This window comes from Leuciscus leuciscus, assembly GCF_965113295.1.
Source record: "Leuciscus leuciscus genome assembly, contig: HAP1_SCAFFOLD_151, whole genome shotgun sequence".
In the NCBI taxonomy this organism is placed as follows: domain Eukaryota; kingdom Metazoa; phylum Chordata; class Actinopteri; order Cypriniformes; family Leuciscidae; genus Leuciscus; species Leuciscus leuciscus.
The window spans coordinates 75,052-147,140 of record NW_028118516.1 but is presented as its reverse complement, the minus strand read 5'-3'; positions in this window follow the sequence as shown (position 1 = coordinate 147,140).

The window sequence follows — 72,089 nt, the reverse complement described above, 5'->3', positions numbered from 1 at the left end:
CCATCTGGCAAAGTTTCAAGTCTCTAGCACTTACGGTTTGGGCTGCACGATGCGTTTTACGGCGGAATAATAATAATAATAATAAAAATTAAAGCTGCAAGCAGCATTTATCGGGGTTCAAGCTGTTAAGGCCTTTAAGGTTTTTAAGCACAAAAGCATCAAAAGTTATTAAGATTTATTTAGCAAGCTTGTAACCACTGACATCATAGATGGAAAAGACCATGTTCTAGCATGATTTACAATAGTTTTTCATGATTTACCATGGTTTACCATTATTTACCATGTTCTAGCATAGTTTACCATGATTTTACCTTGATTTACCATGTTTTAGCATGATTTACCATGATATACCACATTCTAGCATGATTTACCATAGTTTATCATGATTTACCATGGTTTACCATGATTTACCCTGTTCTAGCATAGTTTACCATGAATTTATCTTAGTTTACCTTGATTTACCATGTTCTAGCATGATTTACCATGATATGCCACATTCCAGCATGATTTACCAAAGTTTATCATGATTTACCATGGTTTACCATGATTTACCATGTTCTAGCATGATTTACCATTATATGCCACGTTGTAGAATGACTTACCAGGATTCTAGCATGATTTACCTTGATAAACCACATTCTAGTATTATTTACTATGATTTACAATGTTTCTAGCGTGATTTACCATGATTTACCACATTACTAGCAAGTATGTGAAGTGTCAGTGCAAATGAAGTGATGAACACTGACAAAATCTGATTGTGTTATAATAGTTATTGTTATATAAGTGATTTTTTAATGTCTAATTATGAATTTAAAAGCACATGTCAAAAGACTTCATTAATAAGCAGAATGGCCAGCAGAGGGCACTAGAATACCATTATTGGCTCAGTTTCAGTTTAATCTTCATGATTTTCAACAGTTTTCTGCACTAAAGCAAACCAGTCTTTCCATGTTAACTCCATAATGCATGCTTACACTCACACACACCCACACACACACACACACACACACACACACACACTAATACTTTTACAGATGGATTTTGACTAAATGTAATTGTAAATGTTAAAATAATGATTTTATAAAGTCTAAATATGAATTATAGAAACAATATGACAAAATAACTATTTTAAACAGCAGGGGGCAGTAAAATACCACTTATTGGCTTAATATGCCATTGTATTCATATTATTTTCACCTTTTTAAACTGTTATAGAGTCAAATTTTGTCCGATCTGTCTGAAATTTTTCATGCTTGTTCAGAGTGATATTTCACATGTTCTGACTTGTTTTTAAGAAGATCTGAGCATCTTAAAAGATATAAGCTTTCGGGGACACTTGGTCAAGGCCACATTTTGAAGTGACCCTATTATAGCCATCCAAATGAAGTAGTTCAACTTTTTCTGATAATTACTGATCTAGAGAGTCCAGAGAATTGTACTGCACTAGTTTTGAACATTATTATATGAAAATTATATGATCATAGATGGAAAAGACAATTTACAGCCAATACAGGCAATTTACCATAGGAAATATATGTTTTTAAAGTTTTTTAACAGTTATAGCGCAACCTATGGTCCGATCTCCACAAAATTTGGCATGGTTATTAATGATGTTATGTCACATATGCTCACCAATTTTTGTGAAGTTCTGAGTTTTTATATATGATTTATAGGCTTTTTAGTGCATTTTGCCACGTCCATTTTCTTTATGACCAAATATACCCATGCGCAAAATGCAAAAGTTCAACTTTTTTTTGATAATTATTGATCTAGAGAGTCCATAGAATTGTCCTAGACTGGTCTGGTTCCAATCGGGCGAAAAACCTAGGACTAGTTCGCAAAAGTAGGTTTTTAACATGTTCGTGAATATTTAATGAACGGTCTGATTGACAGCAATGGTTCTTGAGGCAAAGTTGTTCAGCATGAGGAGATCTATCAAATGATATGCAGATGAGATGCAGATGAAAAAGACCATTTACAGCCAATGCAGGCAATTTACCATAGGTAATATATGGTTTTAAAGCTTTTTAACAGTTATAGCGCCACCTTTGGTCCGATCTCCATAAAATTTGGCATGCTTGTTAATGATGTTATGTCACATATGCTCACCAATTTTTGTGAAGTTCTGAGTTTTCATTTAGGATTTATAGGCATTTTAGTGTATTTTGCCACGCCCCTTTTATAAATTACCCTATTACAGCCACCCAAATGCAAAAGTTAAACTTTTTTTCGATAATTATTGATCTAGAGAGTCCAGAGAATTGTCCTAGACTGGTCTGGTTCCGATCGGGTTAAAAACCAGGGACTAGTTCGCAAAAGTAGGTTTTTAACATATTCATGAATAATTAATGAATGGTTTGATTGACATTAGTGGTTCTTGAGGCAAAGTTGTTGAGCATGAGCAGATCTATCAAATGATATGCATTTTATGACGATAAGTGTAACACCACGTGATTACAGAGCCAAAAAACTCGTTAGCGCCAACTAGTGGCCGATTTCTTTCAAAATTCTTACAGACCTCTAGGGCCATGAGTCGAACATGCCCATCGAGTTTCGTTCCGATCGACGTCCGTTAACCTTGTCTTATAGGTGCTCAAACTTCATTGGCCGATGGCGGCCATGTTTTTTGAGATACACCAATGTCCTCATAGACATACATGGCACCTTGGACCAAGACACTGCATACCAATTTTCAAGTCAATCGGACTAACGGTCAGGTGGTTATGGGCCGTTTTATATTTTTTTCATGTTATAGCGCCACCATGTGGCCATTCGCCGCGGTTTTTTTACTGTGACCTCAGATTGACCTCTTACACATGTGTACCGAGTTTGGTGAAGATACCTCATTTACTTCTGGAGTTATAGCCGTTTTAGTAAAATAGGCTCCTCCCACAACATACATTTGGGCGCCCCTTAGCGACCGTGAATGGAAATTTCAACTTTTTTTCGATAATTATTGATATTCAGACTCCAGAGAACATTTCTGCACTAGTTTGGTTCCGATCGGGCAAAAAACCAGGGACTAGTTCGCAAAAGTAGGTTTTTGACAAAATTCAAAATGGCGGAAAATCTATCATGGCGGAAATGAAATCGGAGATATACGTTTTTTTCGTCAGGCATCCAGCTTTCCAATGATATAAGACACTTGAGTCTACGACATACGGTCTAGGAGTTATGAGCAGTTTCGCGCTTTTGGTTGCTATAGCGCCACCTATGGGCCATTCGAGGTCATAATTTGATAACCTCTCCTCGATTTTTGTACTACCATATGGCAAAGTTTCAAAGTTCCAGCTCTTACGGTTTGGGCTGCACGATGCGTTTTACGGCGGAATAATAATAATAATTAAAGCTGCAAGCAGCATTTATCGGGGTTCAAGCATTTAAGGCCTTTAAGCACATAAGCATTTAAGACATTAAGTTTTATTTAGCAAGCTTTTAACCACTGAAATAATTGATGGAAAAATCCATTTACAGCCAATACAGGCAATTTACCATAGGAAATATGTGGTTTTCCAACCTTTTTGCCAGTTATAGCGCCACCTATTGTCCGATCTTCACGAAACTGGGCATGCTTCTTCACCATGCTATGACACATATGCCCACCAATTTTCGTGAAGTTCTGAATTTTCATTTATGATTTATAGGCATTTTAGTGTATTTTGCCACGCCCCTTTTATAGATTGCCCTATTACAGCCACCCAAATGCCAAAGTTCAACTTTTTTTCGATAATTATTGATCTAGAGAGTCCAGAGAATTGTCCTAGACTGGTCTGGTTCCGATCAGGCGAAAAACCAGGGACTAGTTCGCAAAAGTAGGTTTTTAACATATTCATGAATATTTAATGAACGGTTTGATTGACAGCAATGGTTCTTGAGGCAAAGTTGTTCAGCATGAGCAGATCTATCAGATGATATGCATTTTGTGATGATAAGTGTAACACCACGTGATTACAGAGCCATAAAACTCGTTAGCGCCAACTAGTGGCCGATTTCTTTCAAAATTCTTACAGACCTCTAGGGCCATGAGTCGAACATGCCCATCGAGTTTCGTTCCGATCGGACTTCGTTAACGGTGCTCAAATTTCATTGGCCAATGGCGGCCATTTTTTTCGAGATACGGCAATTTCCTTTTAGACATACATGGCCCCTTGGGCCAAGTCACTGCATACCAAATTTCAAGTCATTCGGAAAAACGGTCAGGTGTCTATACGTTTTTTTTGTTTTATAGCGCCACCATGTGGCCAAACGACGCAATTATTTTACTGTGACCTCAGATTGACCTTTGACACATGTGTACCTAGTTTGGTGAAGTTTACTAAATTACTTCTTGAGTTATAGCCATTTTAGTAAAATAGGCTCCTCCCACAACGTTAATTTTGCACCCCCTAGCGACCATGAATCGAAATTTCAACTTTTTTTCGATAATTATTAATCGTCAGACTCCAGAAAACAATTCTGCACTGGTTTGGTTCCGATCGGGCAAAAAAACAGGGACTAGTTCGCAAAAGTAGGTTTTCGACAAAATTCAAAATGGCGGAAAATCTATCATGGCGGAAATAAAATCGGAGATATACGTTTTTTTCGTCAGGCGTCCAGCTTTCCAATGATATAAGACACTTGAGTCTATGACTTACCGTCTAGGAGTTATGATCAGTTTCGCGCTTTTGGTTGCTATAGCGCCACCTATGGGCCAATCGGCGTCATAATTTGATAACCTCTCCTCGATTTTTGTACTACCATCTGGCAAAGTTTCAAGGCTCTAGCCCTTACGGTTTGGGCTGCACGATGCGTTTTACGGCAGAAGAATAATAATAATAATTAAAGCTGCAAGCAGCATTTATCGGGGTTCAAGCAGTTAAGGCCTTTAAGGCCTTTAAGCACACAAGCATCAAAAGACATTAAGTTTTATTTAGCAAGCATTTAACAACTGACATAATAGACGGAAAAGACCATTTACAGCCAATACAGGCAGTTTACCATGGGAAATATATGGTTTTAAAGCTTTTTAACAGTTATAGCGCCACCTTTGGTCCGATCTCCATAAAATTTGGCATGCTTGTTAATGATGTTATGTCACATATTCTCACCAATTTTTGTGAAGTTCTGAGTTTTCATTTGGGATTTATTGGCATTTTAGTGTATTTTGCCACGCCCCTTTTATTAATTACCCTATTACAGCCACCCAAATGCAAAAGTTCAACTTTTTTTCGATAATTATTGATCTAGAGAGTCCAGAGAATTGTCCTAGACTGGTCTGGTTCCGATCGGGCGTAAAACCAGGGACTAGTTTGCAAAAGTAGGTTTTTAACATATTCATGAATATTTAATGAACGGTTTGATTGACAGCAATAGTTCTTGAGGCAAAGTTGTTCAGCATGAGCAGATCTATAAGATGATATGCATTTTGTGATGATCAGTGTAACACCACGTGATTACAGAGCCATAAAACTCGTTAGCGCCAACTAGTGGCCGATTTCTTTCAAAATTCTTACAGACCTCTAGGGGCTTGAGCCGAACATGCCCACCGAGTTTCGCTCCGATCGGACTTCGTTAACGGTGCTCAAACCTCATTGGCCAATGGCGGCCATGTTTTTCGAGATACGCCAATATCCTTTTAGACATAGGTGGCCCCTTGGGCCAAGACACTGCATACCAAATTTCAAGTCATTCGGAAAAACGGTCAGGTGTCTATATGTTTTTTTTTGTTTATAGCGCCACCATGTGGCCAATCGACGCAATTTTTTTTACTGTGACCTCAGATTGACCTCTTAAACATGTGTGCCAAGTTTGGTGAAGATATCTCATTTACTTCTCGAGTTATAGCCATTTTAGTAAAATAGGCTCCTCCCACAACCTTAATTTATCACCCCCTAGCGACCAGGAATCGGAATTTCGACTTTTTTTCGATAATTATTGATCTTCAGACTCCAGAGAACAATTCTGCTCTGGTTTGGTTCCGATCGGACGAAAAACCAGGGACTAGTTTGCAAAAGTAGGTTTTTGACAAAATTCAAAATGGCGGAAAATCTATCATGGCGGAAATGAAATCGGAGATATACGTTTTTTTCTTCAGGAGCTCTTGATTTCAATGATATAAGACACTTGAAGCTACGCCTTACGGTCTGGGAGTTCTGAGCAGTTTCGCGCTATTGATTGCTATAGCGCCACCTATGGGCCGATTGGGCTGAGTCCGTGTATCTGAGTAGCGAGCAATAGTACTACCATCTGGCAAAGTTTCAAGTCTCTAGGTCTTACGGTTTGGGCTGCACGATGCGTTTTATGGCGGAAAAATAATAATAATAAAAATCAGGACAATTACAATAGGGTTTCAGCACTTCGTGCTTGAACCCCTAATTAAAGCTGCAAGCAGCATTTATCGGGGTTCAAGCAGTTAAGGCCTTTAAGGCCTTTAACCCCCTGAGGTCTACGGTATCGCCGGCGATACCAGCTCGCTTTTTTTTTATTAGTGTAAAAGAAACTCATAAATACTCTGTTGACTTTGATTTTCCATAGGAGTTTCATACATCAATCGATTCTGTTAAATGTGTATTATTTTTGTGTATACTCACAATAAAAACAAAGTGTTGTGCTTTTTGCCAAATAAAGAAAAATAAACACGAAGCGAGTTCTGCCTTCTCTCTGCCAGTGAAGTCCATTCTGAAACGCGTCCGAAAATTAACAATAACTCAGCGAATACTCAGTCAAACAGACATACAGACAGACAGGCATGAAGCTTGAATTCTCTTCTTTTAAATGAAGTAATTTATATAAAAAAACAATTATTCTCATCTTGTGAAATCTGTATTAAAAGAGAGCGATTCCAGTCGAGCTCATCTCATCTCATTACGTTATAATCGGCCCCGCCCACGGAGAGCGCGCGCTATTCAAACGCAAATGGCTGAGGCAATCCTGTGAACGCCCCCATCAGCTCGAGAAAACACACACGTTTATTTAGATCATTGTTTACACCGTCTTGCAGCGCTGTGAGGAATAATACTAATCGAAAATGTCCCTCAGAAGTGCGGGTATATCGAGGAGCGAGCTGAGGAATACAAGTAAGTTTTTTCCTTCTCACGTGAATTTCTTCACGTGGGTTTCTGTTTATGAATGAATAAACGGCATGAATGCGCGCTGTTTACCACAGCTGGCAAAGACAGTTTAAATTTAAATCGCGTGTGTGAATGAATGATGATGTTTTAGCAAACTGTATTGCTATACTGAGATAAGTAAACATCGACTGAATGTTGAAATAAAATGTAGGCTATTTGTATAAGCAACGTATTAAACTGCAAATTAACAATATGCCCTAATATTTCATGAAAACAACGTTACAGTCAGACGAAATATGAAAGACAACATTTTGTTTAGTAGATTTGGGTACAGTTTTTACTGTAGAATATACTGCCACATCAAATAAGCTTTTGTTTAGCCATTTCTATATATAAAATACGATTTTTGTCAAAAATAAAGTCATCAACTAAGATGTTAGCTGTTCCAATGTTGGTTATATTCAAACTAATGAATACATAGATAAAATGTAGGGCCTATAATCATTTTTTTTTACAAAGAAAGAGTACACTTGAAATATTGTTGAAATTGTAATTATTGTTGTAATTGTAACCATTTTAATAAAATAGCAAAACATATTTACAAGATAGATGTAAGCAAAATCTTAAATGGTCAATATAAGTCTTCTTCTAAATATATCTTTTGTCCTTTCATTGTGGCTCAGTCAGTGTCACACCTGAGTGAATGGCTCATCATTATGCAGAGTGGGTGTATTCTAAGGTGTAAACCACTCCTCGTTCACGCCCCCTCGCATATTGGCTTTCCAAGCAAAACCTGTTTTACATCAATTTAAATCAATGTATGGTTTTATGTGAACGATAAAGCAAGACTATTTTCACATAATTTTGAAGAAAAAACTATAGGCGACGACATCCATAAGTCAAAAGTCTTATTGCCACATATTTAGTATGTGTTTTGTGGTCTTATTTCAAAAATTTTAATTTTTAGTTTTTTCGATAACCACGCATAAACATTATTCTCTCAAAAATGAAAACATGTACATACATGTGGCTCACATATTATTGTAGTCCTGTTTGTGCTATATAGAGTGAATTTACACCTTTGCCATTAATATGTTTATAAGCAACTGAAAAAAGCACAAATGTCAGGGCATGTCAGAACACCCCCAGGGCCCAAAAAAACGCTCAGACTCCAGAGGGTTAAGCACACAAGCATCAAAAGACATCAAGTTTTATTTAGCAAGCATTTAACAACTGACATAATAGACGGAAAAGACCATTTACAGCCAATACAGGCAGTTTACCATGGGAAATCTATGGTTTTAAAGCTTTTTAACAGTTATAGCGCCACCTTTGGTCCGATCTCCATAAAATTTGGCATGCTTGTTAATGATGTTATGTCACATATGCTCACCAATTTTTGTGAAGTTCTGAGTTTTCATTTATGATTTATAGGCATTTTAGTGTATTTTGCCACACCCCTTTTATTAATTACCCTATTACAGCCACCCAAATGCAAAAGTTAAACTTTTTTTCGATAATTATTGATCTACAGAGTCCAGAGAATTGTCCTAGACTGGTCTGGTTCCGATCGGGCAAAAAACCAGGGACTAGTTTGCAAAAGTAGGTTTTTAACATATTCATGAATATTTAATGAACTGTTTGATTGACAGCGATGGTTCTTGAGGCAAAGTTGTTCAGCATGAGCAGATCTATCAGATGATATGCATTTTGTGATGATAAGTGTAACACCACGTGATTACATAGCCATAAAACTCATTAGCGCCAACTAGTGGCCGATTTCTTTCAAAATTCTTACAGACCTCTAGGGGCTTGAGCCGAACATGCCCACCGAGTTTCGCTCCGATCGGACTTCGTTAACGGTGCTCAAACCTCATTGGCCAATGGCGGCCATGTTTTTCGAGATACGCCAATATCCTTTTAGACATACGTGGCCCCTTGGGCCTTGACACTGCATACCAAATTTCAAGTCATTCGGAAAAACGGTCAGGTGTCTATATGTTTTTTTTTATTTATAGTGGCACCATGTGGCCAATCGACGCAATTTTTTTACTGTGACCTCAGATTGACCTCTTTAACACGTGTGCCAAGTTTGGTGAAGATATCTCATTTACTTCTCGAGTTATAGCCATTTTAGTAAAATAGGCTCCTCCCACAACCATAATTTATCACCCCCTAGCGACCAGGAATCGGAATTTCGACTTTTTTTCGATAATTATTGATCTTCAGACTCCAGAGAACAATTCTGCACTGGTTTGGTTCCGATCGGACAAAAAACCAGGGACTAGTTTGCAAAAGTAGGTTTTTGACAAAATTCAAAATGGCGGGAAAATTTGCATACCGGAAATGAAATCGGAGATATACGTTTTGACCTCCAGGAGTCCAGCTTTCGAATGATATAAGACACTTGAGTCTACGACTTACGGTCTAGGAGTTATGAGCAGTTTCGCACTTTTGGTCGCTATAGCGCCACCTATGGGCCAATCGGGGTCATAATTTGATAACCTAACCTCGCCCACATATATGTGTCAAATTTGTTGTAAATATGTAATTTTGATAAGGAGTTTAGACAATTATATTCAGTGGCATAACGAGCCAACACACGGCATACGGCTCCTAAGATTGTGGCCAAAACTGGTACTGCAATCACTTTCAAATTACTGTAGAGCGGTGTATCCCCTCCCCCTCCCCCTGACTCGAGGTTGCCAGATAGGCTGCAGGATCCAGCAGGAACGTAGGCTGCTACGTAGCTGTGGTAACTAGAGCAGAACTGGCAACCCTGAGGCCGAAACACTACTGACTTCGTGATTGGTAGATAGGTGGAGGGTGGCGCTTCAGGCCAAAACACAACATGACAACATCAACATCAGTTGAGGGCTGCAACTTCAATTTTAAAATGACAATATTCTGCCCGGACTACTGTTGTCAGTGATATAAGTATTTGAAATGAACATGATTTCTTAATGTCTAGTGATATATCAGGGCCATTTTATGATTAATTGAAATACATTTCTTACATACAGCTCCTTTAAGTAGGATTATCAAGACAGGCCCCTTGATGACGCAATTGATGACATTGATGACGCAATGTCAGCGAGTAGGCTACCATAAATAGGGCAGGATATGATCATACACAGCATATAAGAGATGAGATGACTAACAAAATCAGGAGGAGCCTACGCTCACCAAAAAACAAAAAAACAAAAAAAACACTGGTGATAGCGCACCATAACACATTGTTAGGCCTAGGTCCAAATACATAAAAAAGATGCTCTCTTACATTATAGCGGGATTTTCCGGGCTTTCCTATGTGCAACTGCAAAGTTGTCGATTAGATCAGGATTGTGCGCACGGGCATTCTCAATTGACCATTTGCAGGGAGTTTGATTGACAGGCGATCTGACTAATCATAATCCGCCATTTTGTCCCACAAAGCAGTCAGGAGAGTTAGTAGATTAACATTGGAGGATTTAAATTTGAAAAACAAAGTGTACTGACGTCTTAGCACTTTAAAACAACATTCCTTTTATGTTCATTCATGTTTATTTTAATGCTATAAATTAACTAGAAGGAAGAGATGATTGGTTCACGAGCAGCTTTAACTGAGCCTCGAGTCTACAGCGATCTGTCAGACACATTAAAGAGTCACAAAACAGTATTTATTGTTTAAATGTCTCTAAAAAGTGACTACATTTGAAAGGTGAGACTTTTGCCGCTTTTCCATTACCAGTACCAGCTCAACTCGAGTCGACTCGACTCGACTCGACTCGACTCGGCTCGGCTCGCTTTTCGCTCCGTTTTCCATTGCAGATAGTACCTCCACAATAGTACCTGGTCGTCATAGCGACGCCGCAGGAAACTGCTGTGACTTCATCTTCTACGCGAGATACATCCGCTGCCACACACACAGGACAAAGGAGGAAATCGAGTGTATGCTGTTTTTGGATGTTTTTGTTTTTGCTGTTTTTTATTCAGGATACTCCGTCTGGCGCGTGCAATGATGACACAGTTAATAGTGACGATTCTCTCTGACCAGTCAGCAGTCTGCCGTGTTTTCACGTCACATTTTAGTATTGCCTCAGCTCGCCCCAGCTCGCTTAGAACCTCGCCGGAGGTGGTACGAAAAAAAGTACCTGGAAGCAGGTACAGGTACAACTTTTACACAGTGGAAAAAGTACACTGTGTTACACTGTGTAGTGGAAAAGCGCCATTTGTTTCATATCAAAAGTACTTGTCTGTCAGCGCGCAGTCTCCTCTCTGATCCGCAATGTATTTTTCACTGCGTGAGAACTTGGTGTGGTGTGAGAGTGGCGTCGCTTGTCAGACATAGCAACAGTAACTAAAGTGGGCGGGTCTTTGCGAATGGTCATTGACAGTATGGACGGGGATTCGCCAGTCCCAATTCAAAACAAATTTCATCACAATCCATCATTGTTCATTTCAAACATGTGAGAGCATCAAAATGATCCATGGGTGAAATTAATTGGATTTAATTTCTTTTTTTTGTCAGTTCCTATCATCATTTTAACATTTTGGCGTTATTGTTTAGCTATTTACCTATGTTTTCAAATTTCCTTTGTTTTTTTGTTGTTGTCTAGATCAGACTAACGGCTTTGAAGATAACCACAATTTTTTAAAGCTCTAAATGACACTTACAAAAACCATAAGGCGAAACCTGGCATGTTTGGTATTGTTGGACTCGGCAAGGATTCTTAGGAGGTCACTCCTGTGAAAAAAACATGGGCTTCCTTGAAACTTTTAAGGCTCCTTCAAGGCTTTGTGCCAATGACGTATACTGAGTTTTTTGAGATACACCAATGTTCTCATAGACTATCATGGCACCCTGGAGACACTGCGTGCCACTTTTCAGTAGACTAACGTTTGGGTGCGCTTATAGCTATTTTCATGATTTTTTTCACTGTTATAGCGCCACCAAGTGGCCAATTGTCACGATTTTTTTCATGTCAACTCAGATTGAGCTTATGAACATGTGTCCCAAGTTTAGTGAAAATATCTCATTCCGTTCACAAGTTATAACCATTTTATAGCGCCACCAAGTGGCCAATTCTCATGATTTTTTTTCACATGACCTCAGAATGAGCTCATGAACATGTGTCCCAAGTTTTGTGAAAATATCTCTTTCCGTTCACAAGTTATAACCGTTTTATTGTGCCACCTACTGGCCAATTGTTGCGATTTTTTTCAAGTGATCTCAGATTGAGCTCAGGAAGATGTGTCCCAAGTTTAGCAAAAAAAATCTCTTTCCGTTCACAATTTATAACCGTTTTAGTAAAAGTGGCCCTGGTGCTATCAAAGATTTTGGTTCCCCTTATCGACCGTTAATTGAAATTTTGAATTTTTTGGATGATTATTGATTGTCAGACTCCAGAGAATATTCTTGCAGTGGTTTGGTTCCAATTGGTCGAAAAACCAAGGAGAAGTTCGCAAAAATAGGTTTTTCAAAAAAATGCAATTTACTCGAAATTGGCGCCTGAAGGGCGAGCAAATCGGAGATAGCCATTTTGTCCGCCTTGAGCCAAGGATTCCAACGATATAAGACACTTGATCCTGGGACAAACGGTCTAAGAGTTGTGAGCGATTTAGTACTTTTGGTTGCTGTAGCGCCACCTATGGGCCAATTGGGGTCATACTCTGATAGGTTGTCCCCAAATTGAGGCCTACCATCTGGCCAGGTTTCACGTCTCTAGGCCTTACGGTTTGTCCTGCACGATGCGTTTTACGAATCCTTACAATTACAATAGGGTTTCAGCATTTCATGCTTGAACCCCTAATAAGAATGAAGGCTTTTTGCCAGTTATAGCGCCACCTATGGTCCGATCTCCATGAAACTCTGCATGCTTCCTCACCATGTTCTGACACATATGCTCATCAATTTTTGTGAAGTTCTGAGTTTTCATTTGGGATTTATAGGCTTTTTAGTGTATTTTGCCACGCCCCTTTTCTAAATGACCCTGTTACAGCCACCCAAATGCAAAAGTTCAACTTTTTTTCGATAATTATTGATCTAGAGAGTCCAGAGAATTGTCCTAGACTGGTTTGGTTCCGATCGGGCCAAAAACCAGGGACTAGTTCGCAAAAGTAGGTTTTGGACAAAATCCGACATAGCAGAAAATTTACCCTGCCTACATCCAAATCGGAGATAGCCATTTTGTCCGGCTTGAGCCAAGGATTCCAACGATATAAGACACTTGATCCTGGGACAAACGGTCTAAGAGTTATGAGCGATTTAGTACTTTTGGTTGCTGTAGCGCCACCTATGGGCCAATTGGGGTCATACTCTGATAGGTTGTCCCCAAATTGAGGCCTACCATCTGGCCAGGTTTCACGTCTCTAGGCCTTACGGTTTGTCCTGCACGATGCGTTTTACGAATCCTTACAATTACAATAGGGTTTCAGCATTTCATGCTTGAACCCCTAATAAGAATGAAGGCTTTTTGCCAGTTATAGCGCCACCTATGGTCCGATCTCCATGAAACTCTGCATGCTTCCTCACCATGTTCTGACACATATGCTCATCAATTTTTGTGAAGTTCTGAGTTTTCATTTGGGATTTATAGGCTTTTTAGTGTATTTTGCCACGCCCCTTTTCTAAATGACCCTGTTACAGCCACCCAAATGCAAAAGTTCAACTTTTTTTCGATAATTATTGATCTAGAGAGTCCAGAGAATTGTCCTAGACTGGTTTGGTTCCGATCGGGCCAAAAACCAGGGACTAGTTCGCAAAAGTAGGTTTTGGACAAAATCCGACATAGCAGAAAATTTACCCTGCCTACATCCAAATCGGAGATAGCCATTTTGTCCGGCTTGAGCCAAGGATTCCAACGATATAAGACACTTGATCCTGGGACAAACGGTCTAAGAGTTATGAGCGATTTAGTACTTTTGGTTGCTGTAGCGCCACCTATGGGCCAATTGGGGTCATACTCTGATAGGTTGTCCCCAAATTGAGGCCTACCATCTGGCCAGGTTTCACGTCTCTAGGCCTTACGGTTTGTCCTGCACGATGCGTTTTACGAATCCTTACAATTACAATAGGGTTTCAGCATTTCATGCTTGAACCCCTAATAAGAATGAAGGCTTTTTGCCAGTTATAGCGCCACCTATGGTCCGATCTCCATGAAACTCTGCATGCTTCCTCACCATGTTCTGACACATATGCTCATCAATTTTTGTGAAGTTCTGAGTTTTCATTTGGGATTTATAGGCTTTTTAGTGTATTTTGCCACGCCCCTTTTCTAAATGACCCTGTTACAGCCACCCAAATGCAAAAGTTCAACTTTTTTTCGATAATTATTGATCTAGAGAGTCCAGAGAATTGTCCTAGACTGGTTTGGTTCCGATCGGGCCAAAAACCAGGGACTAGTTCGCAAAAGTAGGTTTTGGACAAAATCCGACATAGCAGAAAATTTACCCTGCCTACATCCAAATCGGAGATAGCCATTTTGTCCGGCTTGAGCCAAGGATTCCAACGATATAAGACACTTGATCCTGGGACAAACGGTCTAAGAGTTATGAGCGATTTAGTACTTTTGGTTGCTGTAGCGCCACCTATGGGCCAATTGGGGTCATACTCTGATAGGTTGTCCCCAAATTGAGGCCTACCATCTGGCCAGGTTTCACGTCTCTAGGCCTTACGGTTTGTCCTGCACGATGCGTTTTACGAATCCTTACAATTACAATAGGGTTTCAGCATTTCATGCTTGAACCCCTAATAAGAATGAAGGCTTTTTGCCAGTTATAGCGCCACCTATGGTCCGATCTCCATGAAACTCTGCATGCTTCCTCACCATGTTCTGACACATATGCTCATCAATTTTTGTGAAGTTCTGAGTTTTCATTTGGGATTTATAGGCTTTTTAGTGTATTTTGCCACGCCCCTTTTCTAAATGACCCTGTTACAGCCACCCAAATGCAAAAGTTCAACTTTTTTTCGATAATTATTGATCTAGAGAGTCCAGAGAATTGTCCTAGACTGGTTTGGTTCCGATCGGGCCAAAAACCAGGGACTAGTTTGCAAAAGTAGGTTTTGGACAAAATCCGACATAGCAGAAAATTTACCCTGCCTACATCCAAATCGGAGATAGCCATTTTGTCCGGCTTGAGCCAAGGATTCCAACGATATAAGACACTTGATCCTGGGACAAACGGTCTAAGAGTTATGAGCGATTTAGTACTTTTGGTTGCTGTAGCGCCACCTATGGGCCAATTGGGGTCATACTCTGATAGGTTGTCCCCAAATTGAGGCCTACCATCTGGCCAGGTTTCACGTCTCTAGGCCTTACGGTTTGTCCTGCACGATGCGTTTTACGAATCCTTACAATTACAATAGGGTTTCAGCATTTCATGCTTGAACCCCTAATAAGAATGAAGGCTTTTTGCCAGTTATAGCGCCACCTATGGTCCGATCTCCATGAAACTCTGCATGCTTCCTCACCATGTTCTGACACATATGCTCATCAATTTTTGTGAAGTTCTGAGTTTTCATTTGGGATTTATAGGCTTTTTAGTGTATTTTGCCACGCCCCTTTTCTAAATGACCCTGTTACAGCCACCCAAATGCAAAAGTTCAACTTTTTTTCGATAATTATTGATCTAGAGAGTCCAGAGAATTGTCCTAGACTGGTTTGGTTCCGATCGGGCCAAAAACCAGGGACTAGTTCGCAAAAGTAGGTTTTGGACAAAATCCGACATAGCAGAAAATTTACCCTGCCTACATCCAAATCGGAGATAGCCATTTTGTCCGGCTTGAGCCAAGGATTCCAACGATATAAGACACTTGATCCTGGGACAAACGGTCTAAGAGTTATGAGCGATTTAGTACTTTTGGTTGCTGTAGCGCCACCTATGGGCCAATTGGGGTCATACTCTGATAGGTTGTCCCCAAATTGAGGCCTACCATCTGGCCAGGTTTCACGTCTCTAGGCCTTACGGTTTGTCCTGCACGATGCGTTTTACGAATCCTTACAATTACAATAGGGTTTCAGCATTTCATGCTTGAACCCCTAATAAGAATGAAGGCTTTTTGCCAGTTATAGCGCCACCTATGGTCCGATCTCCATGAAACTCTGCATGCTTCCTCACCATGTTCTGACACATATGCTCATCAATTTTTGTGAAGTTCTGAGTTTTCATTTGGGATTTATAGGCTTTTTAGTGTATTTTGCCACGCCCCTTTTCTAAATGACCCTGTTACAGCCACCCAAATGCAAAAGTTCAACTTTTTTTCGATAATTATTGATCTAGAGAGTCCAGAGAATTGTCCTAGACTGGTTTGGTTCCGATCGGGCCAAAAACCAGGGACTAGTTCGCAAAAGTAGGTTTTGGACAAAATCCGACATAGCAGAAAATTTACCCTGCCTACATCCAAATCGGAGATAGCCATTTTGTCCGGCTTGAGCCAAGGATTCCAACGATATAAGACACTTGATCCTGGGACAAACGGTCTAAGAGTTATGAGCGATTTAGTACTTTTGGTTGCTGTAGCGCCACCTATGGGCCAATTGGGGTCATACTCTGATAGGTTGTCCCCAAATTGAGGCCTACCATCTGGCCAGGTTTCACGTCTCTAGGCCTTACGGTTTGTCCTGCACGATGCGTTTTACGAATCCTTACAATTACAATAGGGTTTCAGCATTTCATGCTTGAACCCCTAATAAGAATGAAGGCTTTTTGCCAGTTATAGCGCCACCTATGGTCCGATCTCCATGAAACTCTGCATGCTTCCTCACCATGTTCTGACACATATGCTCATCAATTTTTGTGAAGTTCTGAGTTTTCATTTGGGATTTATAGGCTTTTTAGTGTATTTTGCCACGCCCCTTTTCTAAATGACCCTGTTACAGCCACCCAAATGCAAAAGTTCAACTTTTTTTCGATAATTATTGATCTAGAGAGTCCAGAGAATTGTCCTAGACTGGTTTGGTTCCGATCGGGCCAAAAACCAGGGACTAGTTCGCAAAAGTAGGTTTTGGACAAAATCCGACATAGCAGAAAATTTACCCTGCCTACATCCAAATCGGAGATAGCCATTTTGTCCGGCTTGAGCCAAGGATTCCAACGATATAAGACACTTGATCCTGGGACAAACGGTCTAAGAGTTATGAGCGATTTAGTACTTTTGGTTGCTGTAGCGCCACCTATGGGCCAATTGGGGTCATACTCTGATAGGTTGTCCCCAAATTGAGGCCTACCATCTGGCCAGGTTTCACGTCTCTAGGCCTTACGGTTTGTCCTGCACGATGCGTTTTACGAATCCTTACAATTACAATAGGGTTTCAGCATTTCATGCTTGAACCCCTAATAAGAATGAAGGCTTTTTGCCAGTTATAGCGCCACCTATGGTCCGATCTCCATGAAACTCTGCATGCTTCCTCACCATGTTCTGACACATATGCTCATCAATTTTTGTGAAGTTCTGAGTTTTCATTTGGGATTTATAGGCTTTTTAGTGTATTTTGCCACGCCCCTTTTCTAAATGACCCTGTTACAGCCACCCAAATGCAAAAGTTCAACTTTTTTTCGATAATTATTGATCTAGAGAGTCCAGAGAATTGTCCTAGACTGGTTTGGTTCCGATCGGGCCAAAAACCAGGGACTAGTTTGCAAAAGTAGGTTTTGGACAAAATCCGACATAGCAGAAAATTTACCCTGCCTACATCCAAATCGGAGATAGCCATTTTGTCCGGCTTGAGCCAAGGATTCCAACGATATAAGACACTTGATCCTGGGACAAACGGTCTAAGAGTTATGAGCGATTTAGTACTTTTGGTTGCTGTAGCGCCACCTATGGGCCAATTGGGGTCATACTCTGATAGGTTGTCCCCAAATTGAGGCCTACCATCTGGCCAGGTTTCACGTCTCTAGGCCTTACGGTTTGTCCTGCACGATGCGTTTTACGAATCCTTACAATTACAATAGGGTTTCAGCATTTCATGCTTGAACCCCTAATAAGAATGAAGGCTTTTTGCCAGTTATAGCGCCACCTATGGTCCGATCTCCATGAAACTCTGCATGCTTCCTCACCATGTTCTGACACATATGCTCATCAATTTTTGTGAAGTTCTGAGTTTTCATTTGGGATTTATAGGCTTTTTAGTGTATTTTGCCACGCCCCTTTTCTAAATGACCCTGTTACAGCCACCCAAATGCAAAAGTTCAACTTTTTTTCGATAATTATTGATCTAGAGAGTCCAGAGAATTGTCCTAGACTGGTTTGGTTCCGATCGGGCCAAAAACCAGGGACTAGTTCGCAAAAGTAGGTTTTGGACAAAATCCGACATAGCAGAAAATTTACCCTGCCTACATCCAAATCGGAGATAGCCATTTTGTCCGGCTTGAGCCAAGGATTCCAACGATATAAGACACTTGATCCTGGGACAAACGGTCTAAGAGTTATGAGCGATTTAGTACTTTTGGTTGCTGTAGCGCCACCTATGGGCCAATTGGGGTCATACTCTGATAGGTTGTCCCCAAATTGAGGCCTACCATCTGGCCAGGTTTCACGTCTCTAGGCCTTACGGTTTGTCCTGCACGATGCGTTTTACGAATCCTTACAATTACAATAGGGTTTCAGCATTTCATGCTTGAACCCCTAATAAGAATGAAGGCTTTTTGCCAGTTATAGCGCCACCTATGGTCCGATCTCCATGAAACTCTGCATGCTTCCTCACCATGTTCTGACACATATGCTCATCAATTTTTGTGAAGTTCTGAGTTTTCATTTGGGATTTATAGGCTTTTTAGTGTATTTTGCCACGCCCCTTTTCTAAATGACCCTGTTACAGCCACCCAAATGCAAAAGTTCAACTTTTTTTCGATAATTATTGATCTAGAGAGTCCAGAGAATTGTCCTAGACTGGTTTGGTTCCGATCGGGCCAAAAACCAGGGACTAGTTCGCAAAAGTAGGTTTTGGACAAAATCCGACATAGCAGAAAATTTACCCTGCCTACATCCAAATCGGAGATAGCCATTTTGTCCGGCTTGAGCCAAGGATTCCAACGATATAAGACACTTGATCCTGGGACAAACGGTCTAAGAGTTATGAGCGATTTAGTACTTTTGGTTGCTGTAGCGCCACCTATGGGCCAATTGGGGTCATACTCTGATAGGTTGTCCCCAAATTGAGGCCTACCATCTGGCCAGGTTTCACGTCTCTAGGCCTTACGGTTTGTCCTGCACGATGCGTTTTACGAATCCTTACAATTACAATAGGGTTTCAGCATTTCATGCTTGAACCCCTAATAAGAATGAAGGCTTTTTGCCAGTTATAGCGCCACCTATGGTCCGATCTCCATGAAACTCTGCATGCTTCCTCACCATGTTCTGACACATATGCTCATCAATTTTTGTGAAGTTCTGAGTTTTCATTTGGGATTTATAGGCTTTTTAGTGTATTTTGCCACGCCCCTTTTCTAAATGACCCTGTTACAGCCACCCAAATGCAAAAGTTCAACTTTTTTTCGATAATTATTGATCTAGAGAGTCCAGAGAATTGTCCTAGACTGGTTTGGTTCCGATCGGGCCAAAAACCAGGGACTAGTTTGCAAAAGTAGGTTTTGGACAAAATCCGACATAGCAGAAAATTTACCCTGCCTACATCCAAATCGGAGATAGCCATTTTGTCCGGCTTGAGCCAAGGATTCCAACGATATAAGACACTTGATCCTGGGACAAACGGTCTAAGAGTTATGAGCGATTTAGTACTTTTGGTTGCTGTAGCGCCACCTATGGGCCAATTGGGGTCATACTCTGATAGGTTGTCCCCAAATTGAGGCCTACCATCTGGCCAGGTTTCACGTCTCTAGGCCTTACGGTTTGTCCTGCACGATGCGTTTTACGAATCCTTACAATTACAATAGGGTTTCAGCATTTCATGCTTGAACCCCTAATAAGAATGAAGGCTTTTTGCCAGTTATAGCGCCACCTATGGTCCGATCTCCATGAAACTCTGCATGCTTCCTCACCATGTTCTGACACATATGCTCATCAATTTTTGTGAAGTTCTGAGTTTTCATTTGGGATTTATAGGCTTTTTAGTGTATTTTGCCACGCCCCTTTTCTAAATGACCCTGTTACAGCCACCCAAATGCAAAAGTTCAACTTTTTTTCGATAATTATTGATCTAGAGAGTCCAGAGAATTGTCCTAGACTGGTTTGGTTCCGATCGGGCCAAAAACCAGGGACTAGTTTGCAAAAGTAGGTTTTGGACAAAATCCGACATAGCAGAAAATTTACCCTGCCTACATCCAAATCGGAGATAGCCATTTTGTCCGGCTTGAGCCAAGGATTCCAACGATATAAGACACTTGATCCTGGGACAAACGGTCTAAGAGTTATGAGCGATTTAGTACTTTTGGTTGCTGTAGCGCCACCTATGGGCCAATTGGGGTCATACTCTGATAGGTTGTCCCCAAATTGAGGCCTACCATCTGGCCAGGTTTCACGTCTCTAGGCCTTACGGTTTGTCCTGCACGATGCGTTTTACGAATCCTTACAATTACAATAGGGTTTCAGCATTTCATGCTTGAACCCCTAATAAGAATGAAGGCTTTTTGCCAGTTATAGCGCCACCTATGGTCCGATCTCCATGAAACTCTGCATGCTTCCTCACCATGTTCTGACACATATGCTCATCAATTTTTGTGAAGTTCTGAGTTTTCATTTGGGATTTATAGGCTTTTTAGTGTATTTTGCCACGCCCCTTTTCTAAATGACCCTGTTACAGCCACCCAAATGCAAAAGTTCAACTTTTTTTCGATAATTATTGATCTAGAGAGTCCAGAGAATTGTCCTAGACTGGTTTGGTTCCGATCGGGCCAAAAACCAGGGACTAGTTTGCAAAAGTAGGTTTTGGACAAAATCCGACATAGCAGAAAATTTACCCTGCCTACATCCAAATCGGAGATAGCCATTTTGTCCGGCTTGAGCCAAGGATTCCAACGATATAAGACACTTGATCCTGGGACAAACGGTCTAAGAGTTATGAGCGATTTAGTACTTTTGGTTGCTGTAGCGCCACCTATGGGCCAATTGGGGTCATACTCTGATAGGTTGTCCCCAAATTGAGGCCTACCATCTGGCCAGGTTTCACGTCTCTAGGCCTTACGGTTTGTCCTGCACGATGCGTTTTACGAATCCTTACAATTACAATAGGGTTTCAGCATTTCATGCTTGAACCCCTAATAAGAATGAAGGCTTTTTGCCAGTTATAGCGCCACCTATGGTCCGATCTCCATGAAACTCTGCATGCTTCCTCACCATGTTCTGACACATATGCTCATCAATTTTTGTGAAGTTCTGAGTTTTCATTTGGGATTTATAGGCTTTTTAGTGTATTTTGCCACGCCCCTTTTCTAAATGACCCTGTTACAGCCACCCAAATGCAAAAGTTCAACTTTTTTTCGATAATTATTGATCTAGAGAGTCCAGAGAATTGTCCTAGACTGGTTTGGTTCCGATCGGGCCAAAAACCAGGGACTAGTTCGCAAAAGTAGGTTTTGGACAAAATCCGACATAGCAGAAAATTTACCCTGCCTACATCCAAATCGGAGATAGCCATTTTGTCCGGCTTGAGCCAAGGATTCCAACGATATAAGACACTTGATCCTGGGACAAACGGTCTAAGAGTTATGAGCGATTTAGTACTTTTGGTTGCTGTAGCGCCACCTATGGGCCAATTGGGGTCATACTCTGATAGGTTGTCCCCAAATTGAGGCCTACCATCTGGCCAGGTTTCACGTCTCTAGGCCTTACGGTTTGTCCTGCACGATGCGTTTTACGAATCCTTACAATTACAATAGGGTTTCAGCATTTCATGCTTGAACCCCTAATAAGAATGAAGGCTTTTTGCCAGTTATAGCGCCACCTATGGTCCGATCTCCATGAAACTCTGCATGCTTCCTCACCATGTTCTGACACATATGCTCATCAATTTTTGTGAAGTTCTGAGTTTTCATTTGGGATTTATAGGCTTTTTAGTGTATTTTGCCACGCCCCTTTTCTAAATGACCCTGTTACAGCCACCCAAATGCAAAAGTTCAACTTTTTTTCGATAATTATTGATCTAGAGAGTCCAGAGAATTGTCCTAGACTGGTTTGGTTCCGATCGGGCCAAAAACCAGGGACTAGTTCGCAAAAGTAGGTTTTGGACAAAATCCGACATAGCAGAAAATTTACCCTGCCTACATCCAAATCGGAGATAGCCATTTTGTCCGGCTTGAGCCAAGGATTCCAACGATATAAGACACTTGATCCTGGGACAAACGGTCTAAGAGTTATGAGCGATTTAGTACTTTTGGTTGCTGTAGCGCCACCTATGGGCCAATTGGGGTCATACTCTGATAGGTTGTCCCCAAATTGAGGCCTACCATCTGGCCAGGTTTCACGTCTCTAGGCCTTACGGTTTGTCCTGCACGATGCGTTTTACGAATCCTTACAATTACAATAGGGTTTCAGCATTTCATGCTTGAACCCCTAATAAGAATGAAGGCTTTTTGCCAGTTATAGCGCCACCTATGGTCCGATCTCCATGAAACTCTGCATGCTTCCTCACCATGTTCTGACACATATGCTCATCAATTTTTGTGAAGTTCTGAGTTTTCATTTGGGATTTATAGGCTTTTTAGTGTATTTTGCCACGCCCCTTTTCTAAATGACCCTGTTACAGCCACCCAAATGCAAAAGTTCAACTTTTTTTCGATAATTATTGATCTAGAGAGTCCAGAGAATTGTCCTAGACTGGTTTGGTTCCGATCGGGCCAAAAACCAGGGACTAGTTCGCAAAAGTAGGTTTTGGACAAAATCCGACATAGCAGAAAATTTACCCTGCCTACATCCAAATCGGAGATAGCCATTTTGTCCGGCTTGAGCCAAGGATTCCAACGATATAAGACACTTGATCCTGGGACAAACGGTCTAAGAGTTATGAGCGATTTAGTACTTTTGGTTGCTGTAGCGCCACCTATGGGCCAATTGGGGTCATACTCTGATAGGTTGTCCCCAAATTGAGGCCTACCATCTGGCCAGGTTTCACGTCTCTAGGCCTTACGGTTTGTCCTGCACGATGCGTTTTACGAATCCTTACAATTACAATAGGGTTTCAGCATTTCATGCTTGAACCCCTAATAAGAATGAAGGCTTTTTGCCAGTTATAGCGCCACCTATGGTCCGATCTCCATGAAACTCTGCATGCTTCCTCACCATGTTCTGACACATATGCTCATCAATTTTTGTGAAGTTCTGAGTTTTCATTTGGGATTTATAGGCTTTTTAGTGTATTTTGCCACGCCCCTTTTCTAAATGACCCTGTTACAGCCACCCAAATGCAAAAGTTCAACTTTTTTTCGATAATTATTGATCTAGAGAGTCCAGAGAATTGTCCTAGACTGGTTTGGTTCCGATCGGGCCAAAAACCAGGGACTAGTTCGCAAAAGTAGGTTTTGGACAAAATCCGACATAGCAGAAAATTTACCCTGCCTACATCCAAATCGGAGATAGCCATTTTGTCCGGCTTGAGCCAAGGATTCCAACGATATAAGACACTTGATCCTGGGACAAACGGTCTAAGAGTTATGAGCGATTTAGTACTTTTGGTTGCTGTAGCGCCACCTATGGGCCAATTGGGGTCATACTCTGATAGGTTGTCCCCAAATTGAGGCCTACCATCTGGCCAGGTTTCACGTCTCTAGGCCTTACGGTTTGTCCTGCACGATGCGTTTTACGAATCCTTACAATTACAATAGGGTTTCAGCATTTCATGCTTGAACCCCTAATAAGAATGAAGGCTTTTTGCCAGTTATAGCGCCACCTATGGTCCGATCTCCATGAAACTCTGCATGCTTCCTCACCATGTTCTGACACATATGCTCATCAATTTTTGTGAAGTTCTGAGTTTTCATTTGGGATTTATAGGCTTTTTAGTGTATTTTGCCACGCCCCTTTTCTAAATGACCCTGTTACAGCCACCCAAATGCAAAAGTTCAACTTTTTTTCAATAATTATTGATCTAGAGAGTCCAGAGAATTGTCCTAGACTGGTTTGGTTCCGATCGGGCCAAAAACCAGGGACTAGTTCGCAAAAGTAGGTTTTGGACAAAATCCGACATAGCAGAAAATTTCCCCTGCCTACATCCAAATCGGAGATAGCCATCTTGTCCGCCTTGAGCCAAGGATTCCAACGATATAAGACACTTGATCCTGGGACAAACGGTCTAAGAGTTATGAGCGATTTAGTACTTTTGGTTGCTGTAGCGCCACCTATGGGCCAATTGGGGTCATACTCTGATAGGTTGTCCCCAAATTGAGGCCTACCATCTGGCCAGGTTTCACGTCTCTAGGCCTTACGGTTTGTCCTGCACGATGCGTTTTACGAATCCTTACAATTACAATAGGGTTTCAGCATTTCATGCTTGAACCCCTAATAAGAATGAAGGCTTTTTGCAGTTATAGCGCCACCTATGGTCCGATCTCCATGAAACTCTGCATGCTTCCTCACCATGTTCTGACACATATGCTCATCAATTTTTGTGAAGTTCTGAGTTTTCATTTGGGATTTATAGGCTTTTTAGTGTATTTTGCCACGTCCCTTTTCTAAATGACCCTGTTACAGCCACCCAAATGCAAAAGTTCAACTTTTTTTCGATAATTATTGATCTAGAGAGTCCAGAGAATTGTCCTAGACTGGTTTGGTTCCGATCGGGCCAAAAACCAGGGACTAGTTCGCAAAAGTAGGTTTTGTCAAAATCCGACATAGCAGAAAATTTCCCCTGCCTACATCCAAATCGGAGATAGCCATCTTGTCCGCCTTGAGGCAAGGATTCCAACGATATAAGACACTTGATCCTGGGACAAACGGTCTAAGAGTTATGAGCGATTTAGTACTTTTGGTTGCTGTAGCGCCACCTATGGGCCAATTGGGGTCATACTCTGATAGGTTGTCCCCAAATTGAGGCCTACCATCTGGCCAGGTTTCACGTCTCTAGGCCTTACGGTTTGTCCTGCACGATGCGTTTTACGAATCCTTACAATTACAATAGGGTTTCAGCATTTCATGCTTGAACCCCTAATAAGAATGAAGGCTTTTTGCCAGTTATAGCGCCACCTATGGTCCGATCTCCATGAAACTCTGCATGCTTCCTCACCATGTTCTGACACATATGCTCATCAATTTTTGTGAAGTTCTGAGTTTTCATTTGGGATTTATAGGCTTTTTAGTGTATTTTGCCACGCCCCTTTTCTAAATGACCCTGTTACAGCCACCCAAATGCAAAAGTTCAACTTTTTTTCGATAATTATTGATCTAGAGAGTCCAGAGAATTGTCCTAGACTGGTTTGGTTCCGATCGGGCCAAAAACCAGGGACTAGTTTGCAAAAGTAGGTTTTGGACAAAATCCGACATAGCAGAAAATTTACCCTGCCTACATCCAAATCGGAGATAGCCATTTTGTCCGGCTTGAGCCAAGGATTCCAACGATATAAGACACTTGATCCTGGGACAAACGGTCTAAGAGTTATGAGCGATTTAGTACTTTTGGTTGCTGTAGCGCCACCTATGGGCCAATTGGGGTCATACTCTGATAGGTTGTCCCCAAATTGAGGCCTACCATCTGGCCAGGTTTCACGTCTCTAGGCCTTACGGTTTGTCCTGCACGATGCGTTTTACGAATCCTTACAATTACAATAGGGTTTCAGCATTTCATGCTTGAACCCCTAATAAGAATGAAGGCTTTTTGCCAGTTATAGCGCCACCTATGGTCCGATCTCCATGAAACTCTGCATGCTTCCTCACCATGTTCTGACACATATGCTCATCAATTTTTGTGAAGTTCTGAGTTTTCATTTGGGATTTATAGGCTTTTTAGTGTATTTTGCCACGCCCCTTTTCTAAATGACCCTGTTACAGCCACCCAAATGCAAAAGTTCAACTTTTTTTCGATAATTATTGATCTAGAGAGTCCAGAGAATTGTCCTAGACTGGTTTGGTTCCGATCGGGCCAAAAACCAGGGACTAGTTCGCAAAAGTAGGTTTTGGACAAAATCCGACATAGCAGAAAATTTACCCTGCCTACATCCAAATCGGAGATAGCCATTTTGTCCGGCTTGAGCCAAGGATTCCAACGATATAAGACACTTGATCCTGGGACAAACGGTCTAAGAGTTATGAGCGATTTAGTACTTTTGGTTGCTGTAGCGCCACCTATGGGCCAATTGGGGTCATACTCTGATAGGTTGTCCCCAAATTGAGGCCTACCATCTGGCCAGGTTTCACGTCTCTAGGCCTTACGGTTTGTCCTGCACGATGCGTTTTACGAATCCTTACAATTACAATAGGGTTTCAGCATTTCATGCTTGAACCCCTAATAAGAATGAAGGCTTTTTGCCAGTTATAGCGCCACCTATGGTCCGATCTCCATGAAACTCTGCATGCTTCCTCACCATGTTCTGACACATATGCTCATCAATTTTTGTGAAGTTCTGAGTTTTCATTTGGGATTTATAGGCTTTTTAGTGTATTTTGCCACGCCCCTTTTCTAAATGACCCTGTTACAGCCACCCAAATGCAAAAGTTCAACTTTTTTTCGATAATTATTGATCTAGAGAGTCCAGAGAATTGTCCTAGACTGGTTTGGTTCCGATCGGGCCAAAAACCAGGGACTAGTTTGCAAAAGTAGGTTTTGGACAAAATCCGACATAGCAGAAAATTTACCCTGCCTACATCCAAATCGGAGATAGCCATTTTGTCCGGCTTGAGCCAAGGATTCCAACGATATAAGACACTTGATCCTGGGACAAACGGTCTAAGAGTTATGAGCGATTTAGTACTTTTGGTTGCTGTAGCGCCACCTATGGGCCAATTGGGGTCATACTCTGATAGGTTGTCCCCAAATTGAGGCCTACCATCTGGCCAGGTTTCACGTCTCTAGGCCTTACGGTTTGTCCTGCACGATGCGTTTTACGAATCCTTACAATTACAATAGGGTTTCAGCATTTCATGCTTGAACCCCTAATAAGAATGAAGGCTTTTTGCCAGTTATAGCGCCACCTATGGTCCGATCTCCATGAAACTCTGCATGCTTCCTCACCATGTTCTGACACATATGCTCATCAATTTTTGTGAAGTTCTGAGTTTTCATTTGGGATTTATAGGCTTTTTAGTGTATTTTGCCACGCCCCTTTTCTAAATGACCCTGTTACAGCCACCCAAATGCAAAAGTTCAACTTTTTTTCGATAATTATTGATCTAGAGAGTCCAGAGAATTGTCCTAGACTGGTTTGGTTCCGATCGGGCCAAAAACCAGGGACTAGTTTGCAAAAGTAGGTTTTGGACAAAATCCGACATAGCAGAAAATTTACCCTGCCTACATCCAAATCGGAGATAGCCATTTTGTCCGGCTTGAGCCAAGGATTCCAACGATATAAGACACTTGATCCTGGGACAAACGGTCTAAGAGTTATGAGCGATTTAGTACTTTTGGTTGCTGTAGCGCCACCTATGGGCCAATTGGGGTCATACTCTGATAGGTTGTCCCCAAATTGAGGCCTACCATCTGGCCAGGTTTCACGTCTCTAGGCCTTACGGTTTGTCCTGCACGATGCGTTTTACGAATCCTTACAATTACAATAGGGTTTCAGCATTTCATGCTTGAACCCCTAATAAGAATGAAGGCTTTTTGCCAGTTATAGCGCCACCTATGGTCCGATCTCCATGAAACTCTGCATGCTTCCTCACCATGTTCTGACACATATGCTCATCAATTTTTGTGAAGTTCTGAGTTTTCATTTGGGATTTATAGGCTTTTTAGTGTATTTTGCCACGCCCCTTTTCTAAATGACCCTGTTACAGCCACCCAAATGCAAAAGTTCAACTTTTTTTCGATAATTATTGATCTAGAGAGTCCAGAGAATTGTCCTAGACTGGTTTGGTTCCGATCGGGCCAAAAACCAGGGACTAGTTTGCAAAAGTAGGTTTTGGACAAAATCCGACATAGCAGAAAATTTACCCTGCCTACATCCAAATCGGAGATAGCCATTTTGTCCGGCTTGAGCCAAGGATTCCAACGATATAAGACACTTGATCCTGGGACAAACGGTCTAAGAGTTATGAGCGATTTAGTACTTTTGGTTGCTGTAGCGCCACCTATGGGCCAATTGGGGTCATACTCTGATAGGTTGTCCCCAAATTGAGGCCTACCATCTGGCCAGGTTTCACGTCTCTAGGCCTTACGGTTTGTCCTGCACGATGCGTTTTACGAATCCTTACAATTACAATAGGGTTTCAGCATTTCATGCTTGAACCCCTAATAAGAATGAAGGCTTTTTGCCAGTTATAGCGCCACCTATGGTCCGATCTCCATGAAACTCTGCATGCTTCCTCACCATGTTCTGACACATATGCTCATCAATTTTTGTGAAGTTCTGAGTTTTCATTTGGGATTTATAGGCTTTTTAGTGTATTTTGCCACGCCCCTTTTCTAAATGACCCTGTTACAGCCACCCAAATGCAAAAGTTCAACTTTTTTTCGATAATTATTGATCTAGAGAGTCCAGAGAATTGTCCTAGACTGGTTTGGTTCCGATCGGGCCAAAAACCAGGGACTAGTTCGCAAAAGTAGGTTTTGGACAAAATCCGACATAGCAGAAAATTTACCCTGCCTACATCCAAATCGGAGATAGCCATTTTGTCCGGCTTGAGCCAAGGATTCCAACGATATAAGACACTTGATCCTGGGACAAACGGTCTAAGAGTTATGAGCGATTTAGTACTTTTGGTTGCTGTAGCGCCACCTATGGGCCAATTGGGGTCATACTCTGATAGGTTGTCCCCAAATTGAGGCCTACCATCTGGCCAGGTTTCACGTCTCTAGGCCTTACGGTTTGTCCTGCACGATGCGTTTTACGAATCCTTACAATTACAATAGGGTTTCAGCATTTCATGCTTGAACCCCTAATAAGAATGAAGGCTTTTTGCCAGTTATAGCGCCACCTATGGTCCGATCTCCATGAAACTCTGCATGCTTCCTCACCATGTTCTGACACATATGCTCATCAATTTTTGTGAAGTTCTGAGTTTTCATTTGGGATTTATAGGCTTTTTAGTGTATTTTGCCACGCCCCTTTTCTAAATGACCCTGTTACAGCCACCCAAATGCAAAAGTTCAACTTTTTTTCGATAATTATTGATCTAGAGAGTCCAGAGAATTGTCCTAGACTGGTTTGGTTCCGATCGGGCCAAAAACCAGGGACTAGTTCGCAAAAGTAGGTTTTGGACAAAATCCGACATAGCAGAAAATTTACCCTGCCTACATCCAAATCGGAGATAGCCATTTTGTCCGGCTTGAGCCAAGGATTCCAACGATATAAGACACTTGATCCTGGGACAAACGGTCTAAGAGTTATGAGCGATTTAGTACTTTTGGTTGCTGTAGCGCCACCTATGGGCCAATTGGGGTCATACTCTGATAGGTTGTCCCCAAATTGAGGCCTACCATCTGGCCAGGTTTCACGTCTCTAGGCCTTACGGTTTGTCCTGCACGATGCGTTTTACGAATCCTTACAATTACAATAGGGTTTCAGCATTTCATGCTTGAACCCCTAATAAGAATGAAGGCTTTTTGCCAGTTATAGCGCCACCTATGGTCCGATCTCCATGAAACTCTGCATGCTTCCTCACCATGTTCTGACACATATGCTCATCAATTTTTGTGAAGTTCTGAGTTTTCATTTGGGATTTATAGGCTTTTTAGTGTATTTTGCCACGCCCCTTTTCTAAATGACCCTGTTACAGCCACCCAAATGCAAAAGTTCAACTTTTTTTCGATAATTATTGATCTAGAGAGTCCAGAGAATTGTCCTAGACTGGTTTGGTTCCGATCGGGCCAAAAACCAGGGACTAGTTCGCAAAAGTAGGTTTTGGACAAAATCCGACATAGCAGAAAATTTACCCTGCCTACATCCAAATCGGAGATAGCCATTTTGTCCGGCTTGAGCCAAGGATTCCAACGATATAAGACACTTGATCCTGGGACAAACGGTCTAAGAGTTATGAGCGATTTAGTACTTTTGGTTGCTGTAGCGCCACCTATGGGCCAATTGGGGTCATACTCTGATAGGTTGTCCCCAAATTGAGGCCTACCATCTGGCCAGGTTTCACGTCTCTAGGCCTTACGGTTTGTCCTGCACGATGCGTTTTACGAATCCTTACAATTACAATAGGGTTTCAGCATTTCATGCTTGAACCCCTAATAAGAATGAAGGCTTTTTGCCAGTTATAGCGCCACCTATGGTCCGATCTCCATGAAACTCTGCATGCTTCCTCACCATGTTCTGACACATATGCTCATCAATTTTTGTGAAGTTCTGAGTTTTCATTTGGGATTTATAGGCTTTTTAGTGTATTTTGCCACGCCCCTTTTCTAAATGACCCTGTTACAGCCACCCAAATGCAAAAGTTCAACTTTTTTTCAATAATTATTGATCTAGAGAGTCCAGAGAATTGTCCTAGACTGGTTTGGTTCCGATCGGGCCAAAAACCAGGGACTAGTTCGCAAAAGTAGGTTTTGGACAAAATCCGACATAGCAGAAAATTTCCCCTGCCTACATCCAAATCGGAGATAGCCATCTTGTCCGCCTTGAGCCAAGGATTCCAACGATATAAGACACTTGATCCTGGGACAAACGGTCTAAGAGTTATGAGCGATTTAGTACTTTTGGTTGCTGTAGCGCCACCTATGGGCCAATTGGGGTCATACTCTGATAGGTTGTCCCCAAATTGAGGCCTACCATCTGGCCAGGTTTCACGTCTCTAGGCCTTACGGTTTGTCCTGCACGATGCGTTTTACGAATCCTTACAATTACAATAGGGTTTCAGCATTTCATGCTTGAACCCCTAATAAGAATGAAGGCTTTTTGCAGTTATAGCGCCACCTATGGTCCGATCTCCATGAAACTCTGCATGCTTCCTCACCATGTTCTGACACATATGCTCATCAATTTTTGTGAAGTTCTGAGTTTTCATTTGGGATTTATAGGCTTTTTAGTGTATTTTGCCACGTCCCTTTTCTAAATGACCCTGTTACAGCCACCCAAATGCAAAAGTTCAACTTTTTTTCGATAATTATTGATCTAGAGAGTCCAGAGAATTGTCCTAGACTGGTTTGGTTCCGATCGGGCCAAAAACCAGGGACTAGTTCGCAAAAGTAGGTTTTGTCAAAATCCGACATAGCAGAAAATTTCCCCTGCCTACATCCAAATCGGAGATAGCCATCTTGTCCGCCTTGAGGCAAGGATTCCAACGATATAAGACACTTGATCCTGGGACAAACGGTCTAAGAGTTATGAGCGATTTAGTACTTTTGGTTGCTGTAGCGCCACCTATGGGCCAATTGGGGTCATACTCTGATAGGTTGTCCCCAAATTGAGGCCTACCATCTGGCCAGGTTTCACGTCTCTAGGCCTTACGGTTTGTCCTGCACGATGCGTTTTACGAATCCTTACAATTACAATAGGGTTTCAGCATTTCATGCTTGAACCCCTAATAAGAATGAAGGCTTTTTGCCAGTTATAGCGCCACCTATGGTCCGATCTCCATGAAACTCTGCATGCTTCCTCACCATGTTCTGACACATATGCTCATCAATTTTTGTGAAGTTCTGAGTTTTCATTTGGGATTTATAGGCTTTTTAGTGTATTTTGCCACGCCCCTTTTCTAAATGACCCTGTTACAGCCACCCAAATGCAAAAGTTCAACTTTTTTTCGATAATTATTGATCTAGAGAGTCCAGAGAATTGTCCTAGACTGGTTTGGTTCCGATCGGGCCAAAAACCAGGGACTAGTTTGCAAAAGTAGGTTTTGGACAAAATCCGACATAGCAGAAAATTTACCCTGCCTACATCCAAATCGGAGATAGCCATTTTGTCCGGCTTGAGCCAAGGATTCCAACGATATAAGACACTTGATCCTGGGACAAACGGTCTAAGAGTTATGAGCGATTTAGTACTTTTGGTTGCTGTAGCGCCACCTATGGGCCAATTGGGGTCATACTCTGATAGGTTGTCCCCAAATTGAGGCCTACCATCTGGCCAGGTTTCACGTCTCTAGGCCTTACGGTTTGTCCTGCACGATGCGTTTTACGAATCCTTACAATTACAATAGGGTTTCAGCATTTCATGCTTGAACCCCTAATAAGAATGAAGGCTTTTTGCCAGTTATAGCGCCACCTATGGTCCGATCTCCATGAAACTCTGCATGCTTCCTCACCATGTTCTGACACATATGCTCATCAATTTTTGTGAAGTTCTGAGTTTTCATTTGGGATTTATAGGCTTTTTAGTGTATTTTGCCACGCCCCTTTTCTAAATGACCCTGTTACAGCCACCCAAATGCAAAAGTTCAACTTTTTTTCGATAATTATTGATCTAGAGAGTCCAGAGAATTGTCCTAGACTGGTTTGGTTCCGATCGGGCCAAAAACCAGGGACTAGTTTGCAAAAGTAGGTTTTGGACAAAATCCGACATAGCAGAAAATTTACCCTGCCTACATCCAAATCGGAGATAGCCATTTTGTCCGGCTTGAGCCAAGGATTCCAACGATATAAGACACTTGATCCTGGGACAAACGGTCTAAGAGTTATGAGCGATTTAGTACTTTTGGTTGCTGTAGCGCCACCTATGGGCCAATTGGGGTCATACTCTGATAGGTTGTCCCCAAATTGAGGCCTACCATCTGGCCAGGTTTCACGTCTCTAGGCCTTACGGTTTGTCCTGCACGATGCGTTTTACGAATCCTTACAATTACAATAGGGTTTCAGCATTTCATGCTTGAACCCCTAATAAGAATGAAGGCTTTTTGCCAGTTATAGCGCCACCTATGGTCCGATCTCCATGAAACTCTGCATGCTTCCTCACCATGTTCTGACACATATGCTCATCAATTTTTGTGAAGTTCTGAGTTTTCATTTGGGATTTATAGGCTTTTTAGTGTATTTTGCCACGCCCCTTTTCTAAATGACCCTGTTACAGCCACCCAAATGCAAAAGTTCAACTTTTTTTCGATAATTATTGATCTAGAGAGTCCAGAGAATTGTCCTAGACTGGTTTGGTTCCGATCGGGCCAAAAACCAGGGACTAGTTCGCAAAAGTAGGTTTTGGACAAAATCCGACATAGCAGAAAATTTACCCTGCCTACATCCAAATCGGAGATAGCCATTTTGTCCGGCTTGAGCCAAGGATTCCAACGATATAAGACACTTGATCCTGGGACAAACGGTCTAAGAGTTATGAGCGATTTAGTACTTTTGGTTGCTGTAGCGCCACCTATGGGCCAATTGGGGTCATACTCTGATAGGTTGTCCCCAAATTGAGGCCTACCATCTGGCCAGGTTTCACGTCTCTAGGCCTTACGGTTTGTCCTGCACGATGCGTTTTACGAATCCTTACAATTACAATAGGGTTTCAGCATTTCATGCTTGAACCCCTAATAAGAATGAAGGCTTTTTGCCAGTTATAGCGCCACCTATGGTCCGATCTCCATGAAACTCTGCATGCTTCCTCACCATGTTCTGACACATATGCTCATCAATTTTTGTGAAGTTCTGAGTTTTCATTTGGGATTTATAGGCTTTTTAGTGTATTTTGCCACGCCCCTTTTCTAAATGACCCTGTTACAGCCACCCAAATGCAAAAGTTCAACTTTTTTTCGATAATTATTGATCTAGAGAGTCCAGAGAATTGTCCTAGACTGGTTTGGTTCCGATCGGGCCAAAAACCAGGGACTAGTTCGCAAAAGTAGGTTTTGGACAAAATCCGACATAGCAGAAAATTTACCCTGCCTACATCCAAATCGGAGATAGCCATTTTGTCCGGCTTGAGCCAAGGATTCCAACGATATAAGACACTTGATCCTGGGACAAACGGTCTAAGAGTTATGAGCGATTTAGTACTTTTGGTTGCTGTAGCGCCACCTATGGGCCAATTGGGGTCATACTCTGATAGGTTGTCCCCAAATTGAGGCCTACCATCTGGCCAGGTTTCACGTCTCTAGGCCTTACGGTTTGTCCTGCACGATGCGTTTTACGAATCCTTACAATTACAATAGGGTTTCAGCATTTCATGCTTGAACCCCTAATAAGAATGAAGGCTTTTTGCCAGTTATAGCGCCACCTATGGTCCGATCTCCATGAAACTCTGCATGCTTCCTCACCATGTTCTGACACATATGCTCATCAATTTTTGTGAAGTTCTGAGTTTTCATTTGGGATTTATAGGCTTTTTAGTGTATTTTGCCACGCCCCTTTTCTAAATGACCCTGTTACAGCCACCCAAATGCAAAAGTTCAACTTTTTTTCGATAATTATTGATCTAGAGAGTCCAGAGAATTGTCCTAGACTGGTTTGGTTCCGATCGGGCCAAAAACCAGGGACTAGTTCGCAAAAGTAGGTTTTGGACAAAATCCGACATAGCAGAAAATTTACCCTGCCTACATCCAAATCGGAGATAGCCATTTTGTCCGGCTTGAGCCAAGGATTCCAACGATATAAGACACTTGATCCTGGGACAAACGGTCTAAGAGTTATGAGCGATTTAGTACTTTTGGTTGCTGTAGCGCCACCTATGGGCCAATTGGGGTCATACTCTGATAGGTTGTCCCCAAATTGAGGCCTACCATCTGGCCAGGTTTCACGTCTCTAGGCCTTACGGTTTGTCCTGCACGATGCGTTTTACGAATCCTTACAATTACAATAGGGTTTCAGCATTTCATGCTTGAACCCCTAATAAGAATGAAGGCTTTTTGCCAGTTATAGCGCCACCTATGGTCCGATCTCCATGAAACTCTGCATGCTTCCTCACCATGTTCTGACACATATGCTCATCAATTTTTGTGAAGTTCTGAGTTTTCATTTGGGATTTATAGGCTTTTTAGTGTATTTTGCCACGCCCCTTTTCTAAATGACCCTGTTACAGCCACCCAAATGCAAAAGTTCAACTTTTTTTCGATAATTATTGATCTAGAGAGTCCAGAGAATTGTCCTAGACTGGTTTGGTTCCGATCGGGCCAAAAACCAGGGACTAGTTCGCAAAAGTAGGTTTTGGACAAAATCCGACATAGCAGAAAATTTACCCTGCCTACATCCAAATCGGAGATAGCCATTTTGTCCGGCTTGAGCCAAGGATTCCAACGATATAAGACACTTGATCCTGGGACAAACGGTCTAAGAGTTATGAGCGATTTAGTACTTTTGGTTGCTGTAGCGCCACCTATGGGCCAATTGGGGTCATACTCTGATAGGTTGTCCCCAAATTGAGGCCTACCATCTGGCCAGGTTTCACGTCTCTAGGCCTTACGGTTTGTCCTGCACGATGCGTTTTACGAATCCTTACAATTACAATAGGGTTTCAGCATTTCATGCTTGAACCCCTAATAAGAATGAAGGCTTTTTGCCAGTTATAGCGCCACCTATGGTCCGATCTCCATGAAACTCTGCATGCTTCCTCACCATGTTCTGACACATATGCTCATCAATTTTTGTGAAGTTCTGAGTTTTCATTTGGGATTTATAGGCTTTTTAGTGTATTTTGCCACGCCCCTTTTCTAAATGACCCTGTTACAGCCACCCAAATGCAAAAGTTCAACTTTTTTTCAATAATTATTGATCTAGAGAGTCCAGAGAATTGTCCTAGACTGGTTTGGTTCCGATCGGGCCAAAAACCAGGGACTAGTTCGCAAAAGTAGGTTTTGGACAAAATCCGACATAGCAGAAAATTTCCCCTGCCTACATCCAAATCGGAGATAGCCATCTTGTCCGCCTTGAGCCAAGGATTCCAACGATATAAGACACTTGATCCTGGGACAAACGGTCTAAGAGTTATGAGCGATTTAGTACTTTTGGTTGCTGTAGCGCCACCTATGGGCCAATTGGGGTCATACTCTGATAGGTTGTCCCCAAATTGAGGCCTACCATCTGGCCAGGTTTCACGTCTCTAGGCCTTACGGTTTGTCCTGCACGATGCGTTTTACGAATCCTTACAATTACAATAGGGTTTCAGCATTTCATGCTTGAACCCCTAATAAGAATGAAGGCTTTTTGCAGTTATAGCGCCACCTATGGTCCGATCTCCATGAAACTCTGCATGCTTCCTCACCATGTTCTGACACATATGCTCATCAATTTTTGTGAAGTTCTGAGTTTTCATTTGGGATTTATAGGCTTTTTAGTGTATTTTGCCACGTCCCTTTTCTAAATGACCCTGTTACAGCCACCCAAATGCAAAAGTTCAACTTTTTTTCGATAATTATTGATCTAGAGAGTCCAGAGAATTGTCCTAGACTGGTTTGGTTCCGATCGGGCCAAAAACCAGGGACTAGTTCGCAAAAGTAGGTTTTGTCAAAATCCGACATAGCAGAAAATTTCCCCTGCCTACATCCAAATCGGAGATAGCCATCTTGTCCGCCTTGAGGCAAGGATTCCAACGATATAAGACACTTGATCCTGGGACAAACGGTCTAAGAGTTATGAGCGATTTAGTACTTTTGGTTGCTGTAGCGCCACCTATGGGCCAATTGGGGTCATACTCTGATAGGTTGTCCCCAAATTGAGGCCTACCATCTGGCCAGGTTTCACGTCTCTAGGCCTTACGGTTTGTCCTGCACGATGCGTTTTACGAATCCTTACAATTACAATAGGGTTTCAGCATTTCATGCTTGAACCCCTAATAAGAATGAAGGCTTTTTGCCAGTTATAGCGCCACCTATGGTCCGATCTCCATGAAACTCTGCATGCTTCCTCACCATGTTCTGACACATATGCTCATCAATTTTTGTGAAGTTCTGAGTTTTCATTTGGGATTTATAGGCTTTTTAGTGTATTTTGCCACGCCCCTTTTCTAAATGACCCTGTTACAGCCACCCAAATGCAAAAGTTCAACTTTTTTTCGATAATTATTGATCTAGAGAGTCCAGAGAATTGTCCTAGACTGGTTTGGTTCCGATCGGGCCAAAAACCAGGGACTAGTTTGCAAAAGTAGGTTTTGGACAAAATCCGACATAGCAGAAAATTTACCCTGCCTACATCCAAATCGGAGATAGCCATTTTGTCCGGCTTGAGCCAAGGATTCCAACGATATAAGACACTTGATCCTGGGACAAACGGTCTAAGAGTTATGAGCGATTTAGTACTTTTGGTTGCTGTAGCGCCACCTATGGGCCAATTGGGGTCATACTCTGATAGGTTGTCCCCAAATTGAGGCCTACCATCTGGCCAGGTTTCACGTCTCTAGGCCTTACGGTTTGTCCTGCACGATGCGTTTTACGAATCCTTACAATTACAATAGGGTTTCAGCATTTCATGCTTGAACCCCTAATAATAATAAAAATCAGTACAATTACAATAGGGTTTCAGCACTTCGTGCTTGAACCCCTAATTAAAGCTGCAAGCAGCATTTATCGGGGTTCAAGCAGTTAAGGCCTTTAATGCATTTAAGCACAAAAGCATCAAAAGTTGTTAAGTTTTACACGACGTGATTACAGAGCCATAAAACTCGTTAGCGCCAACTAGTGGCCGATTTCTTTCAAAACTCTTACAGACCTCTAGGGCCATGAGTCGAACATGCCCATCGAGTTTCATTCCGATTGGCCACCGTTAACCTTGTCTAATAGGTGCTCAAATTTCATTGGTCGATGGCGGCCATGTTTTTTGAGATACGCCAATGTCCTCATAGACATACATGGCACCTTGGACCAAGACACTGCATACCAATTTTCAAGTCAATCGGACTAACGGTCAGGTGGTTATAGCCCTTTTCATGTTTTTTTCATGTTATAGCGCCACCTAGTGTTCAATTGTCACGATTTTTTTACTGTGATCTCAGATTGAACTCATACACATGTGTACCAAGTTTGGTGAAGATATCTCATTTACATCTCGAGTTATAGCCATTTTAGTAAAATAGGCTCCTCCCACAACACTAATTTATCACCCCCTAGCGACCAGGAATCGGAATTTCGACTTTTTTTCAATAATTATTGATAAGCAGACTCCAGAGAACATTTCTGTACTGGTTTGGTTCCGATCGGAGAAAAAAACAGGGACTAGTTCGCAAAAGTAGGTTTTTGACATAATTCAAAATGGCGGAAAATTTGCATACCGGAAATGAAATCGGAGATATACGTTTTGACCTTCATGAGACCAGCTTTCCAAAGATATAAGACACTTGAGTCTACGACATACGGTCTAGGAGTTATGAGCAGTTTCGCGCTTTTGGTTGCTATAGCGCCACCTATGGGCCAATTGGGGTCATACTTTGATAGGTTCTCCCCAAATTGAGGACTACCATTTGGCCAAGTTTCAAGGTTCCAGCTCTTACGGTTTGGTCTGCACGATGCGTTTTAGGGGAAAATAATAATAATAATAATAATAATAAAAATCAGTACAATTACAATAGGGTTTCAGCATTTCATGCTTGAACCCCTAATCAGTACAATTACAATAGGGTTTCAGCACTTCGTGCTTGAACCCCTAATAATTAAAGCTGCAAGCAGCATTTATCGGGGTTCAAGCATTTAAGGCCTTTAAGCACATAAGCATTTAAGACATTAAGATTTATTTAGAAAGCTTTTAACCACTGAAATAATAGATGGAAAAGTCCATTTACAGCCAATACAGGCAATTTACCATAAGAAAAATATGGTTTTCAAAGCTTTTTAACAGTTATAGCGCCACCTATGGTCCGATCTCCATAATATTTTGCATGGTTATTAATGATGTTATGTCACATATGCTCACCAATTTTTGTGAAGTTCTGAGTTTTTATATATGATTTATAGGCTTTTGAGTGTATTTTGCCACACCCATTTTATAAATGACCCTATTACAGCCACCCAAATGCAAAAGTTCAACTTTTTTTTCGATAATTATTGATCTAGAGAGTCCAGAGAATTGCCCTAAACTGGTCTGGTTCCGATCGGGCAAAAAACCTAGGACTAGTTCGCAAAAGTAGGTTTTTAACATATTCGCAAATAATTAATGAATGGTTTGATTGACATTAGTGGTTCTTGAGGCTAAGTTGTTGAGCATGAGCAGATCTATCAAATGATATGCATTTTGTGACGATAAGTGTAACACCACGTGATTACAGAGCCATAAAACTCGTTAGCGCCAACTAGTGGCCGATTTCTTTCAAAATTCTTACAGACCTTTAGGGCCATGAGTCGAACATGCCCATCGAGTTTCGTTCCGATCGGCCTCCGTTAACCTTGTCTAATAGGTGCTCAAACTTCATTGGCTGATGGCGGCCATGTTTTTTGAGATACACTAATGTCCTCATAGACATACATGGCACCTTGGACCAAGACACTGCATACCAATTTTCAAGTCAATCGGACTAACGGTCAGGTGGTTATAGCCCATTTTATGTTTTTTTAATGTTATAGCGCCACCATGTGGCCAATCGCCGCGATTATTTTACTGTGACCTCAGATTGACCTCTTACACATGTGTACCGAGTTTGGTGAAGATACCTCATTTACTTCTGGAGTTATAGCCATTTTAGTAAAATAGGCTCCGCCTTCTTCAAACGTTTTGGCGCCCCTTAGCGACCGTGAATCGAAATTTCAACTTTTTTTCGATAATTATTGATATTCAGACTACTGTGAACATTTCTGCACTGGTTTGGTTCCGATCGGGCGAAAAACCAGGGACTAGTTCGCAAAAGTAGGTTTTGGACAAAATCCAAAATGGCGGAAAAATTTGCATACCGGAAATAAAATACCTCCTATATTTCTTGTTCGGCTTGAGCCAAGGATTCCAATGATGTATGACACTTGAAGCTGAGACAAATGGTTATTGAGATATGAGCAAAATAGTGATTTTTTTTTGTTTTTTGCGCTATAGCGCCACCTATTGGCCAATCGGGCTCATACTTTGATAACCTCTCCTCGATTTTTATACTACCTTGTGGCCAAGTTTCAAGTCTCTAGCTCTTACGGTTTGGGCTGCACGATGCGTTTTAGCGGAGAAGAATAATAATAATAATAATAAAAATCCTTACAATTACAATAGGGTTTCAGCACTTCGTGCTTGAACCCCTAATTAAAGCTGCAAGCAGCATTTATCGGGGTTCAAGCATTTAAGGCCTTTAAGCACATAAGCATTTAAGACATTAAGATTTATTTAGAAAGCTTTTAACCACTGAAATAATAGATGGAAAAGTCCATTTACAGCCAATACAGGCAATTTACCATAAGAAAAATATGGTTTTCAAAGCTTTTTAACAGTTATAGCTCCACCCAAATGCAAAAGTTCAACTTTTTTTCGATAATTATTGATCTAGAGAGTCCAGAGAATTGCCCTAAACTGGTCTGGTTCCGATCGGGCAAAAAACCTAGGACTAGTTCGCAAAAGTAGGTTTTTAACATAATTATGAATATTTAATGAATGGTTTGATTGAGATTAGTGGTTCTTGAGGCTAAGTTGTTGAGCATGAGCAGATCTATCAAATGATATGCATTTTGTGACGATAAGTGTAACACCACGTGATTACAGAGCCATAAAACTCGTTAGCGCCAACTAGTGGCCGATTTCTTTCAAAATTCTTACAGACCTCTAGGGCCATGAGTCGAACATGCCCATCAAGTTTCGTTCCGATCAGCCTCCGTTAACCTTGTCTAATAGTTGCTCAAACTTCATTGGCCGATGGCGGCCATGTTTTTTGAGATACACCAATGTCCTCATAGACATACATGGCACCTTGGACCAAGACACTGCATACCAATTTTCAAGTCAATCGGACTAACGGTCAGGTGGTTATAGCCTGTTTTATGTTTTTTTCATATTATAGCGCCACCTAGTCTTCAATCGTCGCGGTTTTTTTACCGTGACCCCAGATTGACCTCTTACACATGTGTACCGAGTTTGGTGAAGATACCTCATTTACTTCTGGAGTTATAGCCATTTTAGTAAAATAGGCTCCGCCTCCTTCAAACGTTTTGGCGCCCCTTAGCGACCGTGAATCGAAATTTCAACTTTTTTTCGATAATTATTGATAATCAGACTCCTGTGAACATTTCTGCACTGGTTTGGTTCCGATCGGGCAAAAATCCAGGGACTAGTTCGCAAAAGTATGTTTTGGACAAAATCCAATATGGCGGAAAAATTTGCATACCGGAAATGAAATCCTTGAGGCCAGTTTTGTTCGGCTTGACCCAAGGATTCCAGTGATATAAGACACTTGAGGCTGTGACAAAGGGTTGATGAGATTTAAGCAAAAATATGCAATTTTTTTGTTTTTTGCACTGTAGCGCCACCTATTGGCCAATCTGGGTCATATTCTCTGAACCTCTCCTCGATTTTTGTACTACCTTCTGGCAAAGTTTCAAGTCTCTAGCACTTACGGTTTGGGCTGCACGATGCGTTTTACGGCAGAATAATAATAATAATAATAATTAAAGCTGCAAGCAGCATTTATCGGGGTTCAAGCTTTTAAGGTCTTTAAGGTTTTTAAGCATCAAAAGTTATAAAGTTTTATTTAGCAAGCATGTAACCACTGACATAATAGATGGAAAAGACCATGTTCTAGCATGATTTACCATGATATACCACATTCTAGCATGATTTACCACAGTTTATCATGATTTACCATGGTTTACCATTATTTACCATGTTCTAGCATAGTTTACCATGATTTTATCTTAATTTACTTTGATTTACCATGTTTTAGCATGATTTACCATGATATACCACATTCTAGCATGATTTACCATAGTTTATCATGATTTACCATGGTTTACCATGATTTACCATGAATTCATCTTAGTTTACCTTGATTTACCATGTTCTAGCATGATTTACCATGGTTTTCCACATTCTAGCATGATTTACCATAGTTTATCATGATTTACCATGGTTTACCATGATTTACCCTGTTCTGGCATAGTTTACCATGAATTTATCTTAGTTTACCTTGATTTACCATGTTCTAGCATGGTTTACCATGATATGCCACATTCTAGCATGATTTACCAAAGTTTATCATGATAAACTTGGTTTACCATGATTTACCCTGTTCTAGCATAGTTTACAATGATTTACCATGATATACCACGTTGTAGAATGACATAACAGGATTCTAGCATGATTTACCTTGATACACCACATTCTAGTATTATTTACTATGATTTACAATGTTTCTAGCGTGATTTACCATGATTTACCAAATTACTAGCAAGTATGTGAAGTGTCAGTGCAAATGAAGTGATAGACACTGACAAAATCTGATTGTGTTATAATAGTTATTGTTATATAAGTGATTTTTTAATGTCTAATTATGAATTCAAAAGCACATTTCAAAAGACTTCATTAATAAGTAGAATGGCCAGCAGAGGGCACTAGAAGACCATTATTGGCTCAGTTTCAGTTTAATCTTCATGATTTTCACCAGCTTTCTGCACTAAAGCAAACCAGTCTTTCCATGTTAACTCCATAATGCATGCTTACACACACACACACACACACACACACACACACACACACACACACACACACACACAAATACTTTAACAGACGGATTTTGACTAAATGTAATTGTAAATGTTAAAATAATGATTTTATAAAGTCTAAATATGAATTATAGAAACAATATGACAAAATAACTATTTTAAACAGCAGGGGGCAGTAAAATACCACTTATTGGCTTAATATGCCATTGTATTCATATTATTTTCATCTTTTTAAACTGTTATAGAGTCAAATTTTGTCCGATCTGTCTGAAATTTTTCATGCTTGTTCAGAGTGATATTTCACATGTTCTGACTTGTTTTTAAGAAGATCTGAGCATCTTAAAAGATATAAGCTTTCGGGGACACTTGGTCAAGGCCACATTTTGAAGTGACCCTATTATAGCCATCCAAATGAAGTAGTTCAACTTTTTCTGATAATTACTGATCTAGAGAGTCCAGAGAATTGTACCAGGCAATGTACCATAGGAAATGTATGGTTTTAAAGCTTTTTAACAGTTATAGCGCCATCTATCGTCCGATCTCTATAAAATTTGGCATGCTTGTTAATGATGTTATGTCACATATGCACACCAATTTTCGTGAAGTTCTGAGTTTTTATTTGTGATTTATAGGCTTTTGAGTGTATTTTGGCACACCCATTTTATAAATGACCCTATTACAGCCACCCAAATGCAAAAGTTCAACTTTTTTTTGATAATTATTGATCTAGAGAGTCCAGAGAATTGTCCTAGACTGGTCTGGTTCTGATCGGGCGAAAAACCTAGGACTAGTTCGCAAAAGTAGGTTTTTAACATATTCATGAATATTTAATGAACTGTTTGATTGACAGCAATGGTTCTTGAGGCAAAGTTGTTCAGCATGAGCAGATCTATCAGATTATATGCATTTTGTGACAATAAGTGTAACACCACGTGATTACAGAGCCTTAAAACTCGTTAGCGCCAACTAGTGGCCGATTTCTTTCAAAATTCTTACAGACCTCTAGGGGCTTGAGCCGAACATGCCCACCGAGTTTCGTTCCGATCGGACTTCGTTAATAGGTGCTCAAACCTCATTGGCCAATGGCGGCCATGTTTTTCGAGATACGCCAATATCCTTTTAGACATACATGGCCCCTTGGGCCAAGACACTGCATACCAAATTTCAAGTCATTCGGAAAAACGGTCAGGTGTCTATACGTTTTTATTGTTTTATAGCGCCACCATGAGGCCAATCGAAGCAATTTTTTTACTGTGACCCCAGACTGAACCCATACACATGTGTATCAAGTTTGGTTAAGCTATCTCATTTACTTTTTGAGTTATAGCCATTTTAGTAAAATAGGCTCCTCCCACAATGTTCATTTTATGCCCCCTAGCGACCATGAATAAAAATTTCGACTTTGTTTTGACAATTATTGATCTTCAGACTCCAGAGAACATTTCTGCACTGGTTTGGTTCCGATAGGGCAAAAAACCACAGACTAGTTCGCAAAAGTAGATTTTTGACAAAATTCAAAATGGCGGAAAATCTATCATGACGGAAATGAAATCGGAGATATACGTTTTGTTTATCAGGCGTCCAGCTTTCCAATGATATAAGACACTTGAGTCTACGATTTACGGTCTAGGAGTTATGAGCTGTTTCGCGCTTTTGGTTGCTATAGCGCCACCTATGGGCCAATCGGGGTCATAATTTGATAACCTTTCCTCGATTTTTGTACTACCATCTGGCAAAGTTTCAATGCTCTAGCCCTTACGGTTTGGGCTGCACGATGCGTTTTACGGCGGAATAATAATAATAATAATAATAATAAAAATCAGTACAATTACAATAGGGTTTCAGCACTTCGTGCTTGAACCCCTAAAAATCAGTACAATTACAATAGGGTTTCAGCATTTCATGCTTGAACCCCTAATTAAAGCTGCAAGCAGCATTTATCGGGGTTCAAGCAGTTAAGGCCTTTCAGGCATTTAAGCACAAAAGCATCAAAAGTTATTACGTTTTATTTAACAAGCCAAAAATCTCGCTAGCGCCAAATAGTGGCTGATTTCTTTCAAAATTCTTACAGACCTCTAGAGCCATGATTTGAACATGCCTACCGAGTTTTGTTCCGATCGGCCTCCGTTAACCTTGTCTAATAGGTGCTCAAACTTCATTGGCCGATGGCGGCCATGTTTTTTGAGATACGCCAATGTCCTCATAGACATACATGGCACCTTGGACCAAGACACTGCATAACAATTTTCAAGTCATTTGGACTAACGGTCAGGTGGTTATAGCCCTTTTCATGTTTTTTTCATGTTATAGCGCCACCTATTGTTCAATCGTCGAGATTTATTTACTGTGACCCCAGATTGAACTCATACACATGTGTACCAAGTTTGGTGAAGATATCTCATTTACTTCTCGAGTTATAGCCATTTTAGTAAAATAGGCTCCTCCTACAACGTTCAATTAGCGCCCCCTATCGACCATGAATCAAAATTTCAACTTTTTTTCGATAATTATTGATATTCAGACTCCAGAGAACATTTCTGCACTGGTTTGGTTCCGATCGGACAAAAAACCAGGGACTAGTTCGCAAAAGTAGGTTTTTGACATAATTCAAAATGGCGGAAAATTTACATACCAGAAATGAAATCGGAGATATACGTTTTGACCTTTAGTCGTTAAGCTTTCCAACGATATAAGACACTTGAGCCTACGACATACGGTCTAGGAGTTATGAGCAGTTTCGCGCATTTGGTCGCTATAGCGCCACCTATGGGCCAATCGAGGTCATAATTTGATAACCTCTCCTCGATTTTTGTACTACCATATGGCAAAGTTTCAAGGTTCCTGGTCTTACGGTTTGGGCTGCACGATGCGTTTTACGGCGGAATAATAATAATAATAATAATAATAATAATAATAATAATAAAAATCAGTACAAATACAATAGGTGTTCAGCACTTCGTGCTTGAACCCCTAATAATTAAAGCTGCAAGCAGCATTTATCGGGGTTCAAGCAGTTAAGGCCTTTCAGGCATTTAAGCACAAAAGCATCAAAAGTTATTACGTTTTATTTAACAAGCCAAAAATCTCGCTAGCGCCAACTAGTGGCTGATTTCTTTCAAAATTCTTACAGACCTCTAGAGCCATGATTTGAACATGCCTACCGAGTTTTGTTCCGATCGGCCTCCGTTAACCTTGTCTAATAGGTGCTCAAACTTCATTGGCCGATGGCGGCCATGTTTTTTGAGATACGCCAATGTCCTCATAGACATACATGGCACCTTGGACCAAGACACTGCATAACAATTTTCAAGTCATTTGGACTAACGGTCAGGTGGTTATAGCCCTTTTCATGTTTTTTTCATGTTATAGCGCCACCTATTGTTCAATCGTCGAGATTTATTTACTGTGACCCCAGATTGAACTCATACACATGTGTACCAAGTTTGGTGAAGATATCTCATTTACTTCTCGAGTTATAGCCATTTTAGTAAAATAGGCTCCTCCTACAACGTTCAATTAGCGCCCCCTATCGACCATGAATCAAAATTTCAACTTTTTTTCAATAATTATTGATATTCAGACTCCAGAGAACATTTCTGCACTGGTTTGGTTCCGATCGGACAAAAAACCAGGGACTAGTTCGCAAAAGTAGGTTTTTGACATAATTCAAAATGGCGGAAAATTTACATACCAGAAATGAAATCGGAGATATACGTTTTGACCTTTAGTCGTTAAGCTTTCCAACGATATAAGACACTTGAGCCTACGACATACGGTCTAGGAGTTATGAGCAGTTTCGCGCATTTGGTCGCTATAGCGCCACCTATGGGCCAATCGAGGTCATAATTTGATAACCTCTCCTCGATTTTTGTACTACCATATGGCAAAGTTTCAAGGTTCCTGGTCTTACGGTTTGGGCTGCACGATGCGTTTTACGGCGGAATAATAATAATAATAATAATAATTAAAGCTGCAAGCAGCATTTATCGGGGTTCAAGCAGTTAAGGCCTTTCAGGCATTTAAGCACAAAAGCATCAAAAGTTATTACGTTTTATTTAACAAGCCAAAAATCTCGCTAGCGCCAACTAGTGGCTGATTTCTTTCAAAATTCTTACAGACCTCTAGAGCCATGATTTGAACATGCCTACCGAGTTTTGTTCCGATCGGCCTCCGTTAACCTTGTCTAATAGGTGCTCAAACTTCATTGGCCGATGGCGGCCATGTTTTTTGAGATACGCCAATGTCCTCATAGACATACATGGCACCTTGGACCAAGACACTGCATAACAATTTTCAAGTCATTTGGACTAACGGTCAGGTGGTTATAGCCCTTTTCATGTTTTTTTCATGTTATAGCGCCACCTATTGTTCAATCGTCGAGATTTATTTACTGTGACCCCAGATTGAACTCATACACATGTGTACCAAGTTTGGTGAAGATATCTCATTTACTTCTCGAGTTATAGCCATTTTAGTAAAATAGGCTCCTCCTACAACGTTCAATTAGCGCCCCCTATCGACCATGAATCAAAATTTCAACTTTTTTTCAATAATTATTGATATTCAGACTCCAGAGAACATTTCTGCACTGGTTTGGTTCCGATCGGACAAAAAACCAGGGACTAGTTCGCAAAAGTAGGTTTTTGACATAATTCAAAATGGCGGAAAATTTACATACCAGAAATGAAATCGGAGATATACGTTTTGACCTTTAGTCGTTAAGCTTTCCAACGATATAAGACACTTGAGCCTACGACATACGGTCTAGGAGTTATGAGCAGTTTCGCGCATTTGGTCGCTATAGCGCCACCTATGGGCCAATCGAGGTCATAATTTGATAACCTCTCCTCGATTTTTGTACTACCATATGGCAAAGTTTCAAGGTTCCTGGTCTTACGGTTTGGGCTGCACGATGCGTTTTACGGCGGAATAATAATAATAATAATAATAATTAAAGCTGCAAGCAGCATTTATCGGGGTTCAAGCAGTTAAGGCCTTTAAGGCATTTAAGCACAAAAGCATCAAAAGTTATTAAGTTTTATTTAACAAACCAAAAATCTCGCTAGCGCCAACTAGTGGCTGATTTCTTTCAAAATTCTTACAGACCTCTAGAGCCATGATTTGAACATGCCTACCGAGTTTTGTTCCGATCGGCCTCCGTTAACCTTGTCTAATAGATGCTCAAACTTCATTGGCCGATGGCGGCCATGTTTTTTGAGATACGCTAATGTCCTCATAGACATACATGGCACCTTGGACCAAGACACTGCATACCAATTTTCAAGTCATTTGGACTAACGGTCAGGTGGTTATAGCCCTTTTCATGTTTTTTTCATGTTATAGCGCCACCTATTGTTCAATCGTCGAGATTTATTTACTGTGACCCCAGATTGAACTCATACACATGTGTACCAAGTTTGGTGAAGATATCTCATTTACTTCTCGAGTTATAGCCATTTTAGTAAAATAGGCTCCTCCTACAACGTTCAATTAGCGCCCCCTATCGACCATGAATCAAAATTTCAACTTTTTTTCGATAATTATTGATATTCAGACTCCAGAGAACATTTCTGCACTGGTTTGGTTCCGATCGGACAAAAAACCAGGGACTAGTTCGCAAAAGTAGGTTTTTGACATAATTCAAAATGGCGGAAAATTTACATACCAGAAATGAAATCGGAGATATACGTTTTGACCTTTAGTCGTTAAGCTTTCCAACGATATAAGACACTTGAGCCTACGACATACGGTCTAGGAGTTATGAGCAGTTTCGCGCTTTTGGTCGCTATAGCGCCACCTATGGGCCAATCGAGGTCATAATTTGATAACCTCTCCTCGATTTTTGTACTACCATATGGCAAAGTTTCAAGGTTCCTGGTCTTACGGTTTGGGCTGCACGATGCGTTTTACGGCGGAATAATAATAATAATAATAATAATTAAAGCTGCAAGCAGCATTTATCGGGGTTCAAGCAGTTAACGCCTTTAAGGCCTTTAAGCACACAAGTATCAAAAGACATTAAGTTTTATTTAGAAAGCATTTAACAACTGACATAATAGACTGAAAAGACCATTTACAGCCAATACAGGCAGTTTACCATGGGAAATATATGGTTTTAAAGCTTTTTAACAGTTATAGCGCCACCTTTGGTCCGATCTCCATAAAATTTGGCATGCTTGTTAATGATGTTATGTCACATATGCTCACCAATTTTTGTGAAGTTTTGAGTTTTCATTTATGATTTATAGGCATTTTAGTGTATTTTGCCACGCCCCTTTTATAAATTACCCTATTACAGCCACCCAAATGCAAAAGTTAAACTTTTTTTCAATAATTATTGATCTAGAGAGTCCAGAGAATTGTCCTAGACTGGTCTGGTTCCGATCGGGCGAAAAACCAAGGACTAGTTCGCAAAAGTAGGTTTTTAACATATTCATGAATATTTAATTAAGTGTTTGATTGACAGCAATGGTTCTTGAGGCAAAGTTGTTCAGCATGAGCAGATCTATAAGATGATATGGATTTTGTGATGATCAGTGTAACACCACGTGATTACAGAGCCATAAAACTCGTTAGCGCCAACTAGTGGCCGATTTCTTTCAAAATTCTTACAGACCTCTAGGGGCTTGAGCCGAACATGCCCACCGAGTTTCGCTCCGATCGGACTTCGTTAACGGTGCTCAAACCTCATTGGCCAATGGCGGCCATGTTTTTCGAGATACGCCAATATCCTTTTAGACATAGGTGGCCCCTTGGGCCAAGACACTGCATACCAAATTTCAAGTCATTCGGAAAAACGGTCAGGTGTCTATATGTTTTTTTTTGTTTATAGCGCCACCATGTGGCCAATCGACGCACTTTTTTTTACTGTGACCTCAGATTGACCTCTTAAACATGTGTGCCAAGTTTGGTGAAGATATCTCATTTACTTCTCGAGTTATAGCCATTTTAGTAAAATAGGCTCCTCCCACAACCTTAATTTATCACCCCCTAGCGACCAGGAATCGGAATTTCGACTTTTTTTCGATAATTATTGATCGTCAGACTCCAGAGAACAATTCTGCTCTGGTTTGGTTCCGATCGGACGAAAAACCAGGGACTAGTTTGCAAAAGTAGGTTTTTGACAAAATTCAAAATGGCGGAAAATCTATCATGACGGAAATAAAATCGGAGATATACGTTTTGTTCGTCAGGCGTCCAGCTTTCCAATGATATAAGACACTTGAGTCTATGACTTACCGTCTAGGAGTTATGACCAGTTTCGCGCTTTTGGTTGCTATAGCGCCACCTATGGGCCAATCAGCGTCATAATTTGATAACCTCTCCTCGATTTTTGTACTACCATCTGGCCAAGTTTCATGTCTCTAGCACTTACGGTTTGGGCTGCACGATGCGTTTTACGGCGGAAGAATAATAATAATAATAATAATAATAAAAATCAGTACAATTACAATAGGGTTTCAGCACTTCGTGCTTGAACCCCTAATAATAATAATAATAATAATTAAAGCTGCAAGCAGCATTTATCGGGGTTCAAGCAGTTAAGGCCTTTAAGGCATTTAAGCACAAAAGCATCAAAAGTTATTAAGTTTTATTTAACAAACCAAAAATCTCGCTAGCGCCAACTAGTGGCTGATTTCTTTCAAAATTCTTACAGACCTCTAGAGCCATGATTTGAACATGCCTACCGAGTTTTGTTCCGATCGGCCTCCGTTAACCTTGTCTAATAGATGCTCAAACTTCATTGGCCGATGGCGGCCATGTTTTTTGAGATACGCTAATGTCCTCATAGACATACATGGCACCTTGGACCAAGACACTGCATACCAATTTTCAAGTCATTTGGACTAACGGTCAGGTGGTTATAGCCCTTTTCATGTTTTTTTCATGTTATAGCGCCACCTATTGTTCAATCGTCGAGATTTATTTACTGTGACCCCAGATTGAACTCATACACATGTGTACCAAGTTTGGTGAAGATATCTCATTTACTTCTCGAGTTATAGCCATTTTAGTAAAATAGGCTCCTCCTACAACGTTCAATTAGCGCCCCCTATCGACCATGAATCAAAATTTCAACTTTTTTTCGATAATTATTGATATTCAGACTCCAGAGAACATTTCTGCACTGGTTTGGTTCCGATCGGACAAAAAACCAGGGACTAGTTCGCAAAAGTAGGTTTTTGACATAATTCAAAATGGCGGAAAATTTGCATACCAGAAATGAAATCGGAGATATACGTTTTGACCTTTAGTCGTTAAGCTTTCCAACGATATAAGACACTTGAGCCTACGACATACGGTCTAGGAGTTATGAGCAGTTTCGCGCTTTTGGTCGCTATAGCGCCACCTATAGGCCAATCGAGGTCATAATTTGATAACCTCTCCTCGATTTTTGTACTACCATATGGCAAAGTTTCAAGGTTCCTGGTCTTACGGTTTGGGCTGCACGATGCGTTTTACGGCGGAATAATAATAATAATAATAATAATTAAAGCTGCAAGCAGCATTTATCGGGGTTCAAGCAGTTAAGGCCTTTAAGGCATTTAAGCACAAAAGCATCAAAAGTTATTAAGTTTTATTTAACAAACCAAAAATCTCGCTAGCGCCAACTAGTGGCTGATTTCTTTCAAAATTCTTACAGACCTCTAGAGCCATGATTTGAACATGCCTACCGAGTTTTGTTCCGATCGGCCTCCGTTAACCTTGTCTAATAGATGCTCAAACTTCATTGGCCGATGGCGGCCATGTTTTTTGAGATACGCTAATGTCCTCATAGACATACATGGCACCTTGGACCAAGACACTGCATACCAATTTTCAAGTCATTTGGACTAACGGTCAGGTGGTTATAGCCCTTTTCATGTTTTTTTCATGTTATAGCGCCACCTATTGTTCAATCGTCGAGATTTATTTACTGTGACCCCAGATTGAACTCCTACACATGTGTACCAAGTTTGGTGAAGATATCTCATTTACTTCTCGAGTTATAGCCATTTTAGTAAAATAGGCTCCTCCTACAACGTTCAATTAGCGCCCCCTATCGACCATGAATCAAAATTTCAACTTTTTTTCGATAATTATTGATATTCAGACTCCAGAGAACATTTCTGCACTGGTTTGGTTCCGATCGGACAAAAAACCAGGGACTAGTTCGCAAAAGTAGGTTTTTGACATAATTCAAAATGGCGGAAAATTTGCATACCAGAAATGAAATCGGAGATATACGTTTTGACCTTTAGTCGTTAAGCTTTCCAACGATATAAGACACTTGAGCCTACGACATACGGTCTAGGAGTTATGAGCAGTTTCGCGCTTTTGGTCGCTATAGCGCCACCTATAGGCCAATCGAGGTCATAATTTGATAACCTCTCCTCGATTTTTGTACTACCATATGGCAAAGTTTCAAGGTTCCTGGTCTTACGGTTTGGGCTGCACGATGCGTTTTACGGCGGAATAATAATAATAATAATAATAATAATAATAATTAAAGCTGCAAGCAGCATTTATCGGGGTTCAAGCAGTTAAGGCCTTTAAGGCCTTAAAGCACACAAGCATCAAAAGACATTAAGTTTTATTTAGCATGCATTTAACAACTGACATAATAGACGGAAAAGACCATTTACAGCCAATACAGGCAGTTTACCATGGGAAATATATGGTTTTAAAGCTTTTTAACAGTTATAGCGCCACCTTTGGTCCGATCTCCATAAAATTTGGCATGCTTGTTAATGATGTTATGTCACATATGCTCACCAATTTTTGTGAAGTTCTGAGTTTTCATTTATGATTTATAGGCATTTTAGTGTATTTTGCCACGCCCCTTTTATAAATTACCCTATTACAGCCACCCAAATGCAAAAGTTCAACTTTTTTTCGATAATTATTGATCTAGAGAGTCCAGAGAATTGTCCTAGACTGGTCTGGTTCCGATCGGGCAAAAAACCAGGGACTAGTTCGCAAAAGTAGGTTTTTAACATATTCATGAATATTTAATGAACGGTTTGATTGACAGCAATAGTTCTTGAGGCAAAGTTGTTCAGCATGAGCAGATCTATCAGATGATATGCATTTTGTGATGATAAATGTAACACCACGTGATTACAGAGCCATAAAACTCGTTAGCGCCAACTAGTGGCCGATTTCTTTCAAAATTCTTACAGACCTCTAGGGGCTTGAGCCGAACCTGCCCACCGAGTTTCGCTCCGATCGGACTTCGTTAACGGTGCTCAAACGTAATTGGCCAATGGCGGCCATGTTTTTCGAGATACGCAAATATCCTTTTAGATGTACATGGCCCCTTGGGCCAAGACACTGCATACCAAATTTCAAGTCATTCCGAAAAACGGTCAGGTGTCTATACGTTTTTTTTGTTTTATAGCGCCACCATGTGGCCAATCGACGCAATTTTTTTACTGTGACCTCAGATTGACCTCTTACACATGTGTACCAAGTTTGGTGAAGTTTACTAAATTACTTCTCGAGTTATAGCCATTTTAGTAAAATAGGCTCCTCCCACAACGTTAATTTTGCACCCCCTAGCGACCATGAATCGAAATTTCAACGTTTTTTCGATAATTATTGATCGTCAGACTCCAGAGAACATTTCTGCACTGGTTTGGTTCCGATCGGGCAAAAAACCAGGGACTAGTTCGCAAAAGTAGGTTTTTGACAAAATTCAAAATGGCGGAAAAATTTGCCTACTGCTAATAAAATCGGAGATATACGTTTTGACCTTCAGATGTCCAGCTTTCCAATGATATAAGACACTTGAGTCTACGACATACGGTCTAGGAGTTATGACCAGTTTTGCGCTTTTGGTTGCTATAGCGCCACCTATGGGCCAATCGAGGTCATAATTTGATAACCTCTCCTCGATTTTTGTACTACCATCTGGCAAAGTTTCAAGGTTCCAGCTCTTACGGTTTGGGCTGCACGATGCGTTTTACGGCGGAAGAATAATAATAATAATAATAAAAATCCTTACAATAACAATAGGGTTTCAGCACTTCGTGCTTGAACCCCTAATAATAAAAATCAGTACAAATACAATAGGTGTTCAGCACTTCGTGCTTGAACCCCTAATAATAATAATAATAAAAATCAGTACAAATACAATAGGTGTTCAGCACTTCGTGCTTGAACCCCTAATAAAAATCAGTACAAATACAATAGGTGTTCAGCACTTCGTGCTTGAACCCCTAATAATAATAATAATAAAAATCAGTACAAATACAATAGGTGTTCAGCACTTCGTGCTTGAACCCCTAATAATTAAAGCTGCAAGCAGCATTTATCGGGGTTCAAGCATTTAAGGCCTTTCAGGCATTTAAGCACAAAAGCATCAAAAGTTATTACGTTTTATTTAACAAGCCAAAAATCTCGCTAGCGCCAACTAGTGGCTGATTTCTTTCAAAATTCTTACAGACCTCTAGAGCCATGATTTGAACATGCCTACCGAGTTTTGTTCCGATCGGCCTCCGTTAACTTTGTCTAATAGGTGCTCAAACTTCATTGGCCGATGGCGGCCATGTTTTTTGAGATACGCCAATGTCCTCATAGACATACATGGCACCTTGGACCAAGACACTGCATATCAATTTTCAAGTCATTTGGACTAACGGTCAGGTGGTTATAGCCCTTTTCATGTTTTTTTCATGTTATAGCGCCACCTATTGTTCAATCGTCGAGATTTATTTACTGTGACCCCAGATTGAACTCATACACATGTGTACCAAGTTTGGTGAAGATATCTCATTTACTTCTCGAGTTATAGCCATTTTAGTAAAATAGGCTCCTCCCACAACATTAATTTATCACCCCCTAGCGACCATGAATCAAAATTTCAACTTTTTTTCGATAATTATTGATATTCAGACTCCAGAGAACATTTCTGCACTGGTTTGGTTCCGATCGGACAAAAAACCAGGGACTAGTTCGCAAAAGTAGGTTTTTGACATAATTCAAAATGGCGGAAAATTTACATACCAGAAATGAAATCGGAGATAAACGTTTTGACCTTTAGTCGTTAAGCTTTCCAACGATATAAAAAACTTGAGCCTACGACATACGGTCTAGGAGTTATGAGCAGTTTCGCGCTTTTGGTCGCTATAGCGCCACCTATGGGCCAATCGAGGTCATAATTTGATAACCTCTCCTCGATTTTTGTACTACCATATGGCAAAGTTTCAAGGTTCCTGGTCTTACGGTTTGGGCTGCACGATGCGTTTTACGGCGGAATAATAATAATAATAATAATAATAATAATTAAAGCTGCAAGCAGCATTTATCGGGGTTCAAGCATTTAAGGCCTTTAAGCACATAAGCATTTAAGACATTAAGATTTATTTAGAAAGCTTTTAACCACTGAAATAATAGATGGAAAAGTCCATTTACAGCCAATACAGGCAATTTACCATAGGAAATATATGGTTTTCAAAGCTTTTTAACAGTTATAGCGCCACCTATGGTCCGATCTACATGAAATTTTGCATGCTTGTTTAGAATGTTATGGCACATATGCTCACCAATTTTCGTGAAGTTCTGAGTTTTCATTTATGATTTATAGGCTTTTTAGTGTATTTTGCCACGCCCCTTTTATAAATTACCCTATTACAGCCACCCAAATGCAAAAGTTCAACTTTTTTTCGATAATTATTTATCTAGAGAGTCCAGAGAATTGTCCTAGACTGGTCTGGTTCCGATCGGGCGAAAAACCAGGGACTAGTTCGCAAAAGTAGGTTTTTAACATATTCATGAATATTTAATGAACGGTTTGATTGACAGCAATGGTTCTTGAGGCAAAGTTGTTCAGCATGAGCAGATCTATCAAATGATATGCATTTTGTGATGATAAGTGTAACAACACGTGATTACAGAGCCATAAAACTCGTTAGCGCCAACTAGTGGCCGATTTCATTCAAAATTCTTACAGACCTCTAGGGGCTTGAGCCAAACATGCCCACCGAGTTTCGCTCCGATCGGACTTCGTTAACGGTGCTCAAATTTCATTGGCCAATGGCGGCCATGTTTTTTGAGATACGCCAATATCCTTTTAGACATACATGGCCCCTTGGGCCAAGACACTGCATACCAAATTTCAAGTCATTCGGAAAAACGGTCAGGTGTCTATACGTTTTTTTTGTTTTATAGCGCCACCATGTGGCCAATCGACGCAATTTTTTTACTGTGACCTCAGATTGACCTCTTACACATGTGTACCAAGTTTGGTGAAGTTTACTTAATTACTTCTTGAGTTATAGCCATTTTAGTAAAATAGGCTCCTCCCACAACGTTAATTTTGCACCCCCTAGCGACCATGAATCGAAATTTCAACTTTTTTTCGATAATTATTGATCTTCAGACTCCAGTGAACAATTCTGCACTGGTTTGGTTCCGATCGGGCCAAAAACCAGGGACTAGTTTGCAAAAGTAGGTTTTCGACAAAATTCAAAATGGCGGAAAATCTATAATGGCGGAAATAAAATCGGAGATATACGTTTTGTTCGCCAGGCGACCACCTTTCCAATGATATAAGACACTTGAGTCTATGACTTACCGTCTAGGAGTTATGAGCAGTTTCGCGCTTTTGGTTGCTATAGCGCCACCTATGGGCCAATCGGCGTCATAATTTGATAACCTCTCCTCGATTTTTGTACTACCATCTGGCAAAGTTTCAAGGTTCCAGCTCTTACGGTTTGGGCTGCACGATGCGTTTTACGGCGGAAGAATAATAATAATAATTAAAGCTGCAAGCAGCATTTATCGGGGTTCAAGCATTTAAGGCCTTTAAGCACATAAGCATTTAAGACATTAAGATTTATTTAGAAAGCTTTTAACCACTGAAATAATAGATGGAAAAGTCCATTTACAGCCAATACAGGCAATTTACCATAGGCAATATGTGTTTTTTAAAGCTTTTTAACAGTTATAGCGACACCTATAGTCTGATCTCCATGAAATTTTGCATGCTTGTTAATGATGTTATGGCACATATGCTCACCAATTTTCGTGAAGTTCTGAGTTTTCGTTTAGGATTTATAGGCGTTTGAGTGCATTTTGCCAGGCCCATTTTCTTTATGACCCAATATACCCATGCGAAAAATGCAAAAGTTCAACTTTTTTTTGATAATTATTGATCTAGAGAGTCCATAGAATTGTCCTAGACTCGTTTGGTTCTGATCGGGCGCAAAACCTAGGACTAGTTCGCAAAAGTAGGTTTTTAACATAATTACGAATATTTAATGAACGGTTTAATTGACAGCAATGGTTCTTGAGGCAAAGTTGTTCAACAAGAGGAGATCTATCAAATGGTATGCATTTTGTGACAATAAGTGTAACACCACGTGATTACAGAGCCATAAAACTCGTTAGCGCCAACTAGTGGCCGATTTCTTTTAAAATTCTTACAGACCTCTAGGGCCATGAGTCGAACATGCCCACTGAGTTTCGTTCCGATCGGCCTCCGTTAACCTTGTCTAATAGGTGCTCAAACTTCATTGGCCGATGGCGGCCATGTTTTTTGAGATACGCCAATGTCCTCATAGACATACATGACACCTTGGACCAAGACACTGCATACCAATTTTCAAGTCAATCGGACTAACGGTCAGGTGGTTATAGCCTGTTTTATGTTTTTTTCATATTATAGCGCCACCATGTGTCCAATCGCAGCGATTTTTTTACTGTTACCTCATATTGAGCTCATACATATGTGTACCGAGTTTGGTGAAGATATCTCATTCACTTCTGGAGTTATAGCCATTTTAGTAAAATAGGCCCCTCCCACAACGTACGTTTTGGCGCCCCTTAGCGTCCGTGAATCGAAATTTCGACTTTTTTTCGATAATTATTGATCTTCAGTCTCTAGAGAACATTTCTGCACTGGTTTGGTTCCGATCGGGCGAAAAACCTAGGACTAGTTCGCAAAAGTAGGTTTTTGACAAAATTCAAAATGGCGGAAAATCTATCATGGCGGAAATGAAATCGGAGATATACGTTTTGTTCGTCATGCGTCCAGCTTTCCAATGATATAAGACACTTGAGTATACGACATACGGTCTAGGAGTTATGAGCAGTTTCGCGCTTTTGGTCGCTATAGCGCCACCTATGGGCCAATCGAGGTCATACTTTGATACGTTCTCCCCAAATTGAGGACTACCATTGGGCCAACTTTCAAAGTTCCAGCTCTTACGGTTTGGTCTGCACGATGCGTTTTAGGGGAAAATAATAATAATAATAAAAATCCTTACAATAACAATAGGGTTTCAGCACTTCGTGCTTGAACCCCTAATTAAAGCTGCAAGCAGCATTTATCGGGGTTCAAGCTATTAAGGTCTTTAAGGTTTTTAAGCATCAAAAGTTATAAAGTTTTATTTAGCAAGCATGTAACCACTGACATAAAAGATGGAAAAGACCATGTTCTAGCATGATTTACCATGATATACCACATTCTAGCATGATTTACCATAGTTTATCATGATTTACCATGGTTTACCATTATTTACCCTGTTCTAGCATAATTTACCATGAATTCATCTTAGTTTACCTTGATTTACCATGTTCTAGCATGATTTACCATGATATACCACATTCTAGCATGATTTACCATAGTTTATCATGATTTACCATGGTTTACCATGATTTACCCTGTTCTAGCATAGTTTACCATGAATTCATCTTAGTTTACCTTGATTTACCATGTTCTAGCATGATTTAGCATGATTTTCCACATTCTAGCATGATTTACCATAGTTTATCATGATTTACCATGGTTTACCATGATTTACCCTGTTCTGGCATAGTTTACCATGATTTACCATGTTCTAGCATGATTTACCTTGATACACCACATTCTAGTATTATTTACTATGATTTACAATGTCTAATTATGAATTCAAAAGCACATGTCAAAAGACTTCATTAATAAGTAGAATGGCCAGCAGAGGGCACTAGAAGACCATTATTGGCTCAGTTTCAGTTTAATCTTCATGATTTTCACTAGTTTTCTGCACTAAAGCAAACCAGTCTTTCCATGTTAACTCCATAATGCATGCTTACACACACACACACACACACACACACACACACACACACACACACACTAATACTTTAACAGATGGATTTTGACTAAATGTAATTGTAAATGTTAAAATAATGATTTTATAAAGTCTAAATATGAATTATAGAAACAATATGACAAAATAACTATTTTAAACAGCAGGGGGCAGTAAAATACCACTTATTGGCTTAATATGCCATTGTATTCATATTATTTTCACCTTTTTAAACTGTTATAGAGTCAAATTTTGTCCGATCTGTCTGAAATTTTTCATGCTTGTTCAGAGTGATATTTCACATGTTCTGACTTGTTTTTAAGAAGATCTGAGCATCTTAATAGATATAAGCTTTCGGGGACACTTGGTCAAGGCCACATTTTGAAGTGACCCTATTATAGCCATCCAAACCAAATGAAGTAGTTTAACTTTTTCTGATAATTACTGATCTAGAGAGTCCAGAGAATTGTACTGCACTAGTTTTGAACATTATTATATGAAAATTATATGATCATAGATTAAAAAGACCATTTACAGCCAATGCAGGCAATTTACCATAGGTAATATATGGTTTTAAAGCTTTTTAACAGTTATAGCGCCACCTTTGGTCCGATCTCCATAAAATTGGGCATGCTTGTTAATGATGTTATGTCACATATGCTCACCAATTTTTGTGAAGTTCTGAGTTTTCATTTAGGATTTATAGGCTTTTTAATGTATTTTGCCACGCCCATTTTATAAATGACCCTATTACAGCCATCCAAATGCAAAAGTTCAACTTTTTTTCGATAATTATTGATCTAGAGAGTCCATAGAATTGTCCTAGACTGGTCTGGTTCCGATCGGGTAAAAAACCTAGGACTAGTTCGCAAAAGTAGGTTTTTAACATATTTGCAAATAATTAATGAACGGTTTGATTGACAGCAATGGTTCTTGAGGCAAAGTTGTTCAGCATGAGCAGATCTATCAAATGATATGCATATTGTGTGGATGAGTGTTACGCCACGTGATTACAGAGCCATAAAACTCGTTAGCGCCAACTAGTGGCCGATTTCTTTCAAAATTCTTACAGACTTCTAGGGCCATGACTCGAACATGCCCATCGAGTTTCGTTCCGATCGGCCTCCGTTAACCTTGTCTAATAGGTGCTCAAACTTCATTGGCCAATGGCGGCCATGTTTTTTCAGATACACCAATGTCCTCATAGATATACATGGGGCCTTGGACCAAGACACTGCATACCAATTTTCAAGTCAATCTGACTAATGGTCAGGTGGTTATAGCCCTTTTCATGTTTTTTTTATGTTATAGCGCCACCTAGTGCTCAATCGTCGCGATTTTTTTACTGTGAACCCAGACTGAACCCATACACATGTGTACCGAGTTTGGTGAAAATATCTCATTTCGTTCATGAGTTATAGCCATTTTAGTAAAATAGGCTCCGCCTCCTTCGAACGTTTTGACACCCCTTAGCAACCGTGGATCGAAATTTCAACTTTTTTTCGATAATTATTGATATTCAGACCCCTGTGAACATTTCTGCACTGGTTTGGTTCCGATCGGGCAAAAAACCAGGGACTAGTTTGCAAAAGTAGGTTTTGGACAAAATCCAATATGGCGGAAAAATTTGCATACCGGAAATGAAATCCTTGAGGCCATTTTTGTTCGGCTTGACCCAAGGATTCCAATGATATAAGAAACTTGAGTCTGTGACAAACGGTTAATGAGATTTAAGCAAAAATATGCATTTTTTTTGTTTTTTGCGCTGTAGCGCCACCTATTGGCCAATCTGGCTCATATTTTGATAACCTCTCCTCGATTTTTGTACTACCATCTGGCAAAGTTTCAAGTCTCTAGCACTTACGGTTTGGGCTGCACGATGCGTTTTACGGCGGAATAATAATAATAATAATAAAAATCAGTACAATTACAATAGGGTTTCAGCACTTCGTGCTTGAACCCCTAATTAAAGCTGCAAGCAGCATTTATCGGGGTTCAAGCTATTAAGGTCTTTAAGGTTTTTAAGCATCAAAAGTTATAAAGTTTTATTTAGCAAGCATGTAACCACTGACATAATAGATGGAAAAGACCATGTTCTAGCATGATTTACCATGATATACCACATTCTAGCATGATTGACCATAGTTTATCATGATTTACCATGGTTTACCATTATTTACCATGTTCTAGCATAGTTTTACCATGATTTTATCTTAATTTACTTTGATTTACCATGTTTTAGCATGATTTACCATGATATACCACATTCTAGCATGATTTACCATAGTTTATCATGATTTACCATGGTTTACCATGATTTACCCTGTTCTAGCATAGTTTACCATGAATTCATCTTAGTTTACCTTGATTTACCATGTTCTAGCATGATTTACCATGATATATCACATTCTAGCATGATTTACCATAGTTTATCATGATTTACCATAGTTTATCATGATTTACCATGGTTTACCATTATTTACCATGTTCTAGCATAGTTTACCATGATTGTATCTTAATTTACTTTGATTTACCATGTTTTAGCATGATTTACCATGATATACCACATTCTAGCATGATTTACCATAGTTTATCATGATTTACCATGGTTTACCATAATTTACCCTGTTCTAGCATAGTTTACCATGAATTCATCTTAGTTTACCTTGATTTACCATGTTCTAGCATGATTTACCATGATTTTCCACATTCTAGCATGATTTACCATAGTTTATCATGATTTACCATGGTTTACCATGACTTACCCTGTTCTAGCATAGTTTACCATGAATTTATCTTAGTTTACCTTGATTTACCATGTTCTAGCATGATTTACCATGATATGCCACATTCCAGCATGATTTACCAAAGTTTATCATGATTTACCATGGTTTACCATGATTTACCCTGTTCTAGCATAGTTTACCATGATTTACCATGTTCTAGCATGATTTACCATGATATGCCACGTTGTAGAATGACTTACCAGGATTCTAGCATGATTTACCTTGATAAACCACATTCTAGTATTATTTACTATGATTTACAATGTTTCTAGCGTGATTTACCATGATTTACCACATTACTAGCAAGTATGTGAAGTGTCAGTGCAAATGAAGTGATGAACACTGACAAAATCTGATTGTGTTATAATAGTTATTGTTATATAAGTGATTTTTTAATGTCTAATTATGAATTCAAAAGCACATGTCAAAAGATTCCATTAATAAGTAGAATGGCCAGCAGAGGGCAGTAGAAGACCACTTATTGGCTCAGTTTCAGTTTAATCTTCATGATTTTCACCAGTTTTCTGCACTAAAGCAAACCAGTCTTTCCATGTTAACTCCATAATGCATGCTTACACACACACACACACACACACACACACACACACACACACACACACACACTAATACTTTAACAGATGGATTTTGACTAAATGTAATTGTAAATGTTAAAATAATGATTTTATAAAGTCTAAATATGAATTATAGAAACAATATGACAAAATAACTATTTTAAACAGCAGGGGGCAGTAAAATACCACTTATTGGCTTAATATGCCATTGTATTCATATTATTTTCACCTTTTTAAACTGTTATAGAGTCAAATTTTGTCCGATCTGTCTGACATTTTTCATTCTTGTTCAGAGTGATATTTCACATGTTCTGACTTGTTTTTAAGAAGATCTGAGCATCTTAAAAGATATAAGCTTTCGGGGACACTTGGTCAAGGCCATCCAAATGCCATCCAAATGAAGTAGTTCAACTTTTTCTGATAATTACTGATCTAGAGAGTCCAGAGAATTGTACTGCACTAGTTTTGAACATTATGATATGAAAATTCTATGATCATAGATGGAAAAGACCATTTACAGCCAAAACAGGCAATTTACCATAGGAAATGTATGGTTTTAAAGGTTTTTAACAGTTATAGCGCCACCTATCGTCCGATCTCCATAAAATTTGGCATGGTTGTTAATGATGTTATGTCACATATGCCCACCAATTTTTGTGAAGTTCTGAGTTTTTATTTATGATTTATAGGCTTTTTAGTGCATTTTGCCACGCCCATTTTATAAATGACCCTATTACAGCCATCCAAATGCAAAAGTTCAACTTTTTTTTGATAATTATTGATCTAGAGAGTCCAGAGAATTGTCCTAGACTGGTCTGGTTCCGATCGGGCGAAAAACCTAGGACTAGTTCGCAAAAGTCGTTTTTTTACATATTCATGAATATTTAATGAACCGTTTGATTGACAGCAATGGTTCTTGAGGCAAAGTTGTTCAGCATGAGCAGATCTATCAAATGGTATGCATTTTGTGACGATAAGTTTAACACCACGTGATTACAGAGCCATAAAACTCGTTAGCGCCAACTAGTGGCCGATTTCTTTCAAAATTCTTACAGACCTCTAGGGCCATGAGTCGAACATGCCCATCGAGTTTGGTTCCGATCGGCCTCCGTTAACCTTGTCTAATAGGTGCTCAACTTTATTGGCCAATGGCGGCCATGTTTTTTGAGATACACCAATGTCCTCATAGACATACATGGCACCTTGGACCAAGACACTGCATACCAATTTTCAAGTCAATCTGACTAATGGTCAGGTGGTTATAGCCCTTTTCATGTTTTTTTCATGTTATAGCGCCACCTAGTGCTCAATCGTCGCGATTTTTTTATTGTGACCCCAGACTGAACCCATACACATGTGTACCGAGTTTGGTTAAGCTATCTCATTTACTTTTTGAGTTATAGCCATTTTAGTAAAATAGGCTCCTACCACAACGTTCATTTTATGCCCCCTAGCGACCATGAATAAAAATTTCGACTTTTTTTTGACAATTATTGATCTTCAGACTCCAGAGAACATTTCTGCACTGGTTTGGTTCCGATCGGACAAAAAACCTACGACTAGTTCACAAAAGTAGGTTTTTGACAAAATTCAAAATGGCGGAAAATCTATCATGGCGGAAATAAAATCGGAGATATACGTTTTGTTCGTCAGGCGTCCAGCTTTCCAATGATATAAGACACTTGAGTCTACGACATACGGTCTAGGAGTTATGAGCTGTTTCGCGCTTTTGGTTGCTATAGCGCCACCTATGGGCCAATCGGGGTCATAATCTCTGAACCTCTCCTCGATTTTTGTACTACCATCTGGCAAAGTTTCAATGCTCTAGCCCTTACGGTTTGGGCTGCACGATGCGTTTTACGGCAGAAGAATAATAATAATAATAATAAAAATCCTTACAATTACAATAGGGTTTCAGCACTTCGTGCTTGAACCCCTAATTAAAGCTGCAAGCAGCATTTATCGGGGTTCAAGCTGTTAAGGCCTTTAAGGCATTTAAGCACAAAAGCATCAAAAGTTATTAAGAGTTAAGCAAGCATGTAACCACTGACATAATAGATGGAAAAGACCATTTACAGCCAATACAGGCAGTTTACCATGGGAAATATATGGTTTTAAAGCTTTTTAACAGTTATAGCACCACCTATGGTCCGATCTCCATAACATTGTTTACTGTGACCTCAAATTGAACCCATACACATGTGTACTAAGTTTGGTGAAGATATCTCATTTACTTCTTGAGTTATAGCCATTTTAGTAAAATAGGCTCCTCCCACAACAATTTACCACATTCTAGTATTATTTACTATGATTCTAGCATGATTTACCGTAGTTTACCATGATTTACCATGAAATACTACATTCTAGTATGATTTACCATTGTTTACTGTGATTGTAGCATGGTTTACCATAGTTTATCATGATTTATCATAGTTTACCATGATTTATTATAGTTTACCATGATTTACCCTGTTCTAGCATAGTTTACCATGTTCTAGCATATTTGCCATGATATACCATGTTCTAGAATGATTTGCCAGAATTCTAGAATGATTTACCTTGATACACCACATTACTAGCAATTATGTGAAGTGTCAGTGCAAATGAAGTGATAAACACTGACAAAATATGATTGTGTTATAATAGTTATTGTAATATAAGTATTTTCCATGTTAACTCAATAATGCATGCTTACACACACACACACACACACACACACACACACACACACACACACACACACACACACACACACACAGATACAAATATGTTTTCAATGTCTTTAGGATGTGTTATTGTGAAAAAATATTTTAATGGTCTAACCATTTCATATATTTCATTGTGATCTATATTATCAGTCCAATAATAATAATAAAAAAATAGCTTTAACCATTTGTTTGTTGACCAAAGCTGAAAGCTGATAAAAAGATTAATACTATGTCTAATACTGCTGCTCCCTCTAGTTGACAACAGTGGAATTACAGCCTCCATCTTACAGTTGAAGTGTTTGAATGAATGAATGGGAATTTGGTTTTTCACTTATATCTCGGGAACCAGAAGGCGAAAAATTCTGAAACTCAGAGCATAGATAGTGCTTGAGGAGCCCTGTTGAATGAGACCATCAATTATTTACTATGATTTACCATGTTTCTAGCGTGATTTACCACATTACTAGCAATTATGGGAAGTGTCAGTGCAAATGAAGTGATAAACACTGACAAAATATGATTGTGTTATAATAGTTATTGTAATATAAGTGTTTTCCATGTTAACTCAATAATGCATGCTTACACACACACACACACACACACACACACACACACACACACACACACACATATACAAATATGTTTTCAATGTCTTTAGGATGTGTTATTGTGAAAAAAATATTTTAATGGTCTAACCATTTCATATATTTCATTGTGATCTATATTATCAGTCAAAAAAAAAATAGCTTTAACCATTTGTTTGTTGACCAAAGCTGAAAGCTGATAAAAAGATTAATACTATGTCTAATACTGCTGCTCCCTCTAGTTGACAACAGTGGAATTACAGCCTCCATCTTACAGTTGAAGTGTTTGAATGAATGAATGGGAATTTGGTTTTTCACTTATATCTCGGGAACCAGAAGGCGAAAAATTCTGAAATTCAGAGCATAGATAGTTCTTGAGGAGCCCTGTTGAATGAGACCATCGCTGTGTTTTTGGGTGATTGGGCCCGGGAGTTATGACTGTTCAAAGGCATGTATTTTGGGACTGTTATCTCTGGAATGCCCAGGGCAAATTACACCACATTTGAATCGAAGCTAGCCAAGGGTGGGCCCTTTCCAACGAGCTCTCACACAAGGTTCGGAGTGGTCTGGGTCGGGAGTTACGGCGGTTCAAAATCGGGGGTCCCGCGATCTGGCGATCCGCGGGGGGGGCGCGCTCCCGAGGCCCGCGACGACACGTTTCGATCAAGAGCCCGGAGAGGACCTTACCATAAAAATTTGAGCGCGCAACGACTTTCCGTTTTCGAGTTATGAGTGAATTTGTACTGGGGGGGCGTGGCCTAAATGCCGTTTTACTTTCGTTTTCATGTTAAATGTTAAAATAATGATTTTATAAAGTCTAAATATGAATTATATAACAATATTAGGGAGTAGTATGATGAAATGACAGCAGGGGGCAGTAAAATACCACTTATTGGCTTAATATGGTATTCATTTTAAGGCTACATATTGAAATGACCCTATTATAGCTATCCAAATGAAGTAGTTCAACTTTTTCTGACAATTATTGATCTAGTGAGTCCAGAGAATTGTATTGCACTGGTTTTTAACATTATTTTATAAACATTATATGATCATATGGAAAAGACCATTTACAGCAATACAGGCAGTTTACCATAGGAAATATATGATTTTAAAGCTTTTTAACAGTTATAGTGCCACCTATGGTCTGATCTCCATAAAAATTTCCATGCTTCTTTAGCATGTTATGTCACATATGCTCATCAATTTTTGTGAAGTTCTGAGTTTTCGTTTAGGATTTATAGGCTTTTGAGTGCATTTTGCCACGCCCATTTTCTCTATGACCCAATATACCCATGTGAAAAATGCTAAAGTTCAACTTTTTTTTGATAATTATTTATCTAGAGAGTCCATAGAATTGTCCTAGACTTGTTTGGTTCCGATCGGGCGAAAAACCTAGGACTAGTTCGCAAAAGTAGGTTTTTAACATAATTATGAATATTTAATGAACGGTTTGATTGACAGCAATGGTTCTTGAGGCAAAGTTGTTCAGCATGAGCAGATCTATCAAATGATATGCATTTTGTGACAATAAGTGTAACACCACGTGATTACAGAGCCATTAAACTCGTTAGCGCCAACTAGTGGCCGATTTCTTTCAAAATTCTTACAGACCTCTAGGGCCATGAGTCGAATATGCCCATCGAGTTTCGTTCCGATTGGCCTCCGTTAACCTTGTCTAATAGGTGCTCAAACTTCATTGGCCGATGGCGGCCATGTTTTTCGAGATACACCAATGTCCTCATACACATACATGGCACCTGGGACCAAGACACTGCATACCAATTTTCAAGTCAATCGGACTAACGGTCAGGTGGTTATAGCCTGTTTTATGTTTTTTCCATGTTATAGCGCCACCATGTGGCCAATCGCCGCGATTTTTGTATTGTGACCTCAGATTGACCTCTTACACGTGTGTACCAAGTTTGGTGAAGATACCTCATTTACTTCTGGAGTTATAGCCATTTTAGTAAAATAGGCCCCTCCCACAACGTACGTTTTGGCGCCCCTTAGCGTCCGTGAATCGAAATTTCAACTTTTTTTCGATAATTATTGATCTACAGTCTCTAGAGAACATTTCTGCACTGGTTTGGTTCCGATTGGGCGAAAAACCTAGGACTAGTTCGCAAAAGTAGGTTTTTGACAAAATTCAAAATGGCGGAAAATCTATCATGGCGGAAATGAAATCGGAGATATACATTTTGTTCGTCAGGCGTCCTGCTTTCCAATGATATAAGACACTTGAGTCTACGACATACGGTCTAGGAGTTATGAGCAGTTTCGCGCTTTTGGTCGCTATAGCGCCACCTATGGGCCAATCGAGGTCATACTTTGATACGTTCTCCCCAAATTGAGGACTACCATTTGGCCAACTTTCAAGGTTCCAGCTCTTACGGTTTGGTCTGCACGATGCGTTTTAGGGGAAAATAATAATAATAATAAAAATCCTTACAATAACAATAGGGTTTCAGCACTTCGTGCTTGAACCCCTAAAAATCAGGACGATTACAATAGGGTTTCAGCACTTCGTGCTTGAACCCCTAATAATTAAAGCTGCAAGCAGCATTTATCGGGGTTCAAGCAGTTAAGGCCTTTCAGGCATTTAAGCACAAAAGCATCAAAAGTTATTACGTTTTATTTAACAAGTCAAAAATCTCGCTAGCGCCAACTAGTGGCTGATTTCTTTCAAAATTCTTACAGACCTCTAGAGCCATGATTTGAACATGCCTACCGAGTTTTGTTCCGATCGGCCTCCGTTAACCTTGTCTAATAGGTGCTCAAACTTCATTGGCCGATGGCGGCCATGTTTTTTGAGATACGCCAATGTCCTCATAGACATACATGGCACCTTGGACCAAGACACTGCATAACAATTTTCAAGTCATTTGGACTAACGGTCAGGTGGTTATAGCCCTTTTCATGTTTTTTTCATGTTATAGCGCCACCTATTGTTCAATCGTCGAGATTTATTTACTGTGACCCCAGATTGAACTCATACACATGTGTACCAAGTTTGGTGAAGATATCTCATTTACTTCTCGAGTTATAGCCATTTTAGTAAAATAGGCTCCTCCTACAACGTTCAATTAGCGCCCCCTATCGACCATGAATCAAAATTTCAACTTTTTTTCGATAATTATTGATATTCAGACTCCAGAGAACATTTCTGCACTGGTTTGGTTCCGATCGGACAAAAAACCAGGGACTAGTTCGCAAAAGTAGGTTTTTGACATAATTCAAAATGGCGGAAAATTTACATACCAGAAATGAAATCGGAGATATACGTTTTGACCTTTAGTCGTTAAGCTTTCCAACGATATAAGACACTTGAGCCTACGACATACGGTCTAGGAGTTATGAGCAGTTTCGCGCTTTTGGTCGCTATAGCGCCACCTATGGGCCAATCGAGGTCATAATTTGATAACCTCTCCTCGATTTTTGTACTACCATATGGCAAAGTTTCAAGGTTCCTGGTCTTACGGTTTGGGCTGCACGATGCGTTTTACGGCGGAATAATAATAATAATAATAATAATAATAATAATAAAAATCAGTACAAATACAATAGGTGTTCAGCACTTCGTGCTTGAACCCCTAATAATAAAAATCAGTACAAATACAATAGGTGTTCAGCACTTCGTGCTTGAACCCCTAATAAAAATCAGTACAAATACAATAGGTGTTCAGCACTTCGTGCTTGAACCCCTAATTAAAGCTGCAAGCAGCATTTATCGGGGTTCAAGCAGTTAAGGCCTTTAAGGCATTTAAGCACAAAAGCATCAAAAGTTATTAAGAGTTATTAAGCAAGCATGTAACCACTGACATAATAGATGGAAAAGACCATTTACAGCCAATACAGGCAGTTTACCATGGGAAATATATGGTTTTAAAGCTTTTTAACAGTTATAGCGCCACCTATGGTCCGATCTCCATAACATTGTTTACGGTGACCTCAAATTGAACCCATACACATGTGTACTAAATTTGGTGAATAAATCTCATTTACTTCTTGAGTTATAGCCATTTTAGTCAAATAGGCTCCTCCCACAACAATTTACCACATTCTAGTATTATTTACTATGATTCTAGCATGATTTACCATAGTTTACCATGATTTACCATGAAATACTACATTCTAGTATGATTTACCATTGTTTACTGTGATTGTACCATGGTTTACCATAGTTTATCATGATTTATCATAGTTTACCATGATTTATTATAGTTTACCATGATTTACCCTGTTCTAGCATAGTTTACCATGTTCTAGCATGATTTGCCATGATATACTATGTTCTAGAATGATTTGCCAGGATTCTAGAATGATTTACCTTGATACACCACATTCTAGTATTATTTACTATGATTTACCATGTTTGTAGTGTGATTTACCATGATTTACCACATTACTAGCAATTATGTGAAGTGTCAGTGCAAATGAAGTGATAAACACTGACAAAATCTGATTGTGTTATAATTGTTAGTGTTACATTAGTGATTTTTAGAGTCTAAATATGAATTTGAGCACATGTGAAAAGCACATGTGAAAAGACTTCATTAATAAGTAGAATGGCCAGCAGAGGGCAGAATAAGACCACTTATTGGCTCACTTTCACTTTAAACTTCATGATTGTCACCAGTTTTCTGGACTAAAGCAAACCAGTTTTTCCATGTTAACTCAATAATGCATGCTTACACACACGCACACACGCACACACACACACACACACACACACACACACACACACACACACACACACACACACACACACACACACACACACACACACACAGAAATAAACATACACAAATGCACATATGTTTTTAATGTTTTGGAATATGTTATTGAGAAAATATATTTATTGGTCTATTAGAATTCCTTTTTGATCTAATAATATAAAAAAGAAAAGAAAAAAAAAGAAAAAAAGATTGCTTTTTAAAGCATTTGTTTGTTTCCCAATACTGAAAACTAATGAAAAGGTCATGCGTAATCCTGCTGCTCCCTCTAGTGGACAGTGGTATTACAGCTTCCATCTTACAGTTGAAGTGTTTGAATGAATTAATGAATGGGAATTTGGTTTTTCACTTATATCTCGGGAACCAGAAGGCGAAAAATTCTGAAACTCAGAGCATAGAGAGTGCTTGAGGAGCCCTGTTGAATGAGACCATCAATTACTTACTATGATTTACCATGTTTCTAGCGTGATTTACCACATTACTAGCAATTATGTGAAGTGTCAGTGCAAATGAAGTGATAAACACTGACAAAATATGATTGTGTTATAATAGTTATTGTAATATAAGTGTTTTCCATGTTAACTCAATAATGCATGCTTACACACACACACACACACACACACACACACACACACACACAAATATGTTTTCAATGTCTTTAGGATGTGTTATTGTGAAAAAAATATTTTAATGGTTTAACCATTTCATATATTTCATTGTGATCTATATTATCAGTCCAATAATAAAAAAAAAATAGCTTTAACCATTTGTTTGTTGGCCAAAGCTGAAAGCTGATAAAAAGATTAATACTATGTGTAATACTGCTGCTCCCTCTAGTTGACAACAGTGGAATTACAGCCTCCATCTTACAGTTGAAGTGTTTGAATGAATGAATGGGAATTTGGTTTTTCACTTATATCTCGGGAACCAGAAGGCGAAACATTCTGAACCTCAGAGCATAGATAGTGCTTGAGGAGCCCTGTTCAATGAGACCATCGCGGTGTTTTTGGGCGATTGGGTTCGGGAGTTATGACTGTTCAAAGGCATGTCTTTTGAGGCTTTTATCTCTGGAATGCCCAGGGCAAATTACACCACATTTGAATCGAAGCTAGCCAAGGACGGGCCCTTTCCAACGAGCTCTCACACAAGGTTCAGGGTGGTCTGGGTCGGGAGCTACGGCCGTTCAAAGTCGGGGGTCTCGCGGTCTATCGATCGCCGGGGGGCGCGCTCCCGAGGCCCGCGATGACACGTTTCGATCAAGAGCGTGGAGAGGACCTTACCATCAAAATTTGAGCGCGCAACGACTTTCCGTTTTCGAGTTATGAGTGAATTTGTACTGGGGGGCGTGGCCTAAATGCCGTTTTACTTTCGTTTTCATGTTAAATGTTAAAATAATGATTTTATAAAGTCTAAATATGAATTATATAACAATATTAGGCAGTAGTATGATGAAATGACAGCAGGGGGCAGTAAAATACCACTTATTGGCTTAATATGGTATTCATTTTAAGGCTACATATTGAAGTGACCCTATTATAGCTATCCAAATGAAGTAATTCAACTTTTTCTGACAATTATTGATCTAGTGAGTCCAGAGAATTGTATTGCACTAGTTTTTAACATTATGATATGAAAATTATATGATCATATATGGAAAAGACCATTTACAGCAATACAGGCAGTTTACCATAGGAAATATATGATTTTAAAGCTTTTTAACAGTTATAGTGCCACCTATGGTCTGATCTCCATAAAAATGTCCATGCTTCTTTAGCATGTTATGTCACATATGCTCATCAATTTTTGTGAAGTTCTGAGTTTTCATTTAGGATTTATAGGCTTTTTAGTGTATTTTGCCACGCCCATTTTCTAAATGACCCTATTACAACCATCCAAATTTAAAAGTTCAACTTTTTTTCGATAATTATTGATCTAGAGAGTCCAGAGAATTGCCCTAGACTGGTCTGGTTCTGATCGGGCGAAAAACCAGAGACTAGTTCGCAAAAGTAGGTTTTTAACATGTTTGCAAATATTTAATGAACGGTTTGATTGACATTAGTGGTTCTTGAGGCAAAGTTGTTGAGCATGAGCAG